Raw genomic sequence first — 72,089 nt, 5'->3', positions numbered from 1 at the left:
AGAACCGATCGATTCCATCCACATCATCACATACATGCCGCAATCATATTTGTTACAAAATTTGAAAACCACACATATCAATTATGAATCTTGCATAAATTAAGCTTTCTATTTATGATAACATCTCATACCCATTTAATTGCTTATTCTTCTTATGCTCCACAAATTTGAAATTTTTCAAGGGGAACTTTCCTAGAGATCCACAATATTCAACCCAAATGCGTTTCTTATTATAAAAATCTAATATTTTAATCTGCATTAAAAAAAAAGTTATGATCCAAAAAAATTATGCATTATAATTTATATAATGTCCTTTCATACATACATATCAATCTCTTAGCATCCTTCACTCTCTGTTTAGCTGCTTCAGATGTAAACATACTATCATATATTGTTGCAACATGATCTACCATATCCAACACCAACAGTTACCAATGTGAATTATGGTAGTTTATTGTGATCATGATCTGCAACAAATTTCACACCCAATTTGAAAAAATTCAACATTCTATATCAGAAAACATCATTTGCAATTGGTATGGTGTCTTACCTTCTCACAGTTGGTGAATTTCACATAGTTATCTAATATGGGACCCCAAAAGGTAACAATACTCGCAACACTTTCTTTGTTGTTGGCATCCAACGCCTATTGCTACAATTACGCAACAAACATTATTAATTTACCGTCTATAACACTATTTTTCAACATTTATTAATTTAACTCACCGCTAAGAGGTATGGAAGGTAGCCAATCCTCCGGAGTGACTTTTGAGAATCGTAGCATACTGTCCAGGCAAGCAAATCAATAACCTAACAAAATTAATTACACAATCAGAACATATTCAATAAGTTTTAACATTTTCTACTTTTTACTTACCACACCGCAAACCCATTCCGTAGGCTTTAACGTTGCAACGTCGTATACACTAGCGAATTGATTTCCCATTGAGATTACATAATATCTGTATGAATCATTAGGATTAATATGTTGTCATGAAATATTTAAATATCACTCACAAAGCAATATATTTCTTACCCCGATTCTAACTCACTTCCATAAATAATCACAAATTGCAGCTTCGATGTCATCAATTCCGCTTGGAATATCCGCTTTTTCAACCTACAATTTTGCATACAAATTTTTGTCACAACAACATGATAAAGATCAAATTAAGTTTTCTTTTATTCAACTTACCTTCTGCTTCTTCTTCTGGGGTGTAGGACATTCCGAATCCAAATCTGTTGCTATAACACTCTCCTGTGTATAAATGACATCGACTTCCTTCCTCCTCATTTCTTCCATTTTTTCTTCTTCCTCCTCCCTCTTTTATTCTTCATATTTTTTCAGTTCATCGTATTTTTGCTCTACATAGCTCTTCATCTCTTTTATTTCACCTTTCAATTGATCTCCTTCATCCAAGTATTGATCCACCCCTTTACCCCCGTAAGTTCACTCCTCAATTCCACCTCCTTCACCACTCCATCAAATTTTTCACCGTCACCATCTTAAGATCACCCCTTAATACCTCAACTTCTTTCACCACTTCACCCATCAACACCTCTACTTCTTTCACAACTCCATCTATTTTTCCTTCCACTTCCCCTTTATGCCTCTCAAGTGTACTTCGACCTCTCAAGTTTCTCTTCGACTCTTGATTGTCTTTGCATGATATCAAATTGTATTTTTTTATATCAACCAATTCAGACATCAAAATGTCGAAGTTACTCTGTTTTCCCTCACCGTCATCCCCTAATACAACCATCTCTTCTTTCTTCTCATCTGCCTCCTCTACCTCTTTGCCAATAACCTTCAAAATTAAATTACATATAAGACATTGATTATTCTTAATATTATTTAATTACATTTATTACCCTTTCGCGCTTCCTCGGTCTATCCAACTTCAACTTCGCCATCACTCTAACCTCCTCCTCCTTCCCTCATGCACGGATGCGTGCCACTCCGGTTCTTTCATAAGCCGACACTGCCTCACAGCCCGACCAAAAATCGAACAGTGCAACCTGTATTTATAATAAAATTTATAATTTTATATAATACTATACTACCATTTTATAAAACAAAAAAGTTCTTCAAGTCATTTACCTCTATTGCTATGCACCCTTTGAGATATCTCTGGCTGCCCTTTTTAAAGGTGATTATTGATTCAATCAATCTCGAATGGACATATTTAGTCTAATTGAATTCACCCTTCAAGCCTTCATCGCAAATGAGCTTCATATAGTCCTTGTTCGTTGATGTATCACCCGTTGGACAAAGAAAGATACCGACAAGGTACAATAGAACTCTGGCCTTCAACTCATCCCCCCCGTAAGATCAACTTTTTATTTCCTCTTCAAGTTCAGCATATGTCACCTTCTGCTTCAAACCATATTTGGAGGCAAGTGCTTCCAGTCCTTACTCTTACAGACTTCTACACACTTTTGCCTTCATTTTCTACCCCAAATACGGCTGCAGTACATGGGATCCCGAGAGGAAATGAAAAATCACCATACTTAGCAATACATTGTTTGACATCAAATTGCGCCATCAAGGATCGACACAATTCCCTCCGAATAGATCGATCCCCTACTCCTACCAATGATCCAAACCCTATTTCTCCTAGCACATTCAACTGACCCTTCTCCTTAAGGTATTTAACTAATGAATTCACCCTTTTAATGTTGCACCTTGTTGACACTTCCTACAATTTTTAACAATATATAATGTTATAGTTCTTATATATTTTTATCAACGTATTTACAAGTTTAATGAATACCTATTTTCATGTGCTTTCCTCCGTTCTTTGTATTTTTTACTATCATTCCTTGATTGTGTGATGTAAGGTTCCTTTTCAGCATCACTCATCGAATTCCATTTGGACCTCACATCTTTTTACCTAATTAAGCATAAACGTTTCTTAATCAATACATTAACACTAAATAATACTCAATGTCAATTTCATTTTACATACCGAACCGCTCTGTGTGTCATCTTCCTTCATCCTTTTGCATTGGACCATACTATCAACATTTAAAATTCGTCATCAATTTAAAGTTCTTAAATACTTTAATCCAATTACCATTTCAACAATAATAACAAAAAGACATTGATACTTACTAGAAGTATATATATTCACCATTTGGTTGCTTTCGAGTCTCGACCTCAATTTCAAAGTCATCTGCGCCACCAACAATTTTTCCAACCATTGACTCCATTTTTCCTTCATATATTAGTTTACGCAAATAAAACCAAATACTTGTTATATACACTTTATTCAATATGCAAATATAGATAACTACTCTTGTGGTAAAACAGTTTTCTTCAAAAGAATTTGAATGGCCACTACAAAATGTGTCGACACATTTATACAACCTATAATATCATTTTCTACCTATAATATTTAATAAAAGTATCGACATTTATATTTTACCTTGAATATCACTTTCTACATGTAATCAGTCTCAAATGCTTCTTTACTCCAAAACCCCAAACAATACATAAAAACCCTATTTGCGATTATTGTAAGAATAAAAAACTAGGGTTTCGACAACATACTTTTCGATTCGACTGCAGCAACAAACAAACAAACTTCGCTTTAGAAACGCCTTCTGAAATGCAACAACAATTATGCTTCGATTTCAAAAACTCGTCCGTTCTATCTATTTTCAGAGGATATTTAGCTATGACCTTTATATTTTCATCGGATATGTTATTTATATTTAATCGATACAACTACCAAAGCGTCGATACTTTTATATCAGGTGTCGATACTTTCGATAGGATAATTACCTATTTCTTTGAAAGTATCGATAATGTATTACACGTACTTATTAAAGTATTGACACTTTAAATATATCCGATAGCGCTTTATCGGTTTTATCATATTTTTACCTATTATATCGTTATGGATCGATACATTTTTATAAAGTATCGACACTTTATAGGTGCTAAAACTGCTTCTCTTTTAAATTCACAGTGTCGATACTTATATTAAAGTATCGACACTTTAAATATATCCTGTAGGGCTTTACTGATATTGTCTTTTCGTGACCGGTTTTGTCATATTTTTACCTGTTATATTGATATGGATCGATACATTTTTAATTTGGATCGACACAAACCGACAAGTTAAGTTTGCCGGTTGCCAAATTTTTTAATATTTCTTCATGATTTAGACCTACTACATTATTATTACTCAACATTTCCATTAGCGCTAAATCGAATTTGTTAAATATCTTTTAATGTATACGGTAACGCCGTATATTAGTCGTATATTAGCCCGCCTTTCCTGAGACAATCCCCTCGGGTAGGCACGGACAAGCTTGGCTTTTTCACTCAAAAATCCCCTAAAATAATTATTTATTAAAAGAATACGCATTTGTTTTTATTTATTGATTTAGCACCTATTTCTATTATATAAATATGGGTAAATTGCACTTTCCCTGAATTTTACTCTCTCCCCTATTTTGTTCATTAAACTTTCAATTTTTCTATTTTGCTCACTAATCTATGACATTGCTCCTGTTTTGGTCACTCCGCTGTTAATTACGGCGTGATGACATGACACACGATATTAAAACGATGTTGTTTTAAAAAAAACTAAATCTATACCAAAACGATGTTGTTTTGCATCTATATAAAAACCCAAATTTCATTCATCTCATTCATTTTGTTTTTTCCTTCTCTTCTTCTTTTTATCTCTTCCATTTTCTCTCAACATGGTAAATTTCCAACCATAATTTGTCTAGATCGACCACTGCACTGACCACCATCAGCCGCCGTTGATAGTGACCAATAAACTCCAAATTTTTCTACCAAACTTGTTTTTTTTTTCTCTTGAATGCAAATCTAGTTTCTATCTAACCTAAAAGCCCTTTAAATTTCATGGACCAAACATTGAATCTTTCGATTTTTTATTCTATGCACTTTACCTAGGTTGTTGTTAAAGTCATGCATGTCCATATGAGATGAAAACCAAGCAATTATGTCAAAAAACTGCAGCTATTGGTTTATGTCCGTATTTGTTTTTTGTATTTTAGAAAAAACATGGTTTAGAGGGCATATGCATCTGTTCTAACAAAGAATTATTTTGGTATTTTGGGGTATTGGGTCTGCTTCAAAACAGAGACTAAGGATTTGGTTTGAAAGATTAGATTTATTTAACCATTTATTTTCTCTGTAAGATTTCGTTGGAGGGCTTTCTGATAGTAAGCCCCGATGAACCCAACACGAAGGGCATTGATGCGTCGTTGGGTGGCTTGGTTTGGGTTCGACGCAGAAACAGTTTCTGGGTCTGGGTCTTCAATTTAGGAATAAAATTAAGAATTTTTATTTTTGTTTTATTAAATATTGCACGTCACATATATATATATATATATATATATATATAATTATATACTAATAAAAAAGCCACATCATCCAGCGGTTACAAGCTTAACAGTCGAGTGAGCAAAATAATTCAATATGTGAAGTTCAGTGAGCAAAATAAAAAAAATTGAAAATTGGGTGAGCAAAATAGGAGAGACATAAAGTTCGGTAAAGAATGTTGTAATTTACTCTATAAATAAAGGCACGTTCTGTACGAAATACCTTATGTTGATATGGCAAAAGATATATTCTACACGTCTTTTGTTGGTTCTAGTTGTAACACCCCAATTTAGGAGCTAAATTTTAGAAATTATAAAGTGGTGGATTTAATTGGTATTTTGGAAGAAAATTGAGGATTAAATTATAAAATCGTAAAGTTGGCATACTATTTTAAGAAGTACAGGAAGTTCAGTGGCTAAACTCATAGTTTACCCATTTTTCTTTTGAAATGAATTATAACCCCTCCCTTATGTTTTTTTTCTTCAGATTTTATCATTTTCCTCTTCTCCTCAACCCTCCTTCGAACTCCGATCTACTCGCCGTCCGACCTTCGATTGATGAACCGAAACCACCATCGCGTTCTTTGTCGACAGAGGAATAAAACCCCTCAAACCTTTCATCGTGAATCATCGTCGTTCGTCGTTAATTTCAGTCGGAAGTATCGTCGGTAATAACTCGATTTCAGTTGGTTTTTCGTCGATTCACGACGATCCGACAATCCGTTTTCGACACCTCCCACACCATTGTGTTCCTTGTATCGTTCTGAGTCCACCGGTGTCCTCCGTTTCTCCATCGGCGGCGGCGTGTGGAGAGATGAGATCGTTAAAGTTTCTGACGTTTCGAAATCGAGCTCTCCATTGTTCAAAATTGTGAACCGAGCTTGGTAAGTGTCTCAAAATGCCTTAAAATAATTTTTAAGAATTTTTCCGGGAATTTTACGACACCGTATCACTGTTCACACGCCACCCCCGAAAGTGGGCATCGTATGGGTGTTAATTTTGTAATTAATTTCTGTTTGGGTGCTATTTGTGTAAAATTCAGGTGTTACTTTCGTAAATATTTACAGAAGGTGGCTAATTTTATAATTAATTTCTGTTAGGGTGTTATTTGTGTAAAATGGTTGACCGTTGACCTGCGTTGACCGTTGACCGACGTTGACAACAGTTGACCAGAACTTTGACCGGCGTTGACCGGGTATTAAACGACCTTGGACTTTGACCGAGTATACTTATCCTGACATTTTATGACGTTCCAAGTTCGATTCCGCAATTCGTTTTTCGAAATTCGAACCCGAAGGCCTCAAAATTGCCAGTCCAACCCGTTGACTTTGACGGAAAATTCAAAATTTTTGAAAAGTCATATTTTATGCTTTCGATGTCCTGAATCCGAAGTCGGTTTCGCCAAATTCGAACTCGGTAAGTTGTTTTTCAATGATTTATCATCCGATTCGATCCGTTTTTCAGAATTAAGCTCCGTTTTTTATGTAATTTCTATTGGTATGGATCCAAGGAAATATTGGAAGATGATTTCAAGATCGAGGGCGTTCGAATGGAATTTTTATGGTCGATCAGTATGTCACAGAAATCGAGGTAATACTTTACTACCTCTTTATGCTTTATGGAACAGGTTGATATTGGTAAATGCATGAATAAGATAATGTTGGTCACTTTTGTGGAGTTGAATAATTTATTCACTCGATATGAATGTGGTAGAAATTCTGTAACTGAATACGGATCGAATGACTAATATAAGAGATTGAGGAATTGTTAGAATTAAATTACAAGTTTGTGATTAGTGATAAAGAAATCAACCCTGGATTTGTAACTTATATTTTATATCTTCAAAGGTTACATGTTAAAGGAACTTGGATGGGAAATTATGAGAATATTTTGATTAGGTAAAATTACGAAATTACCCTTATATTGGAAAATGATAAGAATTGTCCCTGAAAGTGGATTAATAATTCTGAAAAGACATATTGATCTGATAAATATATTGATGTGCATAAGAAATGTTAGTTTTACTTGGAAATTATGGATAACCGATTTTTAACTCCAAGAGAGTTTATGCAAGATACTAGAAGTCTATTAAGGAATCATTTCAAGATCAGAGAATGTTCAAGGAAACAACTAACCATAGGATCTCTAAATTATAAGTATGCTCGTTAAGAGTTAATACCGAAATCATCTGGTTAAAAAATTACGAAAATGCCCCTAAATGGTAAAAGTAGCTCGAGTTGACCCTGAATGAAAAAGTACTTTGAGGATTTGTACTTAACTCAATGAATTACGGATTTAATTATTAAGATCCTATCTTTGTACAGAAAATTTTTGATAACCTGTTGGTAACTTCTAAGAAGACAATTAACCTGAAAATCTTTGAGTTAAGAATAAATTATCGAGGGTGCTCTTTTGTCAGAATTATTTGAAAGGTCTGGAATAAATGATAAGTTGGAGTTAAATAATAAGATAGAATGGAAGGAAATGATTGAAATACACTGGATCTATAAAATGACCATAATACCCTTATAATGAAAAAGACTCAAGAATATTACCAAGATCAGGAATGACTGGATATCCTCGAGCTCTGAAAAGAATGGAATGAAACTGAGCACCAGAATGACCAAAATACCCTTATGACCTAAAATTAGTAGAAGTGTTGGATTAATTAAGGAATCCAAATAAGCATGGATGTGGTACTGCTCTTAAAAGTTATGGATCACGTATTAAGCCGAGCAATCAATGCTAGTGTATATGTCAGTACCTGAAATGTATAAATGTTACTTGAATGTGTGTTCGTCTTCTCAAGTGTGGTTCGATGATAATTTTGAAAGTACGCAGCTCAACTCAACTCTAGGTCGCATTCGATAATAAGAAATGGATATTTGTTAGACAAATCAACCATGAAGACCAAATTAAATTAAACGAAAGTACAATATGTATCTGAAATTCAGAAACATCTGGATTATCTGGAAAGCTCTGAAGTAACCGGGATAGACTTGACTGATAAACGAAATGAGTAACCTCAATGAATGATGATTAAATAGGTGATTGGATGAGTTTGTAAACACTGTTGAACTTACATGATGAATTATCCTTATGGGTCATAAAACATGAATCAAGTACGTATGTATTTCCTTATATCGTTGAAATATGAAAATGAAATAAAGACTATTGGAAGATCTATTTAGCGATGATTACGAAGATGATTTATGGACAAGAATTGTTGGTATTAAAGAGTAAATACTCTGAAAAGGTAGTAAATTGACGGGTCGACATGCATTAGTTCTGAGAGATTGTTCAGTTCGAATTGTTTGATAAACCGATCGATTAACATGGATTGTAAATGTCTTGAAGCTTCGTTTCTCCTTTATTAGCTCAAATCACTTTGGGCATTCTGGAACACTTTCTTAATGCACCCAAAAATATAGTGGGATTCTAAACTATCAACCTTAAATGTCTGGCTAGATCGGTTAGTAATCGATTCTCCTCAATAGAACCTTGTTCCTGGAATCCAATCAAATTGCTCAAGTTTCATGTTGTCCTTATTGATAACGATAAATGCCTCTAAAAACTATACGTGGATACTCTAGTGTGTTCCAAATAAATTACATGACAGTTTTATATGTTTTGAAATGAGTTTAGTACAAGTATTGATTTACTGGTTTATGAACCACGTCAATATGGTAAGTGACTTATGATTATGGTTTTATCGAAAATATAAATTGTTTCTGAATTATGAAATCACGGAAACTATTGGTTTATGAATTATGGTTTTATGTTTCACTGGTTATACTCGAACTGTTTTACTGAGATATTATATGGGTAGACTGGAGGTACAACTCTGATCAAGCTAGAAATTTCTTATGGACCTAAGGGGATCTTTGGGTAGGCTTTCAGGCCCAAGGTACTCCCTTGGGTTAATCATTTGACTACTTATGGTATACAGGTATAAATTTGATATACGATTTATTTCATAATCACGGATATGACATATTACTGGATCACGATCCAGATATTACGATTTATGGATAAAACTTATTTCTATTGGATTTTTATATGGATAAGAATCTGGAGTATGGAGGCACAGCCCTGATCCGGCTGTAAGTCATTACGGACCTAAGGATATCTTGGGTAGGCCCCAAGGCATATCCTTAGGTTGGTTCCCTTTGCTGTGTGCATAAGGTAACCCTACGGACCTAAGGATATCTTGGGTAGGTCCCAAGGTATATCCTTAGGTTGGTTCCCTTTGCTGTGTGCATAAGGTAACCCTACGGACCTAATGATATCTTGGGTAGGCCCCAAGGTATATCCTTAGGTTGGTTCCCTTAGTTGTGTGCTTAAGGTAACCCTACGGATCTAAGGATGTCATTGGGTAGATCCAAGGTATATCCTTAGGTTGGCTCCCCTTTTTGCTGTGTGCTGAGGGCAAGCCCTATGGATGCAGTTCTGGGGAACTGCATAATGGAGTTTGGTTGGGGGTTCAACTATGGTTTTAAAAGATTTATATCTTTTCACTGGTTTTGATTGGAACACACTAGACATTCTATTCAATCTCTTGAAAATGTCATACTTTGAATGCTTCCTATGAACTGTGATCTTCTTGGCTTCAACTTGATGAACTACTGATGGAACCCCAGATTATTCCGCAACGGGTATACGTCTGATTCAATAAAGAAATTATATGGCTTTCCATTTATCTGCATGTCATGTAGCATAATCTGGTAGTTATGTATTACTGAGCTTTCCGAAGCTCACTTTATTACTCACCATTGTAGGTTAAAAGAATTGTACCAGTATAGCTATCAACATTAGTAAGGGAGTTCTTCTGGCGTTGCTTACAGAGTATGTTACATGTGATTAGGGGGCATGTAATTGTATTTTGTTTTATATCTGAGTTTGAAAAACCTGTTTTATTTCTGAATAATAATAAATCATTTTATGATTTGACATGTTTTAAGAAAAGTTTTAAAATTTTCGCTATTTTTACGGTGAGTCACTCCGGTGGCCATAATGTGACACTCCAGATCGGATCGGGCTACCCGCATCAGTCTGAGGAGGTTACACTAGTTAAATTGAACTAAAATGAAAGAAAATAAAAAGATGAAAAAATATAAATAAAATATGTGAATTTTATCTACAAAGAACAAACGTTCAGTACATGTCAAGAACACGTAATTACATGAGTACAAGAATGTACACGAATTGAGTTGAAGGATAATAACACGTGAATATTAACCTTATGTTTAATCAACAAAAAATAAATACTTAAAAATATTATATTTAAATACTCGAAAACTCTGTGTTTTTACCTAAAAATCACCCAAATTATATAATATTATTTGTTAGGCACCCTTCTCTAAATATTATCGATCTAGCACCCTTTCTGACAGAGTGATAATAAAGCGTGTTTCAGGGAACGCACCTTCCTGGGGTTCTGTTCGAGTTGACACCACGGTGGAAATGCGCGGTTCATAAAGAGCGTCTTTACGGGGAATTCTGACAGGTAGGGGAAGGCATAGTTCAGGATGCGCGCCTTTCACTTAAATTCCACATACCAGCCTTTAATGTCGCCCAACCACCCGTCCCCTCCCCTATAAATATCCCCCTCATACAACACTCAAACTACACTAAAAACACTATCTTTCTTCCTTCTAACAATCCTTCTATCAACCTTTAAGTATGTTTTGTTATCATTTTATAAGCTAAATATTTTTATTATATTATAATCATTTAATAGTTTATTATTTTATTATATTTTATTGTACCAATTTTTTATTACTTTTTACGTTATAAAATGGAAGACGGGTTGCTGCGTTTAGATGAAAATCATATCTTGAGTCATTTTGTCGATAAGATAATAATTTTAAATTGTGTTATTTTAATTATTGTGAATGTCCTATTTGATTTTTTTAGTATTAGTTTATATTTTAAATTTTATGCTATTTATTTAATTAGGGGAATGACCATATATTAGATCCATTTATTCATAATGCTAAGTTAGAGATACCGAGTCGTGTTTGGCCGTATTTAGCCAAGACTGAATTCGGTTACATAGAAAAATATGAAGGGCACTGTAATCTTGAACCCGACCTTATTTTTGCACTGATTGAGAGGTGGAGACCAGAGACACATATTTCATCTTCTGTGTGAGGAGTACACTATTATGCTAGAGGATGTTTTCATACATTTGGGGCTTTCGGTAGATAGGGATGTTATATTTGGTGTGATGAATGAAGATTGGCATTCCTTGTGCGAAGAGTATCTTGGAGGTAACCCACCTACTGTTATCATGGTTGGCTACAAATTTTCAACATTTAAGTGAAGAATGTTCCAAGGAACATGCTAAAATATTTGTCTGGGCTTGCATATTACAACTCATAGGAGGGATATTGATGTCTGATAAATCTCGCAACCAAGTTCATTGTATGTGGTTGCGTCACCTCGAAGACTTTCGAGTTGCCGGCTCACTCTGTTGGGGCTCCACAGTTTTGGCATTTCTGTATAGAGAAATGTCATTCTTCTCCAGACATGTTGATTATAGAAAAAAAGCTATTAGCATATATCTCATTCTTCTCCAGTCATAGGTGTTGAATCGCATCTTTTTATGTGCGGTCGTGAATAACCCGTTAGTCTTCCCGTTATTGTTGAGGTAATTTTAATACTAAGTTCTTATATAAATAATTATTTTTAGTATATAACGAAATATTTTTTTCACATTGAATAAGTGGTCATGTACAAGGAAAAATCATTGTGATATACCAGAAGAATTGGAAGAAATTCATCTATTAATTGATCAAAAGGCTGGTACAGAGGTATGTATTTAAATTTTATTATTTACCTTTAATTATCATTATATAATAAGAATATTATTTTGATAACAAATATATATATATATATATATATATATATATATATATATATATATATATACATGTATATGTATATGTATTTTTTTAGTTTCAATGGACTCTTTATTCTACTGAAGAAATGAGGTTTTGCATCTCACCTCACTTGAGTGCCTCATTAGATGTATGGATAACGGTGGCCCCTTTGATATGTTATGCTATTATCGAGTGTCATCCTACTGATTGCTTGCTCCGCCAACTTGGTTTCGTATAATATATTCCTGAAGGACCTAAGAATCTCGATAAGTGCATAATGTTGACAGTCGGGGCAAAAAAGATGTCAACAAAATAAGCGAGTGGATAATGATATGAGAGGATCGACGTGGAAGCATTCCCGCTAGGGAGTCGATTTATGTGGATCATTATTCAGTTGTGACTGAATATATCAGTGGTTCAACAGGAACGAGAATTCATTCCTACTTTCCGAGGAAGCACAATAAACATGAGCATTCATCGGTGTCGAAAAAAATCCACTATCACACTATCATCGTCCCCCAACTCGTGGATAGAGTATAGACGCTTATAGCTCATCCTCAACTGTAGCACCAAAACCATCATAGCAACCACCATCTAAATCAGTTTACATTCCTAATCTACCACTATACATGGGTACATTACTGATTCAGATGGCACCACAACCATTTCAAATGACACCATAGTCGGTTCAGACGCCACCACAGTTAGTTCAGATGCCACCATTATAGGATTTTATGAAACCTTGCAGATATTATATTGTTATGCTTATAGATCCAGCATGGACTTCATATGTTGCTTATTTGGCAGGTGGTGCTTCACCATAAACACAGACACTTCCGACTCAGTATGGATCACAGTCATCGATGTCGATATTTTTGCAATTTTCATAGTTTTCTATGAGTGGTGGGATGGTTTGTCATACACCTCCATAATCCTTATTCTATGGAGGTGCTACATCATCATCCGTCCTTCATAAAAAAATTTAACTGTTACTGATGATGATGATGATAAAAGTGAGGAGGAAGAGCAAGTTATACGAAGAAACCCTCATCTAAATAAACAACCACCGCCATGTGGAACACATTCAAGATGCAGACATCGATAGACTTGTTTGGTTTGTAATGTTTTTATTTAATTTTCTTTGTTTATCAACAAATGTAATAAACTATGGACTTTTTTATTTAATGTTTAATAGCAAACGTTTGTATTTAATATTTGTATTTAATTATTTTACTTTTTTTATTATTTAGTTTGTAATGTTTTATTTAATTTTTACTTGAGTAACCCATTACTTAGTGATGCTCAAATGACATTAATAAAAAGTAAACGAAAATGAAATAACACAAACTAAGATTTCATAAACTAAAATTTCATTGTGATGCTCAATGGTTACGTGATGATAAAAGAGATGGACATTTTTCTATTGTGGCCTAAGTTTCTACAATGGCCACATCTTTTGTTTTCTTTGGACATCTCTTGAATATCTATATCACAATGAATTCGAGTGGATTTTGTATGACCTACCTCCCTTAATAAGGACATAGCTGGTTCAATCATAAGCCAATTTTAAACCTCATCTGAGTCTTTCTCATTACCTATGGAGGAAATCGAATTCATATACCTTAAATACTTCTGAAAGTTGATATACGCTATTTAAAAAATGATTATAGTCTTGACGTGTATAAGAGCAAGCTGTTATGACATAGGAGCATGGATACTTCAGAGCTTGAAAATACCCACAGTCACACCCACCTGTCTTGTAGATTAACTCTGAATGAGTTAACTTCAATCCCTTGAAGAGGTTGTGGCATTTATGTGACATGAAATAATTCATGGGTTTGAGAGAAGCTTGTTACAGACATTCCATTTGATGCAACAATTCTTTTTTGTAGATCTACAACTAATCTTGGGTGATAAGCATGGCCGTTTTGCATCCAAGTTAGAGTTTGTACCCCGAGTTTGGCAAAAAGTGCTCCCAAATGAAAATACGTCGTTTTAACCAAAGTTGTTACTAGTAAATGACACGTCCCCATTAAGGTCGAATTGATAGCCTCAACCATGTTTGTTGTCATATGTCCATATCGATATCCACCATTGAATGCATTTGTCCACATTTATTTGTTGATGAGGCTGATGTAATTGTATCATTGCTCGTTTTTTCCTCAGAAATCTTGGAATATGGACTCAAACGTTTGAGGTAATAGTTCGTAACCTGAGTGGCAAATGTAGTACTTATTGTTAAGTTCCCATAAAAAATGAAAATGATTGAGAAATGAAATTTGGCATTGTGACATACCCATGTGTACAAGTAATTGACGTTCATCATTCTTTTTTAAATTTTCCATGATAGTTTGTAGCAATATGTCGGATACAATACCGATGTTGGACATGAGGCGATTTCCACATTGGACCCAATGAGTCAATTGGTACTTTGATACCAGCTCCGCGATCTAAAATGATGCAGATTTTTCCCTCGTGACAACATGTAAGTGTAAGTTTTTTAGGAAAAAAAACCCAATAATTTGTATCTTCACCTTAAACAAGGGCAAAAACAACTGGAAAAATATTGCAATTACCATCTTAGACAACTTCCAATAGTAAAACTTGCTCGTATTTTCCATACAAGGATGTCCCATCAATTTAGACCACGGGCTTGCAATATTTCACAATATTAATGCACTATGGGTAAGTCCAAAAAAGTCAGTAGAATTAGCATCGATCACGAAGCACTCAATCATTGTGGTATGCATGTCAAGTTTCGAAGTCGACTAATGTCCCAAGATTCAGTCTGAGCACTATGTTAAACCAACTTGGTAGTTCGTTGAGATGAATTCCACTCGCTGTGAAGTTTTTTAATGGCATTCTTCTTTGCCTTCCATGCTTTCCTGTAGGAGACGGTGTATCCATATTGAGAATGTATAACTGAAATCAACACCACAATAACTCTGTGGGAGCTTCCTTTGACCATGGGCATGATTACTTGCATATAATGTCAGAGTCCAAGTTGAGATGGTCCTAGTTGATCCCTCTAGTACATCATGTATGAACACTGTTGTATACTGTTAATTCCCATATGTTATTTTCCTCTTCTTCTTTGATACACGAATCATCCAGTTGCATCCATTATCACATTTGATACATGGCAGACATACTTTTCGGTGGTGGATCGATCGACTCTAGAGTGAACAAAATTACGAATATTATAATTCTTAATTGCAATCATCACTTCATCTTTGGATGGAAACTCCATTCCGATATATAACTCACCATCATTAACTGATGAGTTAAACCCGTAGTCACCAACATTAGGTATATCCATAAATTCTAGCATGTACATTGCATCATAGTCAGCTTCTTACATGTGTGTTGGAGGTTCAGTGTGTATTGTATTTGTGGGAACTTCATCTACATCATCATAATCGGAGTCCATGTTGAGCTGCGATGATTCAGTCTCAACGAATAGTCTAGTCTTAGCATCATCCACACCTGGCTCACGAAGAGGTTCTTCTGGTGGAGATGAGGGTTCCTTTGTGATACTGATATTTAGGTTGAATAAGCTGGTAGTTGGATGCCTTCCCCTTGAACTTGAAGGTATCGTGTCATACGGGTTTTGAACTGAGTGTTGTATCACATGTATCTCCACATTAAGGTCTAAGAAGCTCGTAGTTGAATGCCTCCCCCTTGAAACTTAAAGGCATCATGTCAAATGGGTACCGAACAGATTGTTGTGTCGAGGGCATCTCCATATTCAGGTCAAAGAAATTGGCAGATGAATGTCTTCCCCTTGAACTGAAAATAATGTTGCCATACGGATTGTTTGTGGAGCCACTTCGGTAGAGATCGTAACAAGTTGTTTATGAATGTCTCCTCATAAACTTGATGGGATGGTACCAAGATGTGGATTTTCCATTAATGAGGCAAAATCATTACACATTACATTAGTTAGGATGTCAATTTGATCAGCTTGTTGAGCCAGCCCATAGTGGGAGCATAATGACATACCACGAACCGTATACACTAAAACAAATGTGACATACATTTGTGTAAAATCGTCTAAATTTTGATTCTGAGCATCAACCATCATAGCAACATCATCATCGTTGGAGAGTTCAAATGTTGTATAAGTTAACGTAAATAGTTCAGTTAGAAATCTGTACAGAAGTGAGAACCGTCTTCTAGTACTTGCAACATGAATCTTACTTGAAATTTTAGTGATTAGCTCCTCAAGAGTGATGTTTCTCTTCAAGGATAAGGTGACATAATGATTTGACGTGAAAATAAAGTCGATTTCATCTTCTCAAATTTCTTCATCATAGTAAACAATAGTTGAAATAGCCTCATTTTGAGAGTTTGAAAGATTGAGAGTTTTATATATACAAAAGCAAATAATTATTTCTAATATACGATCATTCTCCTAATTAAATAAATAATATATAAATTAAAATGTAAACTAATACTAAAAAATATTCACAATAATTTAAATAACACAATTTAATATTATTACTATATCGACAAAATATCTCGAGATATGATCCCGTTTTTCATTTTACAACAGTAAAAAGTAATAAAAAATAATTAGTACAATAAAATATGGTCAAATAATTAAATATGAAATAAATATAATATAATAAAAAATAGTTTTACCTCCTAAAAACTTTAACAAAAGTTACATAACTTGATAGAATGAATTGATAAAAAGAATTTTGTGTGGTTTGATATTTGGATTCGGGGTATTTATAAAGGGAGGGGATTGGTTTTTGGCCGGGATTTAAGGCTCATAGCTAGGGTAATAATGAAAGGGGAAATAATTGAAGGAGAATAATGAAAAGCGCGCCTTCCCCACCTGTTAGAATTTCCAACGAAGGCGCGTCTCATGAACCCGCCTTTCCACTATGGCGTCAACTCGGATAGAACCCCAGGAAGGCACGTCTCATGTAACATGCCTTCCATCCACGTCTGCCAAGCGCATTTCCTGAAACTTGCTTTATTATCCATCTGTCAAAAAAGGGCTTCAGATTGGTAATATTTGGAGAAAGGATGCCCCACAAGTAATATTTTATTTTTATGGTAATTGTTTTGATAAAAATGCCTGAAAATTAACATATCTAAATAATATGGGTTAATATATGTGTATTACCATTGTTGCTTGCTCCGGTTTGTGCTTGGGTAATTAATATTTTATTATTATGGTAATGTTTTGATAAAAATGCCTGAAAACTAATATTTCTAAATAATATGGGTTAATATATGTGTATTGTCGTTGTTGCTTGTTCCAGTTTGTGCTTGGGTAATTATGTGTTTTTAACATGCAGAACACACATTTATTTATTTTAGATAAAATCCATATAATTTTCTTTCATATTTTTTTATCCCTATTTTTCATTTTCTTTTACCTATATTTTTCATTTTCTTAAAATTATGTGGCGCATACATTTATTTCTTTTTAGATAAAATTCATATATTTTTCTTTCATATTTTGACCCCTATTATTTCTTTTTAGAAAAAAACATATAATTTTCTTATATATTGTTTATCCTTATTTTTTATTTTCTTTCATTTCAGCCTAATCTGATCGAGGTCGGTAAAAAGATCTATTTTTGCAACAACAAAAAAACACATGTAAAAAACGTGTCTGTGTCTTTGTCTACGTGACAGAAAATGATACTAGTTCGATAAATAATTATTTTAATAAATAGTTATTTTGTTAGTGATTTCTATGTAAAATTTCTTACAAGCTTTCGACAACCTTTGCTCGGAGGAAAATGTTGCACGTATCTTCAACCAAGTGATGATGCTTCTACAACATCCAGTTTGATAGAAAGCTCAATTAACATGTAAAACTGATCATTATTATTGATTGTTGTGTACAAGACCTCTGTGTATCTTTATATACAAGCAATGTTAAATGTATAATAACTATACCAGCTATAACAGAAAAGTTGTTATACTTCAACTAACTAACTAACTGAGCAAGACTATACACGCTGCATGCTTGAGCATGCTTATGATGTAGTCCATCCAATATGCTCCCTGCTCCTTCCATCTTCAACTTCTTTTAACGACACAACACCCAACCTTTGTCTAAACACATGGAAGTAATCTTTTGACAATGCCTTAGTGAAGCCATCTATTACCTGATGTGAAGATGGTACATAGTTCACCTTCAATCTGTTTGCTGCCACCTTCTCTCTCACAAAATGCACATCCAACTCCACATGCTTAGTTTTAGCATGGTAAATTGGATTAGCACTCATAGATATGGCACTGGAATTATCACACCAGATAACAGGTGTGCCTTGTAGCTCAATTCCCATACTATCAAGCAATGTAACTACCCATGTAGCATCAGAAGACACATCAGCCAAACTCCTATACTCAGCTTCAGTTGTGGACTTGGATACAGTCTTTTGTTTCTTGGAATTCCACATGATTAGATTGCCAGCAAGATACAAACAATTACCTGAGATTGATCTCCTGTCATCCATGCTTCCTGCCCAATCAGCATCTGCAAATGCAGTAATTTGTAATGGTGATTCATTTCGAGACAAAACAAGTCTATGATCCAAGGTGCCATTCAAGTATCTAAGAACTCTTTTCGCAGCAGACAAGTGTTGCTCACACGGTGCATGCATGAACTGAGCCAATTTGTTGACACTATATGATATGTCTGGCCTTGTGTGACACGCATACAATAATGAGCCTATAAGACTTCTGTACTCCTTTGGATCAGCAAGAGGACTACCAGCTTCTTTGGTCAGCTTGAGAGATAAGACCATTGGTGTGGGCATCGAAGTGGCGTTGCTCATCTGCACTTTATCTAGCAATTCCATGATGTACTTCTTTTGGCTTAGGAAAATGCTATCACCCACATATTTGACCTCAATTCCAAGAAAGAAATTGAGTTATCCCAAGTCCTTGAGAGAAAATTTATTACCAAGCAAGCTGACTACTTCTTCAACTTTACACACCAAATTTCCAGTAACAATTATATCATCCACATATAGCAAGACATAAACTATAATTTTTTCTCTTCTCATTTCAAATAATGAACAATCTGCAAGTGACACTTCAAAACCAATATGTACCAAGTGTTCCTTCAGCTTAACATACCAATTACGAGGAGCTTGCCTCAATCCATACAAGGCTCGATTTAGCTTACACACTAAGGGAGTTCCATCGGAGTCCACTTCTTCAAACCCTTGGGGCTGTTGCACATAAACTTCTTCCTGCAAATCCCCATTTAAAAATGCATTATTTATGTCTACCTGCCTCAAGCACCACTACTTTTGAATAGCTACAACAAGCATTACATTGATTATGGATGACTTTACTACTGGACTGAAGGTATTTTGAAAATCTTGTCCAGGAATTTGGGAAAATCCCTAGCCACCAATATGGCTTTGTATCTTTGCAACGTGCCATCAACATTTCGTTTTATCCTAAACAGCCATTTACATCCAACTGGAAATCTACCTTCAGGTAATCTCACCAGCGTCCATGTGTTATTCCTGACCAAGGCATCATACTCTTCTTGAACAGTTGTCTTCCACTTATCAGATTGAAGTGCAGCTTGAATCGAATGTTGCTCTTCTTCCCCACCATCCTGTATGCTCAGATACACTTTAGGTTTCAAAATACCTCTCTTGCTTCTAGTTATCATGTGATGACTAGGTGCAGCCTTTGAGCTCATAACATCTTCTAAGTCTGGTTGTGGCAACCCTTGTTGCACATCTACTACATCATTTTCGTCATGTACATGTTGCTCAATTCTAGCTCCTTCAATATCATTATCAGCTGTATCACGATGAGCAGAGTCAACATCTCTATCTTCAGCAGACTGATTCATCAACCTCGAGTCAGAGTCTTGAACTGAATTGCCTCCAGGTGATGGAACATCAATATGACTTTCACCCATGTTCATGTAATCATCAGCTCGAGCACACACTCTATGAGCACCGTTGATAACTGTCAGCTTTCGAGGTGGTATCTGACCTATCTTAGTTGTTTTGTCACTGCTTCCTGCAAAAGGAAAACAAAATTCATCAAAGACTACATGCCTCAAGATGTAAATTTTCCCACTCGGTGCCAGACATTGATAGCCCTTATGATGGGCGCTATAACCAAGGAACGAGCATGGTTGAGACCTAAAGTCCAACTTATGTTGCTGAAACATTCGAAGATGTAGGAAACACCTGCACCCAAAAACACGCACACCACTGTAATCTGGTAGCTTATTGTAAAGAGCTTCAAATGGTGACTTGCCATCCAGAACCTTGGTGGGCATTCGATTAATAAAGTACACAGCTATACTTACAGCATATGACCAGAACCTTAAAGGTAAAGAAGCTTGTACCATCAAGACCAGTGCTGATTCAATAACATGCTGGTGCTTTCATTCAACAACACCGTTCTGTTCTGAGGTGTGAGGATAGGTTAATCAATGGTGAACTCCCATATTTGCAATATTGTTGTGAATGGCATGTATTCTCCACCCCAGTCAGTTTGCAGTTCCTTTATTTCTGTCTCAAACTGAGTCTTAACAAATGCATGAAACAATTGGAAAGCATTCATTGTTTGATTCTTGTTCTTAAGTAGATAAACCCAATAGTGCCTTGTACATGCATCTACAAAGGACACATAATAGCTGAAACCATTTGAAGTTATGTGCGAGGGTCCCCATAAGTCAGAGAATACTAACTGAAAAGGTTTTTCATACACTGTTTTAGACTCATGAAATGGTATTTTATGGCTCTTCCCCATTCTACAAGCTACACAAACATTGGTACTCTCTTTATTAATCGAAGGAGCAACATTGACCCCAATTTGTTTACAAATTTGCACCAATGATGCATGAGCAGGATGCCCAAGCCTTTGATGCCACAAGTCATACAAGTTTATGCTAGTAGCTACATTTACTATCATTGAATTTGATTTCTTATCACAAGGCACATTATCAGCAGCAAAATGATACAAACCAGCAGTCTCCCAACCTTGCAACAGCACCACTCTAGTCTTCACATCTTTCACCAACCAATGATTTGCATGAAACTCAAAAAATACCAAGTTCTCTCTAGCAAACTTAGAGACAGATAAAAGATTTTTAGTGACATCAGGCACATGCATTAGATTATTAATGTAAAGAGCTTGAGATCTAGTTTGAATGAGAGATGATCCAGTATATCAAGATTCTGTCCATTTCCCACAGCTAACTTACCTGGTCATGAATAATCATATGCATTGTTAAGTTTGGAACTATCTGGAGTTACATGGTGAGTAGCTCCTGAGTCTATAACCCATTTGTCTGAGCTGGAAGATGTTGAAGACAAGGTCTGCACTGAAGCACAACCATTGTTTGTACAGGTATAACCTTCATTATCAAAACCAGTTACCTGTGTGTTGAAGGACTCATGCTTATCAGCGAGAATTCCAGAAAACGACTGATCAAACCGATGCCAGCATCGATCCACAGTGTGCCCCATCTTTCCACACAGTTGACATTGCACCCATGCTCTTCCTCGACCTCGATTACCCGTTCGACCACGCAAATACTGTTGTGTCATTCGTTCATTTCCAGTGTTCTGCTGATCAGTAGATTGACCATAATATCTTCTTTGATTTCTATTCTGGACGTGTGCAACATTCGCACTAAGAAGTGGTTGAGATTGAACTTGAAAGCTTTTAAGCTGGGCTTCTGCATCAATTAATGTAGAATGAACTGCATCTACTGTAAAGGCATCTTTACTCGTTATAATAACAGCAACAAAAGGTTAATACTCGAATGAGAGTCCATTCAGAATTGTAGCAATCTGATCAATGTCAGAAATGGCACTGTCACACGCAGCTAATGCATCACACACTTATTTGATCGAAGTGAGATATGATCTCATGTTTTCATCTCCTTTCTTGATGGACCTCAATTTGCAATGTAAACTCATTATGCTGGTAGTCGATCGATTAGAAAATAACTTAAGAACTGTGGGCCATACTTCAAAGGCAGTTTCAACACAAACAAATTGTGGTAGAAGATAATCACTGATGGTGGACAAAAGCCAAGAGGCCAGGGCACTATCTTATGCAACAAACACATCATACTCCTCATTGATGACAAGATTGCCATCTGCATCAAGTATTCTTTCAGGTGGGGATCTAAGATCTCCGGTGAGCAGCCTTTCAAGCCGATGACTTCTAACCGTTAAGAGAACATGTTGTTTCCATCGAAGGAAATTCATCTCATCAAGCATGATGTTGATGCGTTTGTTTGTGAACATCTTGTTGGGTCTCAACGACTCTGAACTGCCAAGAATGTTTCTAGAACCACCGAATGCCATGACTCCAACTCTTGCAAGATGAATTCGAAAATCGAACCACCGAATTCCATGACTCCAACTCTTGCAAGATGAATTCGAAAATCTTGCCAAGAATTACCACGCAGCAGCAGGAACGCACCTTATCCCAGAACCAGCTGAGTGATTGATACCATGATAGAAAGCTCAATTAACATGTAAAACTGATCATTATTATTGATTGTTGTGTACAAGACCTCTGTGTATCTTTATATACGAGCAATGTTAAATGTATAACAACTATACCAGCTATAACAGAAAAGCTGTTATACTTCAACTAACTAACTAACTGAGCAAGACTATACACGCTGCATGCTTGAGCATGCTTATGATGTAGTCCATCCAATACAGTTGAGTTTAAAAGTGTTGAAACCATTGAGTTGGATGAGTTGATATCTAGAACCAACGAGTAGAAACTGAGTTGTCGTTGATACACATAGGAAAAACAGCAGCAAAGGAAAACTAAGATTTTCCTCTTTATGTTATTCCTGAACATAGGAAAACACACAGAGCACAGTCGATAGCCCCATGCTGCTACTAGTTCACTACAAAACAAGGCTCTCCTTTTTTACATGAACCCACATGTTTATTCCATTACATGCACAAACTGCAACAGCTTAGAAGAAACGAGAAAATTCCAGGATCGAACTCAAGGGTTTGCCCCTACTCTCTTCATCTCCACCACTTTGTTGGCTCTGTCCAGACACGAAGTGCGACTCTTTCGGGCTGTTGAATACTTCATCAATCAACTTCGACGGCACCCCGAACGAGAGCTCCTTCGCCTCACTATCCATTTGCTTCATCATGTTGTCTTTTCCGGCTATGAAGTTCCTAGTGTTGTTCCGGTGGTTTAGTCCGAAGGCCATGAATCTCAGGTGCTGGTTTTGTGACGCATAATAAGTGACTGGATGGCCTGCCGGAACTACATATACGTCACCGGCCGATAATTGGGCTTTCACTTGCTTGTATTCGCCACTTCTCCCTTCCTCTTCCTCTTCATTTCGAGAGCTTTGGCTGGATAGATGAGGGCAAACCATTTCGACGTACCCGTCTCCCTTGGTGACGAAGATCACGAATGTCGACATTGAATTGTAGTGCGGCACAAAGATTGATCCCTGCATAAAGAATAAAAAAAGGGGGTTTGATTTTATACTCTGGATGAGATGATTTTGTAATGGAATTTGGTTTTGAGTTTACTTCGTTTATGTGGATTCCTGCGACGGCGGCATCTATGTTACGGAGAAGCTCGAATTCACGAGGGCAAGCCTCGAAGAACTTTCCGTTTTGGTTGGAGTATTTAGGCTTTTGGGACAGCAAGTTGAAGGCGCATTTCTATTCTTTCTCCTTTGGCGTTGTGGCTCCTTTGCTCAGTGACTTTATCTGCTTTTGGCTGGCTCTACGGAACATTCCCTGCTGGCTTTGGCTTTGGCTTTGCTTCCCTTGGAACACCCTATCTAGCTGCTCACTTGGTGTCTATTACAAAGAAACAAGATTCAATCTACGAACCAATAAAGTATCACTGATATTAGTACTGAAAAAAAAACCAAAACATACATTGAAAACAGCCTCGAGAATTTCATTGCTGAATGTTTGGTAATATGACTGAGGTTGTTCTTGTCCGGCAGGGAAGAATTCCTCGAATTTTCCAGGGTTGTTAACGGGGCGGTGAAGCACTGCTAGGATTAGCTTTTCCTTCTCGTCTTGGCTCACCAGGTACACAGTGCTTCCTGTTGGAACTTTGACTACAACTCCAGGGACTAAATTGTAGGATTCTTTCTTCTTCTGTGTCAAGAACGTGAGCGTTCCCTTTCCTGCAAAAAAATTACCATGTTTTAGTGTTCTATGATTCTATCTGTAGAATGATTTAAAGGGATGGAAAATGAAAATTTTAAGATGCTATTATAACTCTACCTCTTGTTACGAAGTAAATTTTCTCAGCATCACAGTGGTGTGGGAGGACGAAAGTGTTGGGATTTGCTTCTATGAGTGCAAATCGGTACTCGTCGATGCCCTTGAGTAACTTGTGTTTCTGGGAAAATTTCTGGAGGACCCAGAAAATGCCATTGTCTTCCTGGTATCGAGCATGGGCATATTTTCTGCGAGGGAAATAGTAAGGGTTATGGCTTTGACGCTCTTCTTCCCATTCCTCTTCTTCTTCTCTCCTGTAATTTCCTCCGTTTCTCAATGGCTTTTCATCTAGCTTCTCCCGACATTGTCTCAAACACTGCTGCTTCCTTTCAGGCCTTTGTTCTTCCTGTTTGCAACTCTGTTGACATTCCTGGAGTTCCTGGAATTCTCTCCGGCATTGTTGTTGGCATTGTGGCTGCTGCCTTTGTCCTTCCTGATGGCACCGTTCCCGGCACTCCTCGAACCTCATCCGAGGATCTTCGGGGTTCGGATCACGGTGGCTCCACCGTTCCTCCTTCTCTTCTTGCTCCCTTTGTTCCTGCTTAAACCGCCTTTCACATCGTTGATCGCACCGATCTTGCTCCCTTTCTCCACGAGTTTCCCATTCGCATCGCCTCTGTCAGTCCTGGAACCTCTCCCGAGCTGGATCCTCCTCGCGTCTTCTGCCGGAAGGATCAGCGGCGGAGCAAAGCAAGCCGAAAGAAAGAACGAGAGAGAAGAGCAAAACTACAAGAAAAGACCTACTCGTCATCATGGCTATACTATACTATTTTGAGCTGTGTTTTTCAGTGAGTGATGATAATGGAGCGAAGAGTGGTGATTTATTTATAGAAAGTAAAGGGTAATCTTTTGCATGCGGATCTTCATCAACGTATTGAAGACATTGACATGCATGGTGACGAGTGTTCAAATTAAGGTGACGAGGAGCCACGCCCTTCAGGTGATACGGCCGTGCTTTACGACAAGCTTTGGTTGCAGGGATCTTGGTTGTTTCGGTAACCGGAAGTGGCCCAAGTTGGTGGTCCCTGGCGCGGTGAACTCGGGTGAGTTTAAAAGTTGTTGAAACTGGAAAGTGGGTACGTTGAGTTGGAGTTGAGTTGGTTGAGTTGATATCCAGATATCACGAGTTGGAGATTGAGCTGACGTTCATCTTTAATCTGATAAATGGGCTGCATCAGGTGTACACATGTTGCTGTGTATGGTAATGAGGTGTAGAGAAAATAATCATATTTGTATTTTAATTTTGAGATATATAACAAATTATAGAATTTAAAAAATTTTGTTTTATGAATTTATGTGATTTATATTAATATATATATATTTTATAGAAGACATTAATTTATTAAAAAGGAAATAGCCCTTACAATATATATTTACAATTATAATCGTAAATTAATCACATAATTAATTAGGACAATTTTCTAGAATAATTGACATAAGTCTGACAACTTAAGATCGCATAAGGACTATACAAGGAAAGATTAAAAAATCTAATCAAAACTCGAATAAAGATAGATACAAACAGATTTGATCGCTTCTGCAAACAAACCGCAAAAGATGATCAAGCTATTGAAAGACCACTAACAAAATCGCAAATCAAAGTAGAGAGACAACAATCTAAGAACCAAATCAAGTATCCAAATTAAATCCGAAGGTTCAAAGTAAGGCAGATCAGTACGATAATAGATAAGCGTCATCTTGATCAATCATGCGATATAAAAAATAAAAAGAAAAACCCTAAAGATATGATATAAAAAATAAAAGAACAATAAAAAAATATTAGTAGTCAGTAAATGTAACACCCAATTCTCGTATACGCTTCCGTACACAAGTCACAGATGTCACGTGACTTTTAAAACATCTTCGATACTTGAAAACCAGTAAAATTTTGTTTCTTTAGATAAAACAATTTTACAATATAGTTTATAAAACATTCTTCAAAAAATATATATATTAAACAAGTCCACTCAAATTAATAATATTGGTTCATATTATTCATATTTAAAATAACATAAAACGATTCAATTGATATATTACAAACCATTTTCCAAAATAGTTAAACAGAGCTATTAGGACATTCATAAGTACATACCACTAAACTAAGTCAAAATTTCATTATAAGATGTGTTACTGATATTGTAGATATATTCTTTGATTCTTGGAGTTGCTATGTACTCTTTACTTCAAATTCTGGCTTTTACCTACACGTGTAAAATCATCACATACTAAGTATATATTTAGTGAGGTATAATAATACAATTTAGGTGAAATCAAAACATAAGTATATCAAAATACGAATTAAATCGCATAAATCGTAATAATACATAAAGTTGGCTTGGTAAACCCAGTTTCTTTCACATATCTTGCGAAACAATATTTAGTATGCCCAACATACTTATCAATTGGTATTTTTATCTAAATTATACTTTTATTTGCCCAATGTAGGTTGAATAAGAATGCATGGTACATGAATTGCACCTAAGTGCCGATATAGAAATTCACAAACTCGTTATGAATTTCATGGGTTGCACACATAGTGTCGATACAGTAATTCACAAACTCGTTATAAATTACGTGAGTTGCACATATAGTGCCGATACGGTAATTCATAAACTCATTATGAATTACGTGGATTGCACACATAGTGTCAATACGGTAATTCACATATTCATTATGAATTAATTAGGTTGCACACATAGTACCAATAAGGTAATTCACAAACTAAATATGAATTACGCGGGTTGCACACATAATGTCAATACGATATTTCACAAACTAATTTAAATCAAGTAGTGTAGAGGTGAGAGAGATCATGTCAACTCAATTTACTCTATTAACAAACTTCAGGATTCAAACTCTTGATTTTATTTAAAAGATTTAGTATCTTATCCCACTAAACTCACTAATTGTTAGTAATAATAAATAATATGGGAAGTGAGTACCTTAACGATAATGAGGTACATAATCACGCTTCACCTAAATCTCTTGAAAATATAACTTTTAAATATGTTTATTATGTTATCAATGAGGGTAAACACCAAATTTTTTTGGGATCAGATTTGAATCTTGAATTAATTGAATATTCATGTAACCAACCCATCTTTTTTAATGGGTTTGAGCTTTGCCCATTTACTTTTTCTATTTGAGTTTTATACCCAAATTTTTGAAGTGGATAATGTTATTATTATTTTGGCACATGTTCTTTTCTAATATTTATTATTAATATTAATATTTGTAATTTATTTATTTACCATTTCTATAGGGTAATTTTTTTATAGAATCAACTAATTTTATTTAAAATAGGAAATATTCCAAATTATAATAAAGAGTTACAATCACAATTGTAAATTAAGCACATAATTTGGAAAATTTCTTATAATCATTGAAACAAAACTTGCAACTTAAGATCACATAAGAATCATACAATGAAAGTTAAAAAATCTAACCAAGATAACTAAACAAAGATAGATACAAACACGTCCGATTGCATCGGCAAACGAACCACAAAAGGGGATCAATCTATTGAAATGTCACCGACAAACTGCAAATTAAACTCATGTGACGTGAAAAGCTATCCACGAACGTAAATTGGATATACAAATCCAATCCAAGGGTACATAGTAGGGAAAATAGCAAGATATCAGTCGTGGCAATGTCAAATCAACACCTAGGAAAAAGATAATGAAAATGGGGCCAAACAACAACAAAAAAACATGTCGAAAACCTTTCATACAATCAGACTTATTAAAAAAACAACAACAACAAAAATAGAGATATCGGCACTTGATAACCAACATTAAAGTTAGTGTCGTTGTTGATCAACAAATACGAAAAAAATGAGTCGCACTCCAATGAGAGAAAACTAGGCTTTTTCAAAGATAGAATGTTGAGATGTAAGGAATTGTTTTCATAGGGTAAATTTGATTAGATAATATAATGAAAAAATTATTTTATATATAGTGTTACATAAATTATTTTTCATCTACGATAAATGTTACCGTGTATGGCAGAAGTAAGAATGGGCACATGACCCGAATCTGACGGGTACTAACCCGACCTAACTCGATCTAATTGGGTCTTTTTTTTTAAATGATTTTATGTCGGATCGGGTTTTTTAGAAAATATGTTCAAGTCAGATTTCAATAGGGGTGTAAACGAGTGAGTCAAACTCGAGTATTGTTGAGCTCGACTCAACTTGAAAACTCTGAAATGGAGCTTGACTCGACTCAAAAACTCATGAGCTTAAAATTTTCAAGCTCAACTCGAACTCGAAATCCTGAACTGAAGCTCGTGAGCAGCTCGAAATGAAAAAAAAAATTCTTAAACTTAACTCGATTGAAGCCTTAAACTCAAACTCAAACTCAAACTCAAATATGAACCTTAAATACATTAAAATCTTACTATATATTTAAAAAAAAACCAATACATAAATGTTAATATTATTAATAATTTATTTAAAAATAAATAAAATCTTAATATATTATATTTTCGAGTTGCTAACGAGCTTTTCAAGTCGAGTATCAAGCAGCTCGTTTCGTCTCATTAAGAACTCGAATGGAGCTCGAGTATAGTCCATTTGATATGAGTATTTATCAAGCCTTGACCGAGTCGATCTCGAGTAGCTCACGATTTGTTTCGTCTCATTTACATCCCTAGATTTCAGTTTAGGTTGAAAAATATCAAACCCGACTGGAAAAATAATGTATGTTTATCTTACATATTTAGGGATAATTGTGATAATAACCTTTTATATATTATTTCTAATTAAATTCCTATTTTTATTGAAAAATAATATTTTTATAAATATATTTATTTCGGGTCGGTCGAGTCAAGTTTGGATTTTATCTATAAAAAAATGGGATCAAATTTGAGTCGGGTAAAGCCACCCCTAACTTAGGTCAGGTCGAATTTCGAGTGGAATCATATATTTGCAGTCGAGTTTGGTTGAACGAAAACTCGACTCATACCTATCTCTAGACGAAAGACGTCTGGATGACACGGTAACTACGCACGAATCACTTGGGTCTTTAGCTTAACTATAGCTTTATTAACATTCAAGCACATATATAGCTTGGGAGAAGACGTTATATGGTTCGGACGTCTTCTAACATACAATGTAACAATCACAAAAAAAGAATTTGAATATTTTACAGAGAACTTTTTTTTCAAATAATATTTGAATAATTTTACTGTTTTTAAAGCTTTGAATCAGGTTTATTAAATTTTATTTTTTAACCTTTCTCCTATTTATAAATTGATAGGATGATTATACGTTGTAGTATATGTTTTATTTTTTATTATTAATATAGGATAATTATACGTTGATCATTTAGCAATAAATATTTTAATATTGTGAAGTCATTGGTGTTTGAACGTGAAACCTTTAAGGATAATAACCATCTTTCTAACCACTGAAATCGTTTAGTAGTGTCTTCATTTTTTTACCTAAAAATATAATAAATTCAAGCTTAAAATTAAAGGAACCATAAATAAAATCTTAAAAATATAAGGAAAATTTTGGTAAAATGAATCTTTAAAATGTAATATATATTCATGTTTAAAATAAAATTTAAATAATTAAAATGTGAAAATAACAAAATATTAAAAAAATAGAGTGGTAAATTTTGAAGGAGAAGAAAAAGGGAAAAATTAGAGTGAAATGAGAAATTTTAATTCTGAATAATATATATATATATATAATATTGAATATGATCATATTTAGGGGTGTACAAAAAGATTCGATCTGATCATTCTGATCACGTGATCCGATCTAAAAATTCGGATATTCAATCCTTTTTTTTATTTTCGGTTAATTCGGATCGGATATGAAAATAAAATTCGGATAAACAGATTGGATATTAAAATATATTGGCCTTTTAGATTTTAGATACTCTTTAACCCAATAAATGAGTAACACACTAACTCATTAAAGTTTTAACCCATAAAAATTAGGATATTTAATTATTTTCTGTATGTGAGTGATTAAATATATATAAAAATTATAGTATAAGTATTGAATAAGTTACATTACATCATAAAATTTAAAATTAATTTTTTGTCATATTAAATTTTAAAAATTCGGATTTGGATATTCGGATACGGATCACTATTTTAAGTATCCAAAATTTTCAAATAATGTCAAATTCGATAATCGAATTTACACACCCTTACTAATATTAAATATTTTTTTACTTTAATTTCGATTTTGTTCAAATTTAATTTTCTCTCTCATAAAATATAATTCAACCGATTAAAACTCATTTTAAAAATGATCCTTATATGATAAAATCAAATTGAAACTAATCGAGTTTAAATAAAATGATAATCATAATCTAAACAAGTAAGATACTTTTTTCTTTTTTTTTAATTTCTCACATATCTTACTTGAACTTAAATGAGTGTCGAGAAATAGTAGAATTTTAGAGGGGACTATACACATTTAGAGATGACAATTGGTCGAGTCAGGTGGCAGTTTTAGCCCATCTGAATCCGAGTCAAAAATAAATTTTTTCACCCGCACTCGATCTGATTCAGGTTTAGGAGAATCTATTTCAATCCGACTCCACCCGACCTAAATATATTTATATATAAAATTTTACTTTTATAAAATAAAATAAGGACATGTTCTTTAGAAAGCTTAACCTAAGTTGATCTGACTCGAATTTAATTTTTTTTAAACAAATCTAGTCCAATCAAGTTGGATCGTGTAACACCCCTTTCCTGTATCCGTCCCCGAACACGAGTCAGAGATGTCACAAAACATTTACGAACAATCTACATTCGAAAACTGGTAAAATTTTGTTTCTTTAGAAATCATGCCATTTAACATAAATAATTTAATCACGAAAAATCGAAAAGTAATATTTAAAAATATTACAGACTTTTTCTACATGTATACATGTCAACTAGTAAATTAAAACAACAGTAGGATGTCACTACTGATTCCGGTAAGTAGTCTTCAATAATTGATGACAAACTCAGCTCCTTACTCCACTCGCTTCTTTTACCTACGCGTGAAAATCTTCACATGCTAAACATACATTTAGTGAGACAATGTCAAACTATATAAAATAAGATAAGTCATATCATAATATATTATATAATACTATAAATATCGTATAAATATATGAACATGCAAAACAGACTTATTAAAGTCATTTCTATCAACAGATAACCTGTGACATCAACATTTCATAGCATATCATGCCAACCCAAGTATTCACTAGGGCATTGAAAATATATAATCTATACCTGTCATATTTTTTAAATTCATAGTATGTACTTATTCAATAATCAAGTCATATAATATGTACTTTTCACACATTCCAATTATAGCACAATGTATATCAAATGAGAATGCAAGGTACATAATTCGCACCTAAGTGCTACACTGTTGTATAGGTATTGTAATATACAACGACACTATACTAACACTTCGGAGTGGTAATTCACAACTTAACTCATTATAAACACCATCCTTGCACATATAGTGTCATTTATCACTTGCACTCAAAAGTGTCATTTATCACTTCCACTCAAAAGTGTCATTTATCACTCGCCCTCGAAAGTACTATTTAAAGCAAGACTCTTAATGCAAATACAATGGTCCTTTTAATCAGAATATTATATCATTCATTTATCACTCGCCTTCGAAAGTGCTATTTAGAGATGGCAATTGGTCGAGCCAGGTGGCAGTTTTAGCCCATCTGAACCCAAGTCAAAAATAAAATTTTTCACCAGCACTCGATCTGATTCAGGTTTAAGAGAATATATTTCAATTCGACTCCACCCGACCTAAATTTATTTATATATAAAATTTTACTTTTATAAAATAAGATAAGGACATGTTCTTTAGAAAGCTTATCCTAAGTTGATCTGACTCGAGTTTAAATTTTTTTTTAAAATCTAGTCCAATCAAATTGCATCGTGTAACACCCCTTTTCCGTATCCGTCCCCGAACATGAGTAAGAGATGTCACAAAATATTTACAAACAATCTACATTCGAAAATTGGTAAATTTTTGTTTCATTAGAAATCATACCATTTAACATAAATAATTTAATCACGAAAAATTGAAAAGTAATATTTAAAAATATTACAAACTTTTTCTACTTGTATACATGCCAACTAGTAAATTAAAACTACAGTAGGATGTCACTATTGATAGCGGTAAGTAGTCTTCGATAATTGATGTCAAACTCATCTCCTTATTCCACTCGTTTCTTCTACCTACACGTAAAAATCAACACACGCTAAGTATACATTTAGTGAGACAATATCAAACTATATAAAATAAAATAAGTCATACCATAATATATTCTATATTACTATAAATATTGTATAAATATATAAATAGGTAAAACATATAAATATATGAACAGGTAAAACAGACTTATTAAAGTCATTTATATCAACAAATAACCTGTGACATCAACATTTAATATCTAAGGCATATCATGCCAACCCAAGCATTTAGTAGGACATATGTTTTCATTGAAAATATATAATATATACCTGTCATATTTATTCAATTCATAGTATGTACTTATTCAATAATCAAGTCATATAATATGTACTTTTCACACATTCCAATTATAGCCCAATGTATATCAAATGTGAAAGCAACATACATAATTTGCACCTAAGTGCTACACTGATGTATAGGTACTGTAATATACAACGACACTAGACTAACGCTTCGGAGTGGTAATTCACAACTTAACTCATTATGAACAACATCCTTGCACATATAGTGTCATTTATCACTTGCACTAGAAAATATCATTTATCACTTGCACTCGAAGTGCTATTTATCACTCGCACTCGAAAGTGTTATTTATCACTCGCACTCGAAAGTGCTATTTGAACCAAGACTCTCAGGGTGTGTTTGGTTCACGGAATGTAAGATTACCAGTGGGAATAAAAGATTACCAGGGAATAGGATTACTGGGAATTTTGTATTTTTTGTTTGGTTGATTTAATAGGAATGTAAGATTACCGTGTTTGGTTAAAGGAATAAAAGATTATTGGAATGTATATTTGACCAAATTGTCCTTATTATATATTTGTATAATATTACAAGTTGTAAAATATTTATATATTTTCTTTAAAAAATTAAATTCATAATATTTATATAATTTTTTTACAAAATTAAAAATATAAAAAATGTTTAATGAAAGGGTAAAATTTTCCCTGAACTTCATATAAAATTTTAATTATAGACTTTTTTTAGAAATCTAAAATAATTTAAGGATAAATTTGTAATTTAACATTCGTATAATTTTTATTATTCAATGACAGAAGAAGAATATTTTTGAAAAAAAATAAAAATTTAAGGGCATATTAGTCCAAAAAGCCGGTAATGTTACAATACCTAAGGAAAGGGAGATAATAGCATTCCCGGTAATATACCCAAAAAATCCACTATTGGTAATAAAACATTACCGGGAATGACATTCCCGGCCAAACCAAACGGGGGAATGTGGATTCATTTCTTACCATAGCAACTTCGTCACTGGCTCATTGCAAGCCAATGTTTGCTCGATAACATAAATACAAATTAAATATGCACTCACCTAGTGTTCTTAGCTTAAAAACTTGCTAAGAAATTCATATTTCATCCTTAAGCTTCCCTCAGCTTTAATATTGTTTGATATTGATTTCAATCATAATCTAATGAATATCATTATAGGACATGTACATTTTAAACCACATGTTAGAATCTCATTAACATAGGCACACGATAGAAAATAAATTCCTGAAACTATTTCAATGTTCATTCGATATAAATTACATGTCACAACATAAATGTGACTTTAACACTTCAAGTTGAACATTCAATTTCCGTTTTATCCAATTTATCCAGACTTCACATAACATTTTCATATTTGTGATTTGATCCTCAACTTTTATCAACTTTCCAAAATGGCCCAATTTCACACTCTAACATTAATTTTCAGCATAGTCCATCAGCTATTAAATAATTATACATTAATCCCATAAATTTACATAATTACCAAATAGGTCCTCTAACTCTCATAAAATTACCAAAAGGTCCCTATAACTTTCTAAGGCTTGTAGAATCCTTCCTACATCATTTTAAATCCATAAATAATTTTTCCATAATTTTGCTCACTTCCAAAAGCTTAGGTCGAATGTTAAAGGGGTAGGGTTTCATGATTTCACTTTATTTCAATTTGAGCATGAAATCAACCTCTATTCAACATTTTAAAACCTCTATAATCAAACCCCTAACTCAATTTCATCAAATCACAATTTTCCCCAAACTTATAGTTTAGGCCAAAATCAATACAAGCGTATCTAGGTGGTTTTAATCATCAATCAAGCTTGGAAATGATTCTACAACATCGATAACATCAAAATCCAATTTCAATTCATAAAACCCTAACATGTTCATAAACTCTAAATTTTGGGATCTAACTACTCAAGCAAGAATAACATACAATAATGGTACCAAATGATAGAGCTCTCCGAACAGAACAATTTTCTATTTCACGCTTTAATCCAAAAATCAAAGGAAATTGCTCAAAAATAAAAAAATAATTTTTTCTCCATACCTTGTGAAGCTCATGTCCATGGGTGATTTTGAAGAAGAAATGTCATGAAGTTTCTAGTTAATTTCATGTTAATTTTTCATTTATTAAGCTTAAATGAGTTTATTTGATGGAAAATGACAATTTTACCATTAATGAAATTTGATAATTACATTTATTCCTTGATACATAACAATTATCAACTTTCAAAGTCAAAAGATGAAAAGGATGAAAGATATTATAGTTGTTTGTATTGGTGAGAATCAAGCTGTCTTTCTTTTAGGGGAGACAAATCTTGGATAACATTTTGGTGGCCCATGAGCTATTTTATTATATGAATTCTTCGAAGAATGGACCGAATAAAGGGGATGCATTTAAATTGGATATGGAGAAGGCATATGATAGAGTGTAGTGGCCTTTTTTTCATGCAATTATGTTGAAGTTGGGTTTTTGCCAGAACTGGGCTGATCTTATTATGCGATGTGTTGAGACGGTTTCGTTCGCTGTTTAGGTGAATGGAGTTCTTACTTCTGAGTTTCCTTATAGACGGGGTTTGTAACAAGGAGATCCTTTATCTCCTTTTTTATTTCTTTTTTACACACAGGGTTTGTCAACCCTTTTTAATCGTTTACAGGATCAACGAAAAATCAGAGGTGTCAGTGCTAGTCAGAATGGTCTAAAAATTACACATTTAATTTTTTGCTTATGATAGCATTATTTTTATCAAGAATTCTGTTTTAGAAACGATTCAGGTTCGAGATGCTTTAAGTATCTATAAATCTTCGTCAGGTCAGAAGGTGAATCTTGAAAAATTTGTACTTTATTTTAGTCCGCTTACACCAGTTACGTGTCGCACTCAGATATTATCTATTTTGGGTATTGGAGAAGTTGCTGATTTGGGGCATTATCTTGGTATGCCCTTACATATTGGGAAGAATAAAACCAATACTTTTGGTTATCTCAACGATCGTGTTCATAAACGGATTTATGGGTGGACTAAACATTTGCTTTCCTATGGTGGTCGAGAAGTGTTTCTTATGTCTGTGGCTCAAGCGCTTCCCCAGTATGTGATGTCATGTTATTTACTACATGTATCCTTAGTGCAAGATTTAACTAGAGGTATGAGAAGGTATTGGTGGTCAGGTGATATTGCTAAGCAAGGTTGGCCTTTGATTAAGTGGAAAACAATGTGTAAACCAAAGTGTGAGGGGGGTCTTGGTTTTCGGGATTTGAATAACTTCAATATGGTTTTATTAGGAAAACAACTGTGGCGTTTTATTAAAGAGCCAGACATTTTGGTCGCCCGTGTCTCTCGTGCTAAGTATTATCCTGATGGGGACTTATTGAATGCTTCATTGAAGGATCGGAGTTTTTTTTGTTTGGAAAGTCCTTCATCAGACATTATAAGAGTTATGTGGGGGTTTATTTTGACGAATTGGATTTGATAATACTTTCCGTATATTTGATGATGTCTGGGGTGGATCCAAAGTTGTTTCACTTCAAGGGAGCTATTTTGTTTCCTCTGATATTCCTATTTATTGTTGTGATTTGATGTTTTCAGAAAATAACTCTTGGAATGAACTTTTGATTCATAGGTTGTTCACTTCAGAGGACGCTTTACAAATTCTAAATGTTGTTATTACACCATGTTCTGAGGATGTAATTGTTTGGGGCAATCATGATTCAGGCATCTATTCTATTAGGTCTGGCTATTGGTGACTTCAGCGTTGTTCACATAATAATGAACGGAAGTCAAAGCTATGGAGGATTATAGCTAAACTGAAAATTCTTCCAAAAATTCATATTTTTGCTTGGCGTGTAGCTCGTAATGCTTTACCTGTTGGAAGCTATCTTAAGAAAGTTAGTTTGTCTGATGGTCTGTGTACATTGTGTTCTTATGAAGAAGAGTATGTGTTACATGCTTTAAGGAGTTGTCCTTGCACTCTTGATGTTCTTCGACATGCTGACGTACCTGTTTCTATCTCATTGAGTGATATTGATACTCCTGTTTTATGGTTAGAAGAGGCTCGGTCTATTTTGGGACTTGATGATTTTGTTGGGTTCTTAATATGCTTGTGGAATGTGTGGAACAATCGTAATTCCTTTATGCATGAAGCCAAATTTCAGCCGTCTTGGATTCTGGTGTCGACGGCTAAAGCACTTCATCATGAGTACTTGCGCGCAATGGCTTTAGATCGGATGCATAAGAATCCTTTCATTCAACACAATATATATGGTTACCTCCTCCACCAGGTGTGATTAAGATAAATTTTGATGGTGCATTTGATAGCAATAGGCGTCTGGCTTCTATTGGGGTGGTAGCTCATGATCATAATGTTTTGGTGCAAGGCGGTTTGGCGCAAGTCTCTGGAAGCCGTGTTGATCATGCTTTTGTTGAATTCTTTGTTTTGCTTGCTAGTTTATGCCTTGCTAATGAGAAAGGATGGTTGGATGTGCAATTTGAATCTGATTCTTAGATACTTTTGAACAAAATTACACGGACTCAGATGACATCTCGATATTGGGTATTTTTATTCAAGAAGCTCGTGTTGTTTTTCAAGGTAATCCTAAATTCCATATTACATATATCAATTTAGAATGTAATCATGTTGCTCATGCTCTCGCTAGTTGGGGTAGCTGCTCTGATAGTGCATTATTCTTTGATTTGGTTTGTCCCGATATCATTGCTAATGTCATTAGCAAAAATGTAATTACTTCTTGATTAATAGAATTTTGGGCACTCTTTTCACCTTATTAGGGTTAGAAGGGTTTTTAATGTGGCCCGTATTATTTTAAAAAAAATGTCAAAAGATGAAAAAATTATTTTTCCCTTCACAACTTTACCCATACATTTTTCTAAAAATTTCAATTTTGCAATTTTCATCCAACAATTCAAATTGAACATGGAAATAAATTCTCAAATCCAATGATTTATATTATTTTCCATCATTTTAAAATGTGGAAATAATATTTCTAAACTTAATTTAATATCCTTCAAATTCACTCAAATTTATATTCGATCTGATCTATCGAATTTTACTGAACTTTAACACTTTATAATTTTTAACATAAATTCCGGATCAAAAATCTGATTCCTACCAAAGCGTCATTATTGGGGTGAACTATTCATTTATGGGGTCAAAACATCTAACTTTTAAAAATTACACTTTTGATCCTCTGAACGTTTAAAAATTACCCTTTTGGTCCCCTAAACTTTTCTAAAATTTATACTTTGACCATTAAACTTTCAAATTTTATATTTTTGTCACTAACCAAAATTTTGGGGCATTACAGATCGGGTTGGTACCCATCGGATCGATTGTCATCCCTATACACATACCTTTTAAGAGATAAAATTGCAGGAAAAGAAGGTGTTTTCTATACCCGAATTTAAATAAGTGTTAAACATGAATATATTCGAATTCCTCTTAACATAAGTGTGAATATTAAAAAGAAAAGGATAAACTATGGAATTAGTACCTAAACTATCAGTTTTGGTTCGTTTTAGTACTTAAACTTTTAATTTTTTTAAAATCATACCTAATGTTTAGTTTTTGTTTCATTTTAGTAGCCCACCATTAAAAACTTAACATGTTTTGTATCTAAACTATCAATTTTGGTCCATTTTAGTACCTAAACTTTCAAAAACAAAAAATTCAAAACTTAATGTTAAATTTTGAACCGGTACTAAAATGAAACAAAAACTAAGCTTTAGGTATGGTTTTAAAAAAATTGAAAGTCTAGGTACTAAAATGGATCAAAGCTAATAGTTTAGGTACTAAACTCATAATTTACCCAAAAGAAAAAGGGGAAAAAGACCTATTCATTGGTATGGTCTGCAATAGAGAGACACATATAGTTTGGTTCTGAGCCATTCCAGATAAATGTATGAACTTGCTTTTAAAGCTTGGATTAAATACAGCAAAAGATTAAAGCACAACAACAGTTTCAGAAGGGCAAAAAAAAAGCCTTAAAATCATGGCTTGCCAATGGAATTGTCAGATATATATATATATATAACTGTCATGTTCTTTTCAACCATATTCTTCACGGGGGAAAAGGACAGTTTGTCACTGTAATAATTAAAACAACAGTTTGGTCCTGTTTGATTATGTTAGTTCCTCATGCTGATGAAAACTTCCATAGAATTGCAGATTCTTACTGCAATATATATATATATGTAATGGTCCTAATCATATGCAGGAGGATTCTTAGAAACTCACGTCACCGGACGAGTATGGAATCACATACCATTTTGCTCATCTTCCCCTTTTGTTCATCTCAAATACTAATCATATGCAGGAGGATTCTTAGAAACTCACGTCACCGGACAATCGATACGTCGAAAACTTGTCGATTTTCTTAAACCTGTGCTTAAATGTGGAAACTCCAATGATGGTGTACACAAATTGACCTACAACATAGAAGTGATTGGAATATTCCCCACTTTTTTTCTTTTACTTTCTCTACAAGGACAAGTAAGAACAAACTAATGATATGGCTCATCAGCATGTTACATGCATGCATACATATAAAGAGCACCCTTTTGATAAAGATTTCACAGTCATGGCTTCCATATAAGTCTGCCAAGCCTGCAATAAAGTATAGGAGAAAAAGGAATGACAGTGCAGATGTTTCTATCATCAATGAAACCAACTTTTCTCAGTAAAATCATTAGCAAAAGCATTCTGATTTCTATTGCCACTTGGTTTTGTCCTTTACATTCCTTCTACCACTTTGGTAATGAGTATCCACAAGAAACCCTTTTTGCGTTTTAAACCAAAAAAAAAATTAACTTGAAATGATTGTATTGACCATCCTTTTATCTTCTTCGTCGAAAAGAATTCCCTAAAACTAACAAATCATTAACAAAACAATCTGCAAGTACCCCGGTTCGGCAGTTCATGATAATGCAAACTTCTTTCCTGCAAAAACCCAAAAAAGCTACATTATTATCACACAAGAAAAGCTAATTTTAACCTTTTTTGAGTATTTAGAAGTAATCATAAGTACCTATTCGTTGTGAAGATTTATCGATTTTGTTCGGAGCTTGGTTTCAGATGCCTTGGGAGCGGATTTGTTGTTAATCTGGTGCACTGAGATTGGTATGTTGTAAGCTGATGTCATAAATTATCGTGATTCGAGTTAGTCAAACTATTAATTAAGGAGTTTACACCTGATCAACGAACATGGAAACAAGGTTAGACGAAGAAACCAATAAACAGCGGGTCGAAAAGGGAAAGAAGAAAACCAACCTTTTCTAGTTAGTGAGCAATGGAATGTCTGTCACCCTTATGAATGAACCTCCTCAAAGTGATTCTTGACTGCACATGGAAAAAGAATGGCTCTTCTCAAGAAAAATTCAGTGGAGAAAAAAGAACAAAATTATCAAACACTTCCGATGTTTTATGGCTACGTAAATTTTCTTTTTCACAGCTTGTTTTTCGTATAGACTCTTGCAATCTTATTGCTAAGGAAGATACGTTAGTGTCTTTTCCATGTTTAAAAGCTGTGAGAGTAAAGGATTAAGGTCCAAGGACCACAATCACAAAGGTTTATCGAGTGCAGGAAATTCGTTCGTTTTATTTCGGACAAATTTGATGCACGAGACTGATAAAAGAAAAGTAAACAAATAAGCTTGAAAAGTATTTACCTAATTGATTCAGAATGCAAAATTATTGCTGATATGTAGAAGCACATCGAAATTAAGCTCCTGCCGTAAACCGATCACTTAGTAATAAGAATGTGGGTCGTAAAAATGTACATACACACAAATATACAGAGAGAGAGAGAGAGAGCAGGCATACTTTGAATGCGGGTCGTAGCCTCCTTTAGAAAAAATTTAGCTCGGTGTATCCGTGCGCATATGGCAAAAGTTCCTCTACCTCAATCCTCGAAGTAGAGTAACTCGTGCTCTTCTTCAACCGGCCACGGCTTGACTCAACTTCAGCCCAAAACATACCATAAACTGGTCTATGATCCGAGAACTTAGATTCCCCACGGACATAGGATAATTGGTGGATTCCTTCTCCAAACCACAATATCCGGTCACACCTTCATACAAAAAATTTAAGTCAGCACACTTCTTTTATTAAGCCGGTTTTCTTTATTGTTCCACTTTGGAGCTATGATTTTAACTACTTTATCATGCCTTACATCAAGAGGCATTTTCTTACCAAGCCGGAGTTCGGCATTTCTCCTTTGGGTGCATATCATCCCCGGTATATCTGTCTGAATTTCTTGAATACTTGTATGTTGGTGGGAAGTAAATCTTCCCTTCATTCCATCCCTTAAAAACACGACCTCTTTTCTGCTCTATCCTTAGCTGCCGAAATACCACCAGTGAAAGGTTTTAAACTATTGTATGTTATTCCGAACGAAGATACGAAGTTTGTATAAGTGAAAGCATACCTGGTCATTTTCTAGCAATGCTCGCCAGTTCTGCATCTCAACAAGTGCCTTGGCAGACCGGTAAGAGAGAGCAATGCGATAATTCAAATCCCCAAGCCAAATTATTCGACTGGTTCAATATATAAATAGTCAGTTTATATGCAAACAAATTCATTCTATGTTAAAATGATAATTAGTTTATTTCTAAACTTTGTTTCGAAGCTAATTTGCAGACTGAAGTCCTTACTCGTGCTCGAGGATTGTTTCAGGGGACTTTTCATTTTCTTCATTACGAACCCGTGGAAACCTTGTCTTCTTAAGAATCTCCATGACATCGGCGTTCCTTCTTAGCTCATCGCCCTCCTTTTGACCCGAAGTTAAATGAGTGCAGATGAAGCAAAAGCTTGTTTGATGCAGCAACATACTGACAGATATAGAACCCTGGCAAACCAAACCACATCGGTTGATCACGAGTGCCTCTGGTTCTTGAGCATAAGACAAGTAAATTATATGCAAAATGAACTCTTTAAGAGTACCGTTTTACGGTCGAGTAATACCTTATTTCCAAGATAACCCATCAATCCTCTGCCAACACAAGATACTTTCATGTTTTTAACATGGTCTCTCAACTCGCTCCTGACCCAGATTGTGATAAATATGCCAACCATTTGCTTACTAGCCACCAAGCAGTACCTTGAATGCCCGGGCATCCTATATCCCTGTTCGGATGCAGATCCACCATAGGACATGGGCGAGTACAATACGGTACTCGGTGATTCCGTTATCCCATTATCATCGTCCGATGAACCCCATCTGGAGTAATCGCTAGGTCGGGAGTAGTCGCTAGGTCGGGAGTAATCACTCGGCCTATTACCCCATCTATGGCTGGAGTCGTAGTCACTTGGTCTATTACGCCATCTATGGCTGGTGTCGTAGTCACTTGGCCTATTACCCCATCTATGGCAGGAGTCGTAGTCACTCGGCCTATTATCCCATCTATGGCAGGAGTCGTAGTCACTCGACCTATTACCCCATCTATGGCTGGAGTCGTAGTCACTCGGCCTATTACCCCATCTATAACTCGAGTCGTAGTCACTTGGCCTGTGACCAAATATTACTCTATCACAAACACTGAATCGCCTATCAAGTCGTGGTTGTGGAATCGAGGGATCGTTGTCCATCCTCCAGCTGCTTGTTGTCTGAAACGATCGGCGATGAAAGAAAGACGAATTCTTTTGCCTAGATGACCCCTCGAAATCAGCATCCACCTCAACAACGGGCTGAGGAACAGGAGATGGTGTATAAGAACCCCCGCCACCGCTGGTTCTGGGAAGATTGTTTAGAGTCTTTCGAATGAGAGACAACCATTTTTTGGCTGGACCATTGTCGTCTGAACCCAAAATATTCCCCGGCATTCAAAGGAACTATCTCTTGAAACCTGTAAGAAAACAAATGGGAAGGAAATCATTCTATGAACAATCGAAGTTTGGTAAGCAAGACATGAAGATCAAACATGCCGAAAACATACCCGAGGACATATATATCCGCCGGAGACGAGGCATGCAGCAAATCTTCTAGATTCAAATTACTCAGTGGGGATCTTCCAGCCACATTCCATGTAGCTACAAAAATGCTGCTCCAATGGAAAACAGAAGAGCAGTTGGTACTGATGCATCATCACGAAGGAATAGAAGTGATAAAAGAAAATATACCTATAATTTTCGACATCTATGATTCGAGGGTGATCGAGATTCATTCTCCCTCGACGGCTTTGCTCCGTACTACGACTAAATTTTTCTGCACATCATAGTAACATTTAGAAAAGTAATCATAATAAAATTTCTTCTTAGAAACTTGGGGATGAGATGAGGAACCTGTTTTACTCTTCTTGATTGTGCATGGCTCCCTTTCTGAGAAGCTGGTCCTGTATTCCACTTCACCTCCTGAAGATTGAAAATAAAAAAATCCAAGTTATGAACAAAAGTTGAAATTGCTAAAGGAATATTTCAAGGATGCCTTGTTTGTTTGATGAGAAAATTGCATGACAAGAGAAAATATCAGAATCTTGAGTACTTATAAATAGAATCCAGGAAAAGGTAAAGCCTTGAAATAGCCAAGTAATCCATTCATTTTTCTCACAGGTGACCAGTCTTCTTAACTATTTTATGAATACTAAGCAATCATTGTGAAATTCCCAGAAAATAAAACTCAAATTACTCACCTCCTCCTCCTCCACAAACATGATCATCAGCTTGAAAGTCCTCAGTTTTGCTCTTGATATTGAACCATTTTCTGACCATCTTTTTGGACCATGAGAGCTATACCAAAACAAATGAACACCCCATTGAAGGAAGGGAAAAAAACACTCCAAAATCTCCCAAAAAATGTTACTTTTTTCCACAAATTTGAGTATTGAAAACCAGAAACAGAGAAAGTGCAAAAGCAAACCTTGCTTTTCTTGGGTTTCCCGTCACTCATTGTTAAAGCTTTTGCTTCATACAACTCCAATATTCAACTAGTTTACTCTTCCTCGAAGCTCTCAACTTTGATACAAATCACCAAAGCCAAGCTGAATTATTCACTTTCTCAACAAAAAACACATAGTTGAAGCAAAAACAAGAAATGGGTTTGTCTTAGATTCATCTTTCATGTGTGTTAAAGCAAAGAAAGAAGCTTAAAAAAACCCAGAAAAAATGAAGGGTCCAAGAACTATAGAAGAAAGAGAGAGACAAAGACAGCACTTTAATGCGATGAAGTTGAAATGAGAAGAAGAAGAAGAAGAAGGGAGAGATTGTTGATGTGGAACAAACACACAATGCGGCAAACATAAAAGGAAAAGAAAGTCTAGAGAGAGAAAGCTCATAAGAACAAGTAAAGCAAACACCTCTCTCTCTACCTCTCTTTAATCTGTTAAACAAAAGAGAGAGAGGGCCTCCTTATCAGTAAAAAAGCAAAGTATAAAATTTTGAATGGAATAAAGGGCACTGTCGAGGGAGAAGCTCTGTTTCCTTTTCTTTTTTAGTGTAATGATTTTTAATTTCTGTATATTTCTTCATTATTAACTCATTGGTCTCTAGTTTCCTCAAACCTCGAGCCTTGTTCGACATGAAAGAGACAATGCCGTTCGGTAGAATGTGAAGTTATAAAATAGAATTTTAAATAATCTAAAAATTTTAATAATAATTAATTGATAATTAAGTTTGAGTCGAATCTTTTAATTTTATATAATAGATATATATAATATATCAAAAAATGTATATGTATTGTATAAAGTTATAGAAGATTGTTTAAATTAGAACCAAATATTAACAAAATATTATAAATATTTATAATTAAATTTAGGGTAAATTATTGTTTAGAGCTTAAACTATCATTTTTGATCTGTTTTAGTATCTAAACTTTAATTTTTTTTTCAAAACTATATCTAAAGCTTAATTTTTGTTTTATTTTAGTACCCTTGTTCCAAATTTAATGTTAATTTTTGAAAAAAATTGAAAGTTTAGGTACTAAAATGGACCGAAAATGATAGTTTAGGTACTAAACATATAACACCCTAATCCAGTTTGACCCGAAGATCCATGGATTACAATGTTATATGGGACTACCGAAATAGTGACCCGAAAATTTCCTTTAAAATTGCTTCTTAAATCACTAAAATAGATCATCCATAATAGTAAAAGTAAAACGGGGTAATAATATTAGTTTACAAAATAATGGGGAGCTCCCAAAATAAATTCAAAATAATACAGTACCAAGTACAATCAAAGTTACGACTAAATAGTACAAAGGGTCCATAAATAGTATATGCCCTCTAAAGATGATCAATACGTAATCTGATGGTCTCTGATGGCCTGGTCTGCTACACTGGAATGTCTGGTGGCGATAACTCCCCTCGAACTGTCCCTAAGAACCTGTGCACGGAAACACATTCCGAACGTTGAGCTTACGAGCTCAGTGTCTCCATAATAACTGTATTATACTACATGCATTCACTAAATGAGATAGCTGAAGGCACAAGTCCAAACATGCAAAGCTATTGATTTTACTACTGAGTAAGCCTCATTGTGTGACTTAGGGTTCTGCATCTCAGAGCTCACGTATCCCTCTAGCCTTTCTAAGATACCCTTGGGTATCTAGGGTGAGATTCGAAGCTGCATCAAAAACATACACACACCAATTTACTATATCGAGTCTTGGGGCATCTGTGCCCAGTCAGCTACTGAAATACCTTGGCACTGACATAGATATCCACTGACTGTCGTATTCTTCTAAAGAGGAACTCGGGTGTCCTGGTTGTTTACTGAGTGTCAAATATAATGTTAGTTTTATGAAATCCTAGCAGTTAATGTTTCTATTGTTCTGATATTTATTAATGTTCTCGCTTGAAGTCATATTTGTTGTTATTAGAGTGTATTTAGGGTACCTCAGGTCTCATCCTTAAATCCTTAGATTATTTATCCAAATCTGTTTGTGGGTACTGATATTGACCCTTCAGTATCGATACTAAATCTTTGGTATCGATACCCACCCGTTGGTATCAATACCTCTCGACTGACGTGGCTCTTGGATTAAGACAATATTGATACCCTCATATGAGTATCGATATTAAGATGATGAGGTATTGATACTTGAATATTCGAGTATCAATACCAAATTTCAGTTCGATATTTTGAAAAATACTCTAGTATCGATACCCTTATGGGGAGTATCGATACTCCTGCCCTGGTATTGATACTCAATGAATGAGTATCAATACTACCCTTATAAAACTACCTAATCTATGACTAGCTGAAGAAAAATATCGATATTGTTTTTACAGTATTGATATTGTCGTTGTTGGGTGCTCTATTTTGGCACGAAAATCCTATTTTTCCATACCCAAATGCCCCATTGAGGTCCCCAACTTATGTTTAGATGTTTTATGTGATAGTAGAGGTCATAATGGGTCTATAAACATGCTGAAAACACTCAAACGATGCAATCTATCATGAATGCTTCAAGCTTATGCAACTTACCAAATCTTACCTAGACGAACTAAGCAAAAATCAAAGAATGAGGGTTACTAGCTGGATATTGAGGTTTAGGAAGCTTTAAAACATCTCTTAAGCCTACAAATCTCTAGAAACATATTAAAATCCATAGGTTTAATAAACCCCCACAAAACTTATTTTTCGTTACCATGGCCAAACTTTGCAAATGAAGACTTGAATTGAAGCTTAGGAAATGATGGTTTTGATTCTTATCTCTAAAATGTTGATTGGGGTCTGGAATGCTATAAAGATTCCACCTTTATGCTTATCTTGAAGAAGAATGAGATGAAGAAAAAAGAAGAAGACAAAGAAGATTTGAGGAAAGAGGGAGGAGACAACGTGATATCATCCATAATTAAGAACTATTTAACTTTTAAAATCTTTATTGGTGAAATTACTTCCTTGGTCCCTTTGATTCTGACTACAGACTAAAAACACCCATTTTACTCTTCATTGGGCTTGGTTCAAGCCCAAATCCATCTCAATTTGGGTCAAAACTTCTCATAAACTAAGGAATTAATTCAAGGCCCAACTCGGGCTGACCAAAACTCATAACCTGAAATCCAGGGCGTTACAAAACGCGTTAAGTTTTTAGCAGTAGATTACTAAAATGAAACAAAAACTAAATGTTAGGTATGGTTTTGGAAAAATTAAAAGTTTAGATACTAAAATGGACCAAAATTGATAGTTAGGTACTCAAGTTAAATTTAAACAGAAACTCGAACAACTCATCGAATCAACTCAAATTTTATAAACTCGACCCGAAATTATTTCAAATAAAGTTTGAGTTATAAAATAAGACTCGTAAACTCGAATAATTCAAATTTTTTTATTCGGCTCGATTAAACACTCACCCTTATAGTTGACAAGGTCTAGTTAGAGAAATTAGGGATGATAATTTAAACTCGTGAAACTTTGATTTCATTCGATTTTATAATATCATATTTTTTAAAAGATATTTTAAGGTTTTGTCAGGTTTTGTAAAGAATGAGGTCAGTTGGATCGAATTTATAGTGACAAATCTCCGACATGATCTGGTTCAAGATAATAATAATAATATATTTATTTATATATTAAGGATAATTGTTATAACACCCTTCTCTCTATAACTATTTTCATTAGGTCACTATTTTATCAAATAAATATTTTTTTATATTTAAGTCGTGTCGAATCATGTCAAAATATGTTTTTATCTCAAAATTTAAGTCTTATTTCATGCCATACAAAACATTTTTAAACTCAAATCAAATTCAAGTGAAAAAATATATATTTCTTGAATTGTGAGACAACTTAAAAAAATGCAACTACCCTAATTTTGAGGGGTGTCAATGTTCTTTATTCTTGGTCATTCATTGAATTCAAACTACATTTTCAGGCACTAGGACCACATTTTTATTTATTTAATTTGAGTTTCTTTCTACTATTAAATTTTGATCACTTATGAGAGAGCCATGGAGGAAGAGCCTAGGGGGCAAAAGCATGCTCAATTCCAGATTCTATTTAATGGTAGGGTGGAGGAGTTTTCTAAAGTCTCCGTCGTCAATGGAGGCTCCTCGGGCCATCAACAATCCTTAAAGACTGCATGCTTTGATTACCATACATATTTGTTCATTAAACAAGGCTTAATTATAAAATAAGAGCTCAAATTATATCGTTTTTCTCAAATGGGTGCCCAAACATTTTTTTATCATTCAGGTGTCTAATGTTACAAATATTACATTTTAGGTGCTTGGGACGTAATGACCGTTAAAAATTTCGTCAAGTTGCATGTGTCACACCCTTGTAATTTTGAATTTTTTTAAAAAATATTATATTTATAAAAATACTTATTTTTTCTAAAATTACAAAAAAGCCCAAAATCCCTAACCTCCCTTGCTAACCACAGCCTTCATCGTCCACTCTACCCTTGCCATCTCCTTGGTCAACTGTCGTCGTTTGCGTCGTTAGATCGCCTGGGTGTCATGAATTTAGGGTTTGAGTTCGCCAGAGATGCTATTTTTTGTCATGATTTTGTCGTTTTCTTCGTCGGTAGCATAACATTTATGGTCGGGTTTGACATGTAGGGTGGAGGTTCTGGTGGAGGCCCAATTAATGAAACAATGATAGTTGGTGTGAGTTTAGGGATTGAAATTGAAGTTTTCAACATTTTGAGTTATCTTTTTGAAGTTTTTCAAAAAAAATTTGGGGTTTTTTAAATATATAATTTTAAGATTTTAATGGCCGTTGTTGTCATGGCACCTAAAGTGGTAACGTTTGTAACGATATGCACCTGGATGATTCAAAAAAAATTGGGTACCGATTTAAAAAAAAGTGATATAGTTTCAACACTTATTTTATAATTAAGTCATTAAACAAAGTAAATTTTTCACGTTCATTTATACTTTATATATGTAAGGATGACAATATGTCAGATTAGGTCATATTTTTACTCTATCTAAACACAACAGAAAAATTGATTTTCTTCATTTGCATCTGATTTAACCGAAATTTAGGATGACCTCATCTAATCTGAAACTGATATGATGTTTTAGGTTAAAATATGCATATATATATATATATATATATATGGGAATGATCATCTTACTCAATGTAAAACTCTTTTAGTTTTACACAAATTTAGGATCGTTGGATGATTGAAAACATATTGTTGAGATTAAAAGTAGGAAATGTGTAGATATTTACTGGGAAAAAACAAGGAGTTAATCTCAACTATCTGTTTTCACTCATCTAACGGTCCTAAATCTGTGTAAAACTAAAAAGTTTTACGCTGTATAAGTAGATGTTAACCCATATATATATAACAAATATGAATATGATCCAACTCGATCCAACCATGTAAAATAATTCAACCTGAACCCGAATTTTCAAAATGAAAATCTAATCGAATCAAGTCGAATCAAAATCCATCAAATTCGAGTAAAATATTCATCCATATTTATATGTATGACATAGCCAGTTTTGTTTAACCTCAATAAAATTAAGACTCGATAGAATATCGACCCACCTCTAAAATTCAATTTCCAACCTTTTTGCCCTATTGAAATGTGGGTCTCTTTGGAAATGATGTGAGGCAATAAGGAAGAAAAAGTAAAAGATTGAATAATACAAAGGAATATGTATAGTGATAAATTGTGTCAAAGACCAAATAGACCAAATGGGCCATATTGGTAGTATTTGAACATCTAAAGAGCAAAGCAACTGACCCTACTTTGGGATATCTTTTATTCTTTCATTGACAACTTGTTGAACTTGAATTGTAGAATTTGGGTGATGGATGGTATCTAAGGAACAAGGTTCTTTTGGATTCAATAAAAGCATGATGAAAGAAGAAATTGGATCCAACACTCATTCCATGGAGGACAAATAAGAATCGGAATGGGATTACGAGAAATTATTTTATTTTTTAATATGAAAAAAGAGATGGAGTTGTTCAAAGATTGAATCTAAAACTGTTACGATTAAAAATTTGATAATATTTTCTTTATAATACTGACTAATGATCAAGTGAATATCCATAATTTTCTAGTAGATATATTCTCATTTTCTATTGTTAATCTCAGTATTTAATTTATCTCATCCAATGGTCATGATATGTATACACACACGAAGTAGAACAGGAAAACCACCATGGTTGAACCAGCTGTAGCCATGCACCTTTGTGATCAAAGAAAAATTAAGATTTCCCATACTTTTTTGCTAGGGTAGGAAGCCCTAATAACACATTGAAACAACTCATAGATCTTAAAAAAAGTCTTTTTCTATTGATATATATATATATATAAAGAATTATATGAGAATATTTTAGACCCTAAAATCTTAATTTTGTCATAATTTATATTTTAAACTGCATCAAAAGAATTATATCACAAATTTTAATTTTTTTAATTTTTTTCTCTATCATGTTACAATTTTTTAGACCAAATTAGCTGGAATTTTGATATATATAATAAAGGATGAAACAACTAAAGGGCATAAAAGAATGGGGAGAAGATTTGGTTTGCTTTTCCTTCTTTTTGTATGTTTTTGGTGAATAATTTAGGGTTTAAAATTATTAAGAGTTACGAGGAGGTCAAAAGTAGATTTAATATTTGATTTTTATTTGATGCTTTTTTTCTTTTCTTTTTACTTTACCACAATGCTTGTTATCTATTTTTGTTTTTAAGGTATGGGTTTTTGGCTTACCCTTTTTCCTTCACAATGTGTCACTTTCTTTGACACGTGTCATTACTACATGCATAAACAGAGAAAAAATATTTATAATATACCATGGCATTCAAACATAATTATAACATTTGTCCTTGTAGGAGACTCAATTTATCGTTTTCGTTTCTATCGTATTTTCGCATCAATTTATCTCTCAAAATTACTCAGTTGTATCATTCTATACCCTGCATCTAACTTAAAACCCTAAATTATAAACTTTAAATCCTAAATCATAATCTTATTACCTCTAAACTTTAGGTTAGGGGAAGGGTATGAAATGATGTAATTAAACAACTTTGAGGGCTAAATTGATGTAAAAATACGATAGATGATTAATTGAATCTACTATAGGGGCAAAAATAACCTTTAAGTCTAATTATATTCATTATTTTTTTAGTTTTATGCATATTTAAGATCGTTAGATGAGTGAAAACAGATTATTAAGATTAACAGTAAAAATGAGAAAATATTCATTAAGAAAAAAATAAGAAATTAATCTCAACCATCTATTTTCACTCATCTAATAATCCTAAATATGTATAAAACTAAAAGAGTTTTACATTGGGTAAATAGATTCTAACCCGTATTCAAATTTGTAATCTATTATGCATAATAAAAAAATAATTGAGATAAAATTAAATTCATTTATTTTATGTAAAATAAAAAGGTAAAGATAATAAACAAGTAATAAATCGATTTATTTGATTTTGTGATATTATATTTAGGAAAATTATATTGTATAAATTTTAATTTATACATGTTTATTTATTGTAAGGTTTAATAGTTTTATCTACATTTTAAGGTATAGATTTCAAATGTAGATACTTTTGGTAATTTGATAGTGTAAGATCATGTGACATCTTCTTCAAAATATTTTTTTTTATTTTTTAAGTGATGGTGTTACACACAACTTAAAGTGTTACGTCATCAAATGATTATATCTAAATTATTGAGATGAATATTATGTTGTTTAAATAAAGTTACGGACTTAAATTTTAATGTTGTGAGTGAAGAAAATTATATTGAGAAGGTCATGCATGTGAAGGACTTCTACAGTATTATATATAGATTAATTATATATAAATTAAATATAAAAAAGTATTAAAAATCAAATTCATAGATGAGGTTGCAAAAAGTTAGCAAATTTAATACTAAAAAAGAGAGTTAAGTGACCGAATTAATAAAAAATGTTAAATTCTAAGATTAAAAATTAAATGATCATTCATTTTTTGAGAGGGATATAAATCGACAACCACAAAAATAAAATATACAAATCATCATAAGTAAAATTAATCCGTGGATGGGTGGGTAGGTGGGTGAAGACAAATTCCAATGGAACTGTACGATCAAATGATAGAATAGCCACTGCTGGTAGACTAATACGTAGCGACGAGGGTGCTTGAATCTTCGGATTTACTCGGAGTCTAGGACAATACTCAATTTCATCATCCGATTCATTTCATGGACAATATTGATCCGAATCTTACATACCCATCAAAGTGATGAAATACTTTGATTGGAGTATTAATGACACGACTAGAAATGGGTCATAAGGGACACACACAACTCATCAATTTTCAAACGTCCAACACATACTATCACCTTCCAAATTGCCCATCAAAATCATGAATTCTCACTCTTTTTCAAAGGGCGTGTTTTCGGAATTTTTATCCTAATAATTAACGTAGGTGGATTATTTGGTCAAATAGGGTAACAGGAAATTTATTTTGAGAATGTTACCGTGCCCGTGAAACTCGTCATGTCAACGAGACGAGTTCTATGAGATATATTTTTTTAATAGGTTGTGTCACGTGGGTCCCACAACCCGAATTAATTTAATATATCTTAAGAGAATCATCACGCGGGCATGACGAGTCTCAATAAAAAAATAATTTTTAAAATTTTTAAAAGCATTGAAAATATATATTATTTTATTCCTTATGGAACTCGTCACGCCGGTGTGACGAGTTCCAACGGGTATAATTTTGAATTTGTTGACTGTTGGATTGACTATTGTTGAACGGACAATTTTTTTAAAAAACAATCAATGAAACTCGTCACACCTACATGACGAATTCCAACGGCTAAAAATTTAACATACATAACACACTCATCTCATTTCTTACACACACAAAATACTCCTTTCATCTTCAATCTCTTACCCAACAAACTCCTTTCTTCTAACGTAATACATTTCAAACAATGAGCAACAAATTCTTCACAGTTGTCCATTATAATGACGAAATTCGACAAAGTGATATTGGTGTTGTGATTAAGTCACATAGGCCCATCAATATAATGTTCCCTATAGATGTATCTATCGCCGAATGAAGCAAAAAGTTGAGAGAAAACTTGGAGCTTTTGTTTCATGTTTAAGTTATCGGCATATGATCCCCTCAAATCCAATCACATATGGAAAAGTCCATTTTGATGACGAAAACGATGTTGATGTTATGGTTGGACTTCATCAATCATCAAATAATAATATGGTGGAGATTTACGCCGAAACCACGATTGCAACTGATATTCCGACCTCATCAGTACCAGTTCGAAGAACAGAAGAAGCAGGACCCTCTGAACCACATGCAAGTGATGCTGATGATAATCTTGTTGGACGATTCGGTGAAAGTCTTGCTGAATTTAGCAAAAATGATGAATATATTGTTTCATTGCTAGACTATGACGACACACCATTAGTTGATGAGTATGATGTTGCAAATCAATGCTCAATATAATCCGGAACACCAACGCTCAATCAACGTCGATGTGACGAGTTCTTTTGATTTTTTTTTAAAAAATTGTTCGTTCAACAATGGTCAACCTAACGGTCAACAAATTCAAAATTATACCAGTTGGAACTTGTCACACCGACGTGACGAGTTTCATCAGGAATAAAATAATTTTTTTCAATGCTTTTAAAATTTTAAAAAAAAATACTTTTTTGTTGGAACTCGTCATGCCCGCGCGATGAGTCCCTTAAGAAATATTAAATTAATTCGGGTCGTGAGACCCACGTGACAAGGCCCATTAAAAATATATATCATGGAACTCGTCACGCCGACATGACGAATTCCATGGACACTGTAACATTTGTCGTAGATCCCAAAATAAATTTCATGTTGCTCTATTGGGCCAAATAATCCACCCGCCTCGATTATTTGCCCAATTCCGCCAGTGTTTTCTCTCTACAAATTTTACGTTCGAACAACTATGTATACATTATTAAACACTAAAAAGATCATATATATTATCTTGCAATCATCTCATAATATTTTTAAAAAACTCTACCATATTCTTAGAAAATAAAATTTTATTAAATAGATGATAAAACAAATAAACACGTAAAATCGAAGGCTTAATTGAAAATTTAAGTATCCAAATTATAATATTTTTTAAATAGGTGTCCAAACTTTTTTTTCGATTCATCCAGGTGTTTAACGTTACAAATGTTACCACTTTATGTGTCTCGACTGTAACGATCGATAAATTCTACCAGTTAAAGGACATGCCACGTTATGATAATTTTAAAAATTTTAGTTAAAAATTTAAAAATATTATTATATTTTAAAAAACCTAAATTTTTTTGAAAAAAATTAAACCCAAAACTTTAAAAACCCTAATTCCAACTCCTAAACTCACATCGACCACAACCTTTTGTCGTTGATGAATCTCCATCAGACTTCACCTCCACTCGATGATGGATAACCCCATGAAAAGCCACAGGAACAGGAGCCAATCAACGTGTGTACATTTTACCCTAGTGAAACCCAATATTGCAAATCATGATCCCAACAGTTAATAGACGGCAAGGATGACGACGTCTGACTAGGAAGGTGACAAGGATGGAGTCGACGGTGGTTGTCGTGGCTGACAAGGATGACGTCGGTGGGTAAGGGTTAGAGACTTAAGATTTTTAAGGATTTGAGGCTTTTTTGTAATTTAAGAGAAATTAGGGTTATTTTTTTATTATAATAATATTTTATTTTTTAAAACAAATAAAATTATTAAAATTACCAAAACGCGACAAGTATCACTTAACGGAGGTTTTTTAATGGACGTTATGGTCGGGACATATAAAGTGATAACTTTTTTAATGTTAGACACCTAAATGATTTGGAAAAAAGTTTAGACACCTATTTCAAAAAATGATATAATTTTAGCACTTATTTTCTAATTAATCCAAAATCAAACAAAAGAATAATATACCATCAAAACACATATAGACACCCATTTTTGTTCGGGTTTTAATCGTTCATTACTAATAATTATTATCATTATATTATTATTATTATTATTATTACTATTATTATTAAAAAAATCATTTACATGTTACAAAATTCGGGCCCAAATGGAACCCAAATCACCAAGCTCACATCAATTACATAAAAGCCCAATGCATTTATCCAGCACCAGGCCCAACACTCAACCCAAACCCGCTAGGGTTTTTCCACTCTTCCAGCAGCCGCCTCCAATGTCAGTCGTTGGATCTTGACCCATCCAACGATCCAGATCACCCCAAGGATTAGGATTCTAACCCTAAATATCAACCAGTCGCCGCCATCAACAATGAGCAGCCATCGATCGGCGCGTGCGCCCCACCGCTCATCTCCTCGTCGCGTGAGCCGCCCTCATCATTCGTCATCAAACCCGACCGAACATGCCCAAAACAATGCACCAAATCAGACAAAAAAAAATCCAAATCAAATCTGAAAAACCCATTAAAAATTTCATTAAATCCCAATATACATTGGAAAATCCGGGAACCATACTTGGAAAATCGGGATCCTAACAGTGAACCCATCACCCACCACCATCATCCCTGTACCCTAAACTCAACCAAGCAAGCAACATTTTTTATCTTTATTTAAGAGCCCAACAGATTCAATAAAATGAGGAGGCATTCAGAGAAAAACCAGAGAAAATATCGAATAGAAAAAGGGGAGAGAATCAACAGCAAAATAAAATCAACAGAAAAGGGGAGGCATTCGAAGTAGTGTGATCCGATACAACACGAAATGTGAACTTGAAATAAATCGGTTTATTTTGCTTAATTCATTTTTTATTTTAAGTCAAATAATGCAATGCATGTTGCCCTAAATAGCAATTTATTTTATTTTATGCAAATGTCGATTTTCAACTTAGTTTCGATTGCGTTTTTTTATTATCGATGATATAATATTCTTTTTAGACAAGAAATAGAAGAGATAGCCTTCCTGTCGGAGGATGAGCAAATCTCGATATTTTTTTCGAATTAAAGGATTTTCCTTAATAAATAATTTGAAGCAAATTAATTAAACTTTAATAAATGAATCATATTTTAATTTTATATTCGATTTATAATTTCCACCATTGATGACAACGTGTAAGCAACTAAGTATCAATTTTGGACGTTGTGGGGGGTGTCAATCATTCCTCACGCGTAATCGACTCCCGGACCTGTTAAATCGAATTTTTGGTAAACGCAGACTAATTGTTATCTTAAAAAACGATTTTTCTTAAAATTGTTTTAAAAGACGTTTTTAGGTATTCGACCTACCTAACTCAAAGGTCGATGATGACTTCCATTCAATTTAGTTCAAATTAATTCAAAAATCTCATTTTACAAATAAAATCATAATTATTTTTATAAAATTAATAATTAAAAAAAAAATAGTTATGACAACACCCACGAACCTCCCCTTGACAATACATCATCATAATAACATCATTTTTTACTATATTTATGGATTTTATATCATAATTATCGATATCGAATTTATAAACAGACTAATTTTGATAATTTATTATATAGACTTGTTATGGAACAATCTTTTTAATCCATTTTTCTCTACCTGATGATACCTATTTTCTGTCTTCTTGTTTCCTTTTGAAACTACAAAAATATAATTTGAAGCAAAACACATCTCTTGAAATAAGTACGACAGTTGCATCACAAAATCAAAAACTTCGATTTTAGAATTCGATAATTTATTAGGGTTCATGCAACCCACTCTCTCGACATTTGTAATCGTTTTTTAAAAAACGTCACGGACCGCGACTCGAGCCTAAGCATAAGCAGCTTGGGGTTTGGTCATCTGGTATCATCCCCCCTCCTCTGCTTGTATTAACGGCCTCGAGCATTCTCACCACCTCGCCCATTTCGGGACGTTTCTCCGGATTCGCGTCCCAGCATTTTCTCATGATGTTAGCTAGAGAACTCGGGCAGCATCTCGGGATATCCGGTCGTAGATTCTGCCGATATACACCACGTAAAATAGGTTCAGTCATTTAATAATGTATGTGAGCAGATAGTGTAGCAAACATGCTAAATGAGCAAGACAGTAGCGTCCTACACCGAAAGCCGGTATGTAACCGGCATTCAAGATGCCGAACAAAACAGATGACAAATACCTATGGATCATATTCTTAGAATTATTCGAAACATTTAAAAATCTTCGAACTCTACTACAACAAGGCTTTGCACAAAATAATCGAATCGAGAGTTTAAAAGTGGAAAGAAGAGTAACCAATCTTCACTGCTATTCAAAACCGGCAATCGAACACATCAACGAGACACGCTTTGCTGATAAAATAGAATAACATAAACAAACCTGTCGAACGACTGCAGATGATACGTCGGCAAAGCTAAGATCGGGATAAGGCATATCACAACAATAAATTTCCCACAAGCAAATGCCAAAGCTGTAGACATCACATCTTCTATTGTAGGGCTTACCATCAAGAACCTAAATCAATTTGGACAAAATGAAAATATAAATTATGCGGATGAGTAATCGTGCGACGACATAAATGAACCTTTGATAACTCGTGCTTCATCATGACATCCGAAGAAGGCATACCTCGGGGGCCATGTAGCCGAGAGTACCGGTTTCACCAGTCATGTCCCGTGGATTCTGAGCTTCAACACGAGCAACCCCGAAATCTGCAATTTTAAGATTTCTGTGAGCATCTAGCAACATGTTTTCTGTCTTTACATCACGATGTACAATCTTTCTCGAGTGTAGGTAGCTAAGACTGCAATTTGGAATAAGCATACTCGTCAGCAGAGAAATATTATTCATAACTCTCGAAAGTCGAAACCAGAGGAAAGATTCACCCTCTTACCCTCTAGAGAGGTCCAGTGCAAGTTGGACCACAACCTTAAAAGCGAGTTTCTTCCGCCGATTTCTTATCAAGTATTGTTTCAGTGTGCCACCGGGGAGATACTCGACAACAACACAGCATGCTTTAGAAGGAAGGGGATTCTGACTTTCGGCTGAAGGAGTTTTTGAAGGAACCTTAAGATTTGAAGTTCCCATTGAGGCCCCGATAAACTGTAACTCGAATTGAAGAGGAGGGGGGAGGGGAGAACAGGTTACAACAGAAATGTTTCAGAAAATGAGAACCAATGAAAAACCGAGAACTCGATTATGCAAAGTGATAGCTAAACTTCTCACAAATTATTCTAAATGGATAGCTGTGCATTCAAAAAAAGGAAAATATTTCAAAGTAGAAGATAATACTGGACCTTTGTAACATTAGGATGATTGAGCTTGTGCCAAACAGCAACCTCTTGTTGAAATGATGCTCGTAGAGCAGCGGTTTCTGCAGTTGTGGCAATACCATCCTCGCCCCAGTCCAACAGCTTAACTACAATATCGTAAACCAAATTATGAACAGAAAAAGCACTCAGTAAAAGAAACCAACAGAAACGCTCATTATATATGGAATCTGCAAATGTTCGAATACACAAAAGATAGAGGTGGTCAAACCAAACAAGAAGCCTCCACATGCGGAAAAAAATACTTTTACAAGTAACAACAAATCATACGCGATTGTTGGTCAATTCTTTTGGTGGCAGGATGATCGACAATAAAAAATCAGATTAAATGGGATGAAACATTAAAAATTCTCCAAAAATCAGTAACTCGGAAACAGAGTACAAGAGTTCAAATTGATCACCTCTGAACCAACGCATTAACAAACCAATACAGGATAAAGTCAATTGAATTAAGCACCTCAATGACAAGAGTTCAAATTGATCACCTCTGAACCAACGCATTAACAAACCGATTAGCCATCAAAACGTTTTAAATTACACGCATTGTGCACTAGAAAAAGTATTGCTGTCCATCAAAATATCGAATACCATGCCTTCGGCTCCGATACAGCTTTGGCACACATTAACCTGATAAATATTAGAGCTAACGCTATCTAGACATCATTGGCATATATTCAGCTCTATGCATTCTGAACTAATAATCCATGTTAGTCCATATTTTAACTCGACAAACTATCATTACAAAATTTAATCACACATTAACATATATACAAATGGAACTCAACGATTAGCAAAATAAAAAATTTGGCAATTTTGATCAACAACAAGTTACAAGGCATAATCATTGTTTTCTTCAACATCTTATCTTCTGCACAAGATCAAAACTAAAAACACAGATTACCTGCAACATCTTGATTATCGTAAGTGGCGCGATAGACGGTCCCATAGGTACCATGAGCTATAGCGTTCCCTAAATCCAACTTAGCCAAATCAATCTCCCATTCCTCCATAGGCCTTTGCTTCTCAACGTTCCTAGACCAAACCCTGTTTAAATGCTTCTCCAGCTGCATATCTAAGCTTTTCAAATCAATTTTATCGGCTCGAAAGATCATGTCTTTGCTACTAATGCTTCCACTACCCTTCATCTTTGAATTTTCTCCAACACCTGGTTTCATTGGTGACTTGAGACCACTATCTTCTTCTCCACTTTTCGAATCCATACTCGAAAAAAGATTCAACAATACCAACAACTTGAAAACAACAATCAAAATCCCATGGAATCAGACTACAAAAAGGGTTGCAGAATTCCAGAAAGCGGATTAAATATCAATTAAATAAAAACATGTGAAACAACATATATACATACGATGAAAGATCAAAAAGAAAAAAAAAAACCCAGTTTCACCAACCCCAATTCCTATTAGAACTCTGTATCCAAAATTGACCTTATGTAGCTTTAATAAAAACAAAGCAAAATCTTCCCATATAACAGACAAGAACAGAAACCAAAATGCTAAAAGATAAACCCTAAGAAAACAACCCAATTCCCACCATTACAGATAAAAATTAAAATTTTAACTAAACCCCAAGAAGGAGAATCAGGCATGCAAAGCAGAGTAAGCAAAATGCAATAACAAATAATCCAATGCCCTTTGAAAAAGTAGCTTTCAAAAGAGATAATTAAGACGAAAATGTTGACTTTAAATTAAGTTTCTATTGGGGAAGAAAGCAGAGGGAACAAAAGAGGTCGGTGGTGGTGTCGTTGAATTGAATTCATCTCATTATCCAAAACTAAAAAACAAAAATGGAGAAGAAGTGTGACTGAAAGGATAACGGGGAACGAGAGAAATAGTAAAAATAATCTTCTTTTCTCGGCTAAAAAAAGGGAGGGAATTTCTATGGATGAGATTAATAAAAGGACAAAAACAAATCCAAGGAAAGACCAGAGAATTTTAACTTTGGATTTGGATAGAGAAGAAGATTTTGTTTATTTAAAACGGGGATAAAACAATATTTAGTCCCTAAACTTGGTACCTCTGCTCACTTTGATCCCTGTTAATTTCTGAACTTACAAGTTCTCTCTCTTTTAATCTATCGATGATGTGACATAATTAGGGATAGCCCTGGGTGAGTTCGTGTTAGATTTTTCAATCATCCTGATCTAATTGAAAATTAAACCCACCCACAAACATTCGACTCAAATTGAGCTTAGGAGTATTTCACTCGACCCAAAACTCGATCTATCACCTTCTCCGGCTCAGAAAAAAGTTTCTCATCATAAAGAAAAAGGAATTCCAAATTCAAGGTCTAATAGGTCTAACGTGGATAGAAGAATTTAGAGATCAAGTTGAAGATTTTATTAAGGACTAAATATTAATTTATCCTTTTAAGGAAGGTAAAGAACAAAAATACCTTGTTGCATGTGTTGTTCTGTTTCCTTAATCAAATCAACCAGTTATGATTTTTTGTCCTACAAAATTAGTAAGGGTAAAATATAACTTTCGGTGTCCAACTTTGGCATTTATATTCAATGAAGTACTCAACTTTTTTGTGAAATTAGGGAACTTAATTTATTTAAAAATAATATAAAAAATATAACACTCGGATTGTAAAAATATAAAATTATAAAACTTGTTAAGAGTATATAGCATCAATTTCGTTTGATTAATCTCGAAAAATATATGGTGCAACAAAATTGGGGGGAAATGGGGATTAATGGTAAGGACCTTGTTGAACATCCAATCCTTACCGCGTGACCTGTTGCTCGAGAGATCTATTGACCGACTAATCCAGATCGGGTACTGCAGAGGCGAGGACGACCCTCTCAACCCAGTTTGCTCCATTTGCAAATGTCATGATTCGAACCCTTGACCATACTTAAGGGACAACATAATAGCCCCTTTTCCCTTTCATCATGGCACCATAAGTGGGGGAGAGGGAGATCTTCTTCCTTTTTGTATTTTTCTTTTATATTTTTGAATTTATTCAAAAATTAAATTATTCCTTAAAATTAAAAAAAATTGTGAGATTTTATTAAAAATGATTAAATTTGTAAAACGAGTTTAATAAAAAAAATTACACCCATGATATATATCTTGAAGTTCTGAATTCGAGAAGTTACGTTTGCAGGACGTATATAATCAATAAATAGAAAAGATTAATGAGTCTGGATTATGAACCCTAAAAGTCTCCCCAATTACACTCACCCTCCACAATTCTCAAACCCGGACAACTTAGATTAAAGAAAAAAAAAGTCGACTCATGATAGATCTAACTATTCTGGTACACCGTATCCGTGTTAATTTCCAAAAGATCATATTAACTTCAAAGAACAACGTTGATAGGACACTCTTTTTCCTCCGTCTCAGAATAGGGAGGTTTTTTAACTATGTTCGGTTCCAGTATTTTTGTCTACGTATGTTCTTGGCATAATAACATATTAGAAGAACCTTTACCAAAAAAAAATATGGAGCATCGTTCAATTCGAAAACTACATCAGTCACGATAATTTTACTTTTAAGACAATAATTTACCCATGATACAATCAAATTCTATTTTATTTCGATTATCTTACTTTTCGACAATATTAGGTATTTATTTTACAATCACTTTCTAACATTACATTTCATAAAGCACATAATAAACATGTGTCACAATATATATTGTTATGATACAAAAGTGTCATGTGGGTTAGGTCATCTCTAGTGCCTTAAAAGCATGGCAGCTGCCTTTGGTAGTGAGTGAGCATCTATAATGCCTTTGAAAGGGATGGGAAATCACACTAAAACCTTGAACTGTTCTTTAAGTAAAGTTTTAGTTATATACATTTATATTTATTTACGAGTTCGACTCGAAATAAAATTTATCATGATTTGGTCTTATTTATCATTATAGAATATTAATTATACTAAAATTTTAAATACGAATATAATACTTGTATCGAACATTTTTATTAACTATAATGTTAATTAGTTTTGATATAGTGCCCAAAAATTAACGAGACTTCCATATGCATCCCTAGTTCACATGGTCCATGTTTAGTCATCAGTCATGTGGGGGACATTTTATTAATTATACGCCATTGATTTTTAGACTTGGACCGTTCAAAGCAATTTCATTGCAAACAATGTACAACTAAAAAAATTAAATTATCTTGACCTAAAACTTGAAATATTTGGAGCTAGAATGCTCCGGGAAAAAACAGGGAGTAAAATGATTATTTGCGCAAATTTTGGGTATTAATTTTATCATTATTCCTTTTTACAATATATTTTTAAATATTTTTGACTCTTTTAGTTGTATGTGGTATTTACAATGTTGTAATCATTCAAAATCTTTTTTATTTATTGATAACAAATATTTTATAAATGCAATTATTTGAATTCGAGATCTTTAATGAGAACAATATTCCTTTTGACAGCTGAGATTGTTCGGTAATTATCATAATTTTTTTATCTATCATCCAAAAGAAATTCACCCTATCGTGTTGTATGAATTTTTCTAATAAGAAATTATTCTATTCGAAATTAATGGATTTAAAATTCATCGAATCATTTAAATTTTATCATATCGTGATCAAACATAACTTATTATAACCATAAAATTCAAATGTTCAACCCAAAAATCATTATTATGGTTCTTAATTTCGCTTTCTATTATGTAATCATGTTTAATTTTCCATGTTTGGTAAGTAACTTCTATCATCTATCCTTTTCTCTTCTTGGATGAAATGATACATTACCTTTTTAATTAAACTGAGGGTAAATTACATATTTAGTACCTAAACTATCAGATTTAGTTCGTTTCAATACCTAAACTTTAAAAAAACTATACCTAAAATTTAGTTTTGTTTCATTCTAGTACCCATGTTCAAAATTTAGCATTAAGTTTTGAAAAAATTTGAAAGTTTATGTATTAAAACTGACTAAAACTGATAGTTTAAGTAGTAAACAGGTTTAGTTTTTAATAGTGGGGTATTAAAATGAAATAAAAACTAAATATTATGTATAGTTTTAAATAATTAAAAGTTTAGACACTAAAATTGATAATTTAGATAATAAATGCGTAGTTTACCCTTAAAATAATAAAGTAGAAGAAGCATGTGAAAAACACATAGTAGTCAACTACATTTATTTTATTTTTCTCAACCAAAAGTAACGGTGGAACCACCCCTTTATTAGGGGCAGTTTTATCAGGGTCTTAAATGTGGTTGTCCCATAAATGTAATTTAAATTTAAATGTTTATCTTGATATACTTCCAATTAATATTAAGGATAAATATTAATTTTATGAGTAAATTTAATTAATTTTGTAATCAGTAGATCTATAAATATTTTTTAGGATGAGGACACATAAGCTATTAAGACAAAAATTTTGAACGAGAAAACACAATTGAAATTTCAAGATGGATACAAATAAATCAGGGCGGACACAATAATTAAAATAAGGAATTAATCAAATAAAATTTGGATTTCATGGTGGACACGTACGACTCTGAACTATATGTGGCTCAGTCACTGTGTGCAATGTAATATATAAATTTTGATTTTATATATATATATATATATAATCTTGACTTTTATACATTGTATACCTCTTAAAAGATAAATGCATTCCTTTGTTTTTAATTAAATAGATATGATTATTTTTACATAATATTTAAATATAAACTGATTTTACGTTGATAATAATTACATAAAATTAAAATTGATATACAACGAGATTCATTTAGCATTCGAGTGATCAAAGATAATTATGTTGTTTCTTTTTTTATGGGTTTCTTAACATTTATCTAAAAAATGTAAACACCTCTCTATTTAATCAGTTTTACACTATGTAAAACTAATAAGTTTTACAATAATTTATATTCATTAAATTGAAATAAATAAACAATTTATATTTAATTAAAATTTATAATTCATAAATAAATATCTCTTAATTCACAGTAAAACAATATATTTTTTACTCCAATCACGAATATCAAACCCCAAAATATCAAACCCTAAATCTCTACCTCAAACCCTAAAAAGAGATATTAATGGGTTATAAGTTTTAATTAAATCTAAGTCATTTATTTATTTAAATTCGACGACTATAAATTGATGTAAAATGTATTAGTTTCACATAGTGCAAGTGGATCTTAACCTTATATATATATTACACAATTGATAAAGTTCATGTACAATTTGATAATTATTCCTTAGTATTAAAATTATTATAATTTTATATGTGGATAATGTGATTGATCATAAACGATGTTTGTAGATGAATGGTTAAAAAATTAATGTCTCTTAAATAAATTTTTGAATCTAAATATTGTGTATGAAAAATAATGTTTAAAAATTATATTTTACTTTGATATTTTTTTGAATCTAAATATTGTGTATGAGAAATAAAGTTTAAAAATTATATTTTACTTTGATATTTGTTCTAACTTAATTTCGAATATTGTAAAAGGTTTATATGATTACTGAATATAAACCAAATATTGAATCGAAAATGATAAAATAAAAGTCTAATATGATGATGTCGAAGGAAAAATAACCTAATATAAAGTTAAGGAAAGACGTTACTAGAAATGTTAATATTTTTAATATTTCTGATAGAGCGCTACCTAAAATATTATTTTTCATATCGAACTATACCTAAAATGCTATTTTTTCTACTGAAAATGTTAATATCATAAATATTCATTTTAGGTTGTGAAATTAACATTTCCAATAATAAATAACATTTTAAATAACATTTTACCAAAAATATTTTCAATAACATATTTTTTTAAGTTATATTAAATTACAGTACAATAGAACTATCCGTCGAATAAGGTTTATTATAACGTGACAAAAAGTGACACCATTTCTAGGGGCCCGCCACTGAAAAGGTGCAAGCTACCTTAATAAAAGAACTAACATAATCTAAAAACCTAAATGCAAATAAATCATCATTTTTGAAGAAAATGGAAACTACTTTACTATATATATTATTTATAATTTAATTACGGCCAAATCATTTTCTTTGATTTACTTGTGGTCCGTATTATGAGAACAAAATAATAATATAATTTGGTTATCAACAATTAATTGATATCAGAGATAAAAAAAATATTTTTTAGATGAATCTAAAAGTTTAAATTTTGATGTTACGAATGAAGTAAATTAGATTGAAAGAATGGTCCCTTTAATAGATCTTTTGGTTGCCATCTTGGTTCTAAGGTTTTTCCTTGACTAATTCGAATTGACCCGCGTTGCACACCTGGCTTTGGTGGATAAGTCTCCCAACAAGGATTTTCTGCATATACAATTGTTGAAAATTCAAAGCACATGGGCTGCTAAATTAATAAAGTGACAGCCGACTGCTTAAAAAATGGAAAAAGTTTTTTTTAGTCATTACACTTTAGGGTATTTTCAAAGATTAGTCCCTAAGCTTCAACTATAAATACCCTAGCTCATTTAGCTTCAAAATCATCCCAAATCATTTTTTTCTCCCAATACTAGATAATTTTCTTGTGAGTAGTAAGTGTTGTGTAAACACCTGTAAATTTTCTCTCTTAGTAAAAGATCTGCAACAGTCCGGAGACGTAAGCAAATTGGCTAAATTCCGTTATCAATTTCGGGTATTATTTTTCCGTTTTTATTTCGCATTCTCACTAATCTGGTTATAGGGAAATTACTCGTACTCGGTTTATTTTCCAACAACTGGTAATCAGAGCTTTTGGTTGTGAATTTTGTCAATTTTTTGCGAGGTTACTATTTATGTGAATAGTGAATTTCGTGAATAGTAAAAAAAATTGATGGAGATACGATTTTATCGACGGAGGTGTACTAATACATAGTAGTTCGCAAGAATTGTCATAAACGATCTAAACGAAGCCATATTCGAGTGGGAGAGATGGCTGCAAACGAAGGGAATGTGAAAATTGAGAAGTTCGATGGTGCGAACTTTGCCTTTTGGAAGATGCAGATTAAATATTTTTTGTACCAGAAAAATCTATATCAATCTCTCTCAGGAAAGCAACCAGAGGGCATGAAGAATGAAGACTGAGCTCTTCTCGACAGACAAGCCCTCAGAGTTATCCGACTGACATTGTCTCGCAATGTTGCTTTCAACATAGCAAAGGAAAAGACCACGGCGGGTCTTATGGAGGCTCTCTCCAATATGTATGAGAAGTCATCGACCTCAAACAAAGTTCACTTGCTGAGGCGATTATTCAATTTACGGATGACGGAAGGGGCATCAGTGGCTCAACACTTAAATGAACTCAACATAATCACAACCCAGTTGAGTTCCGTGGAAATTGAATTCGATGATGAAGTTCGAGCTTTAATTCTCTTATCATCTCTACCAGACAATTGGAATGCTACTATTACAATAATAAGCAGCTCATCGAAAAACAGTAAATTGAAATTCGACGATGTTCGGGATCTGGTATTGAGTGAAGAAATTCGACGGAGAGAATCGGGTGAAGCATCAAGCTCCTCAGACTTGCACACGAAGTCTAGAGGGAGAACTTCATAAAGAAATTTAAATCGTGGCAGATTGAAATCCAGAACGGGAAAATCAAGAACGGGAAAAAAAGATTTTACATGTTATAATTTTGGTAAGAAGGGTCACTTTAAAAGAGATTGTCGAGTACTGAAGAAATATATCGGCGCACAGGAATTTACCAACATGATAGAGGAGACAGGTGATGCCATGATTCTAAGCGTGAACAGTCCAATTGAATCATGGATCTTGGATTTAGTGGCATCTTTCCACTCCACCCCATGCCGAGAAATCATGGAGAATAATGTCAGTGGTGATTTTGGGAAAGTTCATCTAGCTGATGATGAAACCTTGAAGATCGTCGGAAGATGAGACATCCGAATAAAGTTACTAAACCAGACCACCTGGACGCTGAAAGGTGTGAGACATATTCCTGGTCTCAAAAGAAATTTGATTTCTGTTGAACAACTTGATGGAGAAGGATATAGCACAACCTTTTCAGGCTGTGAATGGAAGATTACCAAAGGAGCACTCGTCATTGCTCGTGGTAAGAAGACTGATACTCTCTATGTAACATCAAATTTAGAGAATATTATTACAGCCGCAGATGCTGATGGAAAATCAAACCTATGGCACTATAGACTTGGCCATATGAGTGAGAAAGGGATGGAGACGTTTTTGTCAAAAGGGAAGTTGTCGAATATAAAGAATGTAGATATCGGACTATGTGAGGATTGCATCTTTGGCAAACAAAAGAAAGTCAGTTTTGCAAAGATTGACAAGACACCAAGGCAGAAAAGTTAGAGTTGGTTCATACTGATGTATGGGGACCATCTTCAGTTTCATCTCTTGTAGGCTCACTATATTATGTCACCTTCATCGATGATTCTACAAGGAAGGTGTGGGTTTATTTTCTGAAGAAGAAATCAAAAGTCTTTGATACATTCAGAAAATGGAAGGCCATGGTGGAAAATGAGACTGGTTTGAAAGTCAAGCGGTTGAGGTCTGACAATGGATGAGAGTACAAAAACAGTAGATTCAGAGATTTCTGCTCAAACAATGGGATCAAGATGGAGACAACAGTTCCCATGACATCGCACTAGAATGGCGTAGCAGAGCGCATGAACATAACTCTGAATGAACGTTCCAGAAGCATGAGGATATATGTCGGATTGCCCAAATTTCTATGGGCTGAAGCTATTAACACTGCACCTTACCTTATCAACCGTGGGCCCTCAGTTCCTTTGAATGGTGGAATATCAGAGGAAGCTTGGAGCAAGAAAGAAATAAACCTTTCACACTTAAGAGTGTTTGGTTGTATTTCTTATGTACACATAAATTCTGCTGAAAGAAGCAAACTTGATGTCAAGTCCAACAAATGTGTCTTTGTTGGATATGGTGGTGATGAGTTTGGTTATTGATTTTGGAATTACAAAAATCGAAAGATCATCAGAAGCAGAGATGTCATTTTCAATGAAAATGTGATGTACAAAGACAGGGCAACCATAGAATCAAGTAGCTCTAATACCGAAGTTGAAAGGAATTTGCTGAGTTCGAGGAGATTTATGAAAATGATGTTCAAATCAGTCTTGAAGCAGTTCAAGAAGAACCAAGCACATCGGAACTAAGACGCTCCTCCAGAATTCCTAAACCAACCCAGCGTTATTCGCCTTCTTTGCACTATTTGTTGCTGACTGACAATGGTGAACCAGAGTGTTATGATGAAGCAATGCAGATGGAGGATTCAGTCAAGTGGGAGTCTTCCATGAAAGATGAGATGGACTCGCTTATGTCAAATGAGAATTGGGAATTAGTTGAATTACCACCAGGCAAGAAAATGCTCCATAACAAGTGGATCTACAGGATCAAAGAAGAGCACGATGGGAGCAAACGCTACAAAGCAAGATTGGTTGTCAAAGGTTTTCAGGAAAAGGAAGGTATTGACTAAAATAAAATTTTCTCTCCAGTTGTAAATCTATCTACAATCAGATTGGTGTTGAAAATTGTAGCTGCAGAAAATTTACATATTGAGCAGTTAGATGTAAAGACATCTTTCCTTCATAGTGATTTAGAGGAAGAAATCTATATGAGACAACCAGAAGGCTTCATAGAGGCAAGCAAGAAAAACCTAGTATGCAGGTTGAAGAAGATCTTGTATGATTTAAAACAAGCTCCTAGACAGTGGTACAAGAAGTTCGATAGCTTCATGGGTAGCAGTGGTTTTACCAGATGCCAATCAGATCATTGTTGCTACATCAAGAAGTTCGACAACAGCTTCATTATTTTATTGTTGTATGTTGATGATATGCTTGTTGCAGGTTTAGACATGCAAGAGATTATAAACTTAAAGCAAAAATTGTCGAAGTAGTTTGCAATGAAAGATCTGGGCACTGTAAAGCAGATTCTAGGGATGAGGATCAAGAGAGACACAAAGTCGGGGACTTTGATGTTATCACAGGCTTAGTACATCAACAAAGTACTCTCCAGGTTCAACATGCAAGATGCTAAACCAGTAAATACACATTTAGGTGTTCATTTTAGACTCTCCAAAGAACAATCACCAAAGACGGAGGAAGAACATGCACACATGGTGAATGTGTTGTATGCCTCAAAAATTGGAAGTTTGATGTATGCCATGGTTTGTACCAGACCAGATATTGCTCATGCAGTGGGAGCTGTTAGCAGATACATGAATAATCCGGGCAAGGTACACTGGGAAATAGTCAAATGGATCCTCAGATATCTGCGGTGTACCACAAACAAAACACTTTGTTTCAAAGGTGGAGATACGATACTGACAGACTATGTAGATACTGACTTAGCCGGAAATGTCAACATCAGAAGAAGCACTACAGGGTATGTATATAATCTAGGAGGAACTACAGTGAGTTGGGTTTCTCAACTACAGAAGATAGTTGCTCTCTCCACAACTGAAGCAGAATATGTCGCTGTTACGGAAGCCAACAAGGAGATGGTCTGACTCCAAAGTTTCTTGGAAGAGTTAGGCAAGAAACAAGAAAACAATGTCTTGTATTGCGATAGTCAAAGTGCTATCCATCTAGCGAAGAATCCATCTTTTCATTCCAGGACGAAGCACATACAATTGAGATATCATTTTATTCGGTCTCTTCTGGAAGATGGGATTTTGAAACTTGAAAAGATCAGTGGAGCTCAAAATCCGACAGACATGTTGACAAAGACGGTGACTACGGACAAACTGAAGTTGTGTTCAACTTCAGTTGGCATGCTAGACTAACAAAACCAGAAATGCTGCTGCATTGATCAAGGTGTGAAGATAGATTAAAATCAGTCTTCAAGTGGGAGATTGTTGAAAATTCAAAGCACATGGGCTTCTAAATTAATAAAGTGGCAGCCGGCTACTTAAAAAAATGAGGAAAGTTTTTTTAGTCATTGCACTTTAGGGTATTTTCAAAGATTAGTCCTTAAGCTTCAACTATAAATATCATAACTCATTTAGCTTCAAAATCATCCCAAATCATTTCTTTCTCCCAATACTAGAGAGTTTTCTTGTGAGTGTTTTGTAAACACCTGTAAATTTATTCTCTTAGTAAAAGATCTGCAGCAGTCCGGAGACGTAAACAAATTGGTTGAACTCCGTTATTAATTTCGGGTATTATTTTTCCGTTTTTATTTCGCATTATCACTAATCTGGTTATAGGAAATTACTCGTACTCGGTTTATTTCCCAACAACAATGACTCGAACCTGAGACATTCCTTAAACTAAATCAAGTTACTTACCACTCAGACCATCCCTGTTAGTTATTATTGATTTTATTTAAAGATTGTATAATAGTATGAAAATATAGAGTACACTTACAAAATTATTGAAACTATATATATATATATATATATATATTAGGGACGATAATTCATATAGGAATAGGAAAAAAAAAGAGCCAGGTCACTTTTGCCTGTGTCAGATTTGAAGACCAAGGAAGTATAGGGGAAGCTGTCTCTCGCGACAACGGGAGGAAGATGGACTATTTTATCATCGATGTCTTGACTGCTAAAGAAAGACCAGTGGATCAGAGAAATACGAGTGCAACAAAAACAACAGCTACAATATCAAAAAGAGACAACCTTAACTCGTTGATCATAGACGGGAGATCTTTTGCGTTGTTTTGATTGAGGTGGGCATTGGGGGGTGGATTCGTGAGGGAGAGCCACCAATTCATCTTAGAGGTCAAAAGATTGCCAATGTGTCAAAGGGTGGTTCAACTACTAGGGATCCTGAAGTCTTAAACTTGGATGAGTCTGCTAAGAACAAGGAGAATATGATTTCAAAGATCACCCACAGTTCTACCCATAATACATTGGTTGAGCCAAGCCAAAGGGTTGAACCTCTCAAAGATTATCTTTTGAATTTGCAAAGCCAAAGGGCGACCCCCACAACGGGATTTCTCCATTAAAAGCATTCCTAACGAGGAGATATCATGGAAACAACTGTGTCTGGTTGTTAGTATCAAAGGAACGTACAATATTGATTTTGTACATAAACTTCTAACATTGAGAGAAGTTAAGGTGCATTCTTGTCCCTGGATTGGTGCTTACATTATTATGCGATTTGACTCCTTACAGGACATGAACTGTTGCTGGTCCAGCCGTGCCAAATGGTTGTATATGTGCTTCGACTCGCTTGAGGCCTTAGTCGACTTCGATACTGAGAAGAGGGTAAAAGCTTGACTTTCTCTAATGTACCTCAAAAACTTTTTCTTAGAGCTGGGCTTTGGAAATTAGTTCACTAGATAGAAGAGCAAGTTACAAGGGTTGGGCTTTGTAGAATGTAACAGGCAAGTATCCGAAGTAAAATCTATTTCAGTGATCGAGATGGATTGATGCGAAGCGAAGTTGGAGGCTATCTCTCATCTTAATTATTTCTTTACAATTTACTTTCTTATTTTTTGCACTTTAGTTTTATTTTATTTATTTAGTTTACTTTATTATTCAAAAACCTCATTTTTTTATTTTATTGTTTTATAGATTTCTTGGTTAAAGATTAATTCAAATTGATATTAAATTTTTTTGAATCCCTGTAGACCGACACCCTTCTTCTCTATACTACGTTCTTAGCATAATTATCCGAGAAAAAAGATTAATTATTCGACAAATACGATGCTTGTCAGACACTCCTTTCTCATTTCATTATTGCGATCGAGCTTTTGCTCGATTGAGTTAAGAAGGCATTTTTAACTAGGCTCACATTTCATGTCAAAAAAAAATCCAATACATATTGGAATCAAATTTTACGTAATGTTTTAATTATTTATAACGTGATAATGACAAATTAGTTTAATTTAAATAGAAGGATACGCATCATCACTCAATTCTTCTGATTATTAATTAATTAAAGATAAATGTAAAAAGTAAGTGT

At 34.0% G+C, this 72,089-nt stretch overlaps 1 protein-coding gene and 2 pseudogenes across 1 annotated transcript; all 3 read right to left on the bottom strand.

The window, feature by feature from the left end:
• Nucleotides 1-23,208: 23,208 nt before the first annotated feature.
• On the bottom strand, nucleotides 23,209-25,253 carry LOC120184846 (annotated as a pseudogene).
• Nucleotides 25,254-40,064: 14,811 nt separating this feature from the next.
• Nucleotides 40,065-44,425, bottom strand: LOC120184861 (annotated as a pseudogene).
• Nucleotides 44,426-56,684: 12,259 nt separating this feature from the next.
• Nucleotides 56,685-59,679, bottom strand: LOC120184862 (serine/threonine-protein kinase STY13-like). The gene is made up of 6 exons (XM_039189230.1): nucleotides 59,117-59,679; nucleotides 58,183-58,304; nucleotides 57,780-57,988; nucleotides 57,515-57,689; nucleotides 57,266-57,400; nucleotides 56,685-56,906 (listed from the first exon to the last, which is right to left on the bottom strand). The coding sequence occupies exons 1-6, from the start codon at nucleotides 59,433-59,435 to the stop codon at nucleotides 56,700-56,702; spliced, it is 1,167 nt and encodes a 388-aa protein (XP_039045161.1). The 5' UTR covers nucleotides 59,436-59,679; the 3' UTR covers nucleotides 56,685-56,699.
• Between the last annotated feature and the right edge of the window lie 12,410 nt (nucleotides 59,680-72,089).

Source organism: Hibiscus syriacus, unplaced genomic scaffold, assembly GCF_006381635.1.
Source record: "Hibiscus syriacus cultivar Baekdansim isolate YM2019G1 unplaced genomic scaffold, ASM638163v2 tig00112957_pilon, whole genome shotgun sequence".
Lineage (NCBI taxonomy): Eukaryota > Viridiplantae > Streptophyta > Magnoliopsida > Malvales > Malvaceae > Hibiscus > Hibiscus syriacus.
The sequence above is the reverse complement of the archived record's forward strand: the minus strand, read 5'-3'. Positions and strand labels throughout refer to the sequence as shown.

What these genes read in the sequence shown, in the direction of transcription:
- LOC120184862 (XM_039189230.1), bottom strand. Translation starts at nt 59,435, where the DNA reads ATGGATTCGAAAAGTGGAGAAGAAGATAGTGGTCTCAAGTCACCAATG. An exon ending in CGATAATCAAGATGTTGCAG is followed by an intron (nt 58,305 to 59,116) that starts GTAATCTGTGTT and finishes ACGATATTGTAG; the next exon opens with TTAAGCTGTTGGACTGGGGC. An exon ending in GCACTGGACCTCTCTAGAGG is followed by an intron (nt 57,690 to 57,779) that starts GTAAGAGGGTGA and finishes TCCAAATTGCAG; the next exon opens with TCTTAGCTACCTACACTCGA.